General features: G+C 43.3%; 1 protein-coding gene across 1 annotated transcript; it reads left to right on the top strand.

Annotated features, from left to right (window-relative positions):
- Positions 1 to 29668: 29668 nt before the first annotated feature.
- Positions 29669 to 62360, top strand: FAM162B (family with sequence similarity 162 member B). The gene is made up of 4 exons (XM_040350286.1): positions 29669 to 29901; positions 34245 to 34350; positions 40452 to 40560; positions 62116 to 62360. The coding sequence occupies exons 1-4, from the start codon at positions 29817 to 29819 to the stop codon at positions 62197 to 62199; spliced, it is 384 nt and encodes a 127-aa protein (XP_040206220.1). The 5' UTR covers positions 29669 to 29816; the 3' UTR covers positions 62200 to 62360.
- The last annotated feature ends 9729 nt before the right edge of the window (positions 62361 to 72089 follow it).

The following is a 72089-nucleotide window of genomic DNA, read 5'->3' as shown; positions in this document are numbered from 1 at the left end:
AACAGGCTGGTTGTACTCAAGTTGATTAATAGATTGACTTGTGTAAAACCAGCTAGCCTATACATAGATTGACTATGGCTGGTCTCTGCATAATTGGCGTAATTTCAATCCATGTATGACCCGCTTAACCACTACTCAGTGCCTAAATATCCTTCCACTCCTGTACATAGTGCTCACTGTCATACTCTCCACACGCCTCTCCTGTACATAGTGCCCACTGTCATACTCTCCACACTTCTCTCCTATACATAGTACCCACTGTCATACCCTACACACTCCTCTCCTGTACATAGTGCCCACTGTCATACCCTCCACACTCCTCTCCTATACATAGCGCCCACTGTCATACCCTTCACACTCCTCTCCTGTACATAGTGCCTGCTGTCATACACTTCTCTCCTGTACTTAGTGCCCACTGTCATACCCTCCACACTCCTCTCCTATACATAGTGCCCACTGTCATACCCTCCACACTCCTCTCCTATACATAGTGTTCACTGTCATACCCTCCACACTCCTCTCCTATACATAGAGCCCACTATCATACCGTCTACATTCCTCTCCTGTACATACTGCCCATTGTCATACCCTTCACACTCCTCTCCTGTACATAGTGCTTTTTTCCGTACCCTTTGTACTCCTCTCCTGTACATAGTGCCCACTGTTAGACCCTCCACATTCCTCTCCCTCACCTGCACATACTTCCCACTTATATACCGTCCATACTCCTCCCCTATGCCTCTTACCCACAAAAACAGTTCTTTAAAATTATACTGAATATCCTCAATGTTACCAGCTCTAGAATGGACACACTTTTGTTAGTTCAACTAAAGGAAATATCAGTTCTCATATTTGTTCTGCCCCATTATTAGTACTCATTTAATTTTGTGATTACTACTATGATGTATAGGGGATCTCAGCTACTCTAAATATAGCACTTATATAAAAAAGTGGCCCTGAAAATAATTTTTAAATGTTGGCAACTGTGCACTTAGGCACTGCCCAAGGGCCACCGTCCACCGGGTCAGTAGGGGGCCCCATGAGAGGCTCCTGGGATCCTGTGATAATAAAGCGGTAGTAAACTTTCCTGACATTACTACTTTTTAGAGGCCCTGGGGTAGGTTATGCCACAACGTACAAGTATGCACAGCATATTAGCACATTAGTGTACACTTCAATTTTCAGACTGAGCCCTCCAGTGCTGCGATGAATCAGGCGGGGCCCGGGCGCTTCCATCTTCACCCGGTCTTCCTTCTGGGTTCTGTGCCTTTGGTCACTTGCCTTGGCTGGGCTGCATTCATGTCATTCCCACGCATTTATTTATTATTTATTACACCCCATTCACACCTCCGCGACAAAACGCCCGACGCCGGCCGCTCGTGCCGCTGGAGGGGAGAATTCCCATTGCTGTCTATGAGATGGTTCACATCTCATAGACGCCGTACACCTGCGGCATGAAAAAAAGTCCCGGACCCTTTTTTTCAGGCGGCATTGGCGTTCGGCCATACAAAGCAATAGGAAGGATTTGTAAAAAAAAAGTTACACTATTCGCTGCAAAATACGCCGCGTACGCGGCGTTACTTGTCGCGGAGGTGTGAATGCAGCCTAAAAGGCCCCACCAAAATCCTCAGCACCAGGCCCATGATGTTCTTAATCTGGCCCTGGGAGTAGTAGTTTTGCAACAGCTGGAGGTGGACTGGTCTTGAAACCCAGAGTTAGGTAACAAACCCGTAGTGTTTTGCAACCATTCTGCCTCCAGCTGTTTTTTTCCTGTTGAAAAGCCTGTGGCGTGCAAAACACAACCCAAAAACTCCACCCGGATGCAGTGAAAAATGTGCACACACCTAAAGAGTGACATCACAAAAAACTGCGACGGGTACATACGTCAGTGGCCCTCCGAAAAGGTCCCGTCTCTGACCCCCGGGGCGTTAGGCTCCTGACAGGGAAAAGAGTTAGCAACGCATATCTCCCCTATACGTGTATCCTGTGTTGTTAATAATATATTCATAATTATGCAAATGATAATGGCTGCTATATTTATGCAAAAAAGGTGGCGACCGAAATGGCAGGATATAAAATCTGTCATGTTACCCCTGTCATTGATTAATAAGGCGAGAATGCTTCCAATTGTTGAATAGCATACATTTACGTCATATATCCATAAGGCTGTCAACAGAAGTATTACAATATACTTTGTTCTTCATCTTGCAGAAGTTCCTGGAAACAGGATACGATAAGCTGCGGAGGCAGCCAGAGAAAAGGGCTGTGGTCAGCGCCCTAATCGCTGACTTTGGCGGCCAACACGACCACAATGCAATTGTGAAGAAGTGGTCTGACCTGAAGAGGCGCCAAATGGATCAGGTCAGACGTCTTCGGGCTAAATATCATCCAGGTAAGTTATTGTTGACAGTTATGTTTTTTTTTTAAAAAGTGTATTTTGTGCGTGAACTCGAAAGAGAGAGGAGCCGGCCTGCAGGAGTTGGGAGGCCTCCCCCAGAGGCAATCTGCCACCTTTCTCCATGCCCCGGTTGGCAATGGCGGGTGTGAGGGGGTCCTCCCAACCCAACCTCGCATAGCACACCCACCAGGGGCGGGGCTGAGACCACCAAACTCAATTCACAGGTAGCCGAGAGCGGGATCCGAACCCCTAGCTGCAGAGGTGAATCACTTGTCAGTGCAGTGGCAATCGCGTGGAGCCACCGCAGCTCCTTTGGTGACAGTTATGTAAGGTCATATGTAATTCATGTAAGGTCAGATGTTGTTAACCAAGATGCCATGTTGTGCTAACATATATCACCACCAGCCAAGGTATTCATAGTACTGTTGAAAAAAGACATGGGACAGCAGACAGGAACACAGAAGTTTTGTGGGAACATAATTTTCCCATTGCTTTGCATGGGACTTTAAAGAAAAACCCCGACCATGGCAAGTGGGGGTGGGTAAGGTTTAAACCACCTATCCTATGTTTGTGGCTGACATATAAGTAACCTGTGTGCCAAGTTTCATATAAATATCTTTAGCCGTTTGTACGTGATGCTGGAACATACATACATACATACATACATACATACATACATGTCTATGAGATGGTTCACATCTCATAGACGCCGTACACCTGCGGCATGAAAAAAAGTCCCGGACCCTTTTTTTCAGGCGGCATTGGCGTTCGGCCATACAAAGCAATAGGAAGGATTTGTAAAAAAAAAGTTACACTATTCGCTGCAAAATACGCCGCGTACGTGGCGTTACTTGTCGCGGAGGTGTGAATGCAGCCTAAAAGGCCCCACCAAAATCCTCAGCACCAGGCCCATGATGTTCTTAATCTGGCCCTGGGAGTAGTAGTTTTGCAACAGCTGGAGGTGGACTGGTCTTGAAACCCAGAGTTAGGTAACAAACCCGTAGTGTTTTGCAACCATTCTGCCTCCAGCTGTTTTTTTCCTGTTGAAAAGCCTGTGGCGTGCAAAACACAACCCAAAAACTCCACCCGGATGCAGTGAAAAATGTGCACACACCTAAAGAGTGACATCACAAAAAACTGCGACGGGTACATACGTCAGTGGCCCTCCGAAAAGGTCCCGTCTCTGACCCCCGGGGCGTTAGGCTCCTGACAGGGAAAAGAGTTAGCAACGCATATCTCCCCTATACGTGTATCCTGTGTTGTTAATAATATATTCATAATTATGCAAATGATAATGGCTGCTATATTTATGCAAAAAAGGTGGCGACCGAAATGGCAGGATATAAAATCTGTCATGTTACCCCTGTCATTGATTAATAAGGCGAGAATGCTTCCAATTGTTGAATAGCATACATTTACGTCATATATCCATAAGGCTGTCAACAGAAGTATTACAATATACTTTGTTCTTCATCTTGCAGAAGTTCCTGGAAACAGGATACGATAAGCTGCGGAGGCAGCCAGAGAAAAGGGCTGTGGTCAGCGCCCTAATCGCTGACTTTGGCGGCCAACACGACCACAATGCAATTGTGAAGAAGTGGTCTGACCTGAAGAGGCGCCAAATGGATCAGGTCAGACGTCTTCGGGCTAAATATCATCCAGGTAAGTTATTGTTGACAGTTATGTTTTTTTTTTAAAAAGTGTATTTTGTGCGTGAACTCGAAAGAGAGAGGAGCCGGCCTGCAGGAGTTGGGAGGCCTCCCCCAGAGGCAATCTGCCACCTTTCTCCATGCCCCGGTTGGCAATGGCGGGTGTGAGGGGGTCCTCCCAACCCAACCTCGCATAGCACACCCACCAGGGGCGGGGCTGAGACCACCAAACTCAATTCACAGGTAGCCGAGAGCGGGATCCGAACCCCTAGCTGCAGAGGTGAATCACTTGTCAGTGCAGTGGCAATCGCGTGGAGCCACCGCAGCTCCTTTGGTGACAGTTATGTAAGGTCATATGTAATTCATGTAAGGTCAGATGTTGTTAACCAAGATGCCATGTTGTGCTAACATATATCACCACCAGCCAAGGTATTCATAGTACTGTTGAAAAAAGACATGGGACAGCAGACAGGAACACAGAAGTTTTGTGGGAACATAATTTTCCCATTGCTTTGCATGGGACTTTAAAGAAAAACCCCGACCATGGCAAGTGGGGGTGGGTAAGGTTTAAACCACCTATCCTATGTTTGTGGCTGACATATAAGTAACCTGTGTGCCAAGTTTCATATAAATATCTTTAGCCGTTTGTACGTGATGCTGGAACATACATACATACATACATACATACATACATACATTTATGCACACACACACGTTGAGTTTTATATATATAGATTACCACTAAATTCCTGTGTTAGGAGTGGGGTTGTTATAGTAATCCCGTGTGCTCCATCAGGCCCTTTTTTTAACATGAGATGGTCTGAACAAAACAAAGGAGACAAAAACAGCTCATTTTAACATGGTTGCATCCCAGCTCACGCTCAGTCCCCTGTAGTGCCCACAAGACCCTTTAATATAACATTGTCCCATTGGTTACCTGTCTATATAAATCAATTTGTATTCATATACAATACAGCAGAGTACACAGAATTTGCATACGTCATTAGAAAATATTTATATAATATATGAACATTGTGTTATTATAGGAGCTCCAATGCCAGTTGTCCGCGCCAAGCGCAGAAGGCGCCAGGCCGATGAGGAGGAGGAGGAGGATGCGGCAGAGGAGGATGCGGCAGAGGAGGAGATGCATGAGGAGGAGCAGCCAGGGCCCTCCCACTCCCCAACCCCAGCTCCTGTTGAGGAGCAAGCTGAGGAGCTTCCCCCCCCCACCACCCCAACTTCTCAAGCAGAAGAGCAGGAGGAAGAGAGCGGTCCTGTGAGCCTCATTCAGGAAGGTAAATATGTGCACAATGATTAATAACATTTCAACAACAAAATGTAGATATAAAAATGGACAACATATAAAGCGCACCTGTCAGATTGTAGAACCATAATATGGTATTGATGCTAGAAGTATACAGGTAGTGCATAATTATTAGGCAAGTTGTATTTTTTGAGGATTCATTTTATTATTGAACAACAACCATGTTCTCAATGAACCCCAAAAACTCATTAATATCAAAGCTGAATTTTTTTGGAAGTAGTTTTTAGTTTGTTTTTAGTGTTAGTTATTTTCGGGGGATATCTGTGTGTGCAGGTGACTACTATTACTGTGCAGAATTATTAGGCAACTTAACCAAAAAATAAATAGATAGCCATTTCAATGATTTATTTTTAACAGTGAAACCAATATAACATCTCAACATTCACAAATACACATTTCTGACATTTAAAAACAAAACAAAAACAAATCAGTGACCAATATAGCCACCTTTCTTTGCAAGGACACTCAAAAGCCTGACATCCATGGATTCTGTCAGTGTTTTGATCTGTTCACCATCAACATTGCGTGCAGCAGTAACCACAGCCTCCCAGACACTGTTCAGAGAGGTGTACTGTTTTCCCTCCTTGTAAATCCCACATTTGATGATGGACCACAGGTTCTCAATGGGGTTCAGATCAGGTGAACAAGGAGGCCATGTCATTACTTTTTTTTATTTAATACCCTTTCTTGCCAGCCACGCTGTGGAGTACTTTGACACGTGTGATGGAGCATTGTCCTGCATGAAAATCATGTTTTTCTTGAAGGATGGTGACTTTTTCCTGTACCACTGCTTGAAGAAGGTCTCTTCCATAATCTGGCAGTAGGACTGGGAGTTGAGCTTGACTCCATCCTCAATCCGAAAAGGCCCCACAAGCTCATCTTTGATGATACCAGCCCAAACCAGTACTCCACCACCACCTTGCTGGCGTCTGAGTTGGACTGGAGCTCCCTGCCCTTTACCAATCCAGCCACGGGCTCTTCCATCTGGCCCATCAAGACTCACTCTCATTTCAGCAGTCCATAAAACCTTAGAAAAATCTTTCTTGAGATATTTATTGGCACAGTCTTGACGTTGCAGCTTGTGTGTCTTGTTCAGTGGTCATCGTCTTTCAGCCTTTCTTACCTTGGCCATGTCTCTGGGTATTGCACACCTTGTGCTTTTGGGCACCCCAGTGATGTTGCAGCTCTGAAATATGGCCAATCTTGTGGCAAGTGGCATCTTGGCAGCTGCACGCTTAACTTTTCTCAGTTCATGGGCAGTTATTTTGCACCTTTGTTTTTCCACACGCTTCTTTTGTTTGATGATCACGCTTCAGAAGCTTTGTAGCTTTAAGAGTGCTGCATCCCTCTGCTAGATATCTCTCTATTTTGGACTTTTCAGAGTCTGTCAAATCCTTCTTTTGGCCCATTTTGCCAAAGAAAAGGAAATTGACTAATAATTATGCACACCTGATATAGAGTGTTGATGTCATTAGACCACACACCTTCTCATTACAGAGATGTACATTACCTAATATGCCTAATCTGTAGTAGGCTTTCGAGCCTATACAGCTTGGAGTAAGACAACATGCATAAAGAGGATGATGTGGTCCAAATACTCATTTGCCTAATAATTCTGCACTCCCGGGATGTGTTAGACACATAACAAGTGTATACACATGATAATGATTGATTAATAAGCAAAAAAAAATATTTATTTATTTGGTAACGTTATTTGAAATCCAAATGTTTTTTTATTATATCCTAAAAGCATCAAGAGATATGAGGAGGCAGAACAGACTCATCGAAAAGACCCACCAGAGGATCCTGCAAAACCAGCGGAAGATGAGCTACCTCACCCAACAAAATGCTCTGCTAGAGCAGCAGCTATCGGGTCAGATTGCGGAAATGCACCGCATTCAGAAACGCATTGAGAGCTATATTTAAATTTATTTTTGTATTAAAAAAACTTATTTTTTGGAAATGTTTCATTTCTTTTTGAGATAGAGTTGTAGGTTTTTCAACACATCTAACTTCACATCAAACAAATCAACATCAACACATTTAACTTCATAATAAGCAAAAACATTTTATACTATTATTTTATTTAACATTAACCTAGGACAAACTAAAGCACACGACACAGACACGACGAACACAAAATAAACTGTTGAAAATGAACATAACAAAAGCAACAATATATATATATATACAAAGAGAGAGAGAGGGAGAGCAAGAAAGAGAGAGAATGCAGATGAGCTCTTGCAGACAGCCCAATGGTTGCAGTATAAATGCCGCAAAACAGGGTTTAACATAAGGTTCATTGTTATAGTTACACTTGCTGTTTAGATCCGGTCTGGTAGTCCGGTCTGGTAGCTTGTAGCGGAGGCTGTTGGTGGATCCGCTGTGCCAGAGAGGTCATGAAGCTTTACTCAGCATGGAGGCAGCAGCAGGAGTATTAAAATATAATATAACTAGACAATGCATTTCCTGAGGAAAATGCGAGTGGGAATGCTGAATAGCTTAATTGGTGAGCCCCTTGCCAAAGACATTCACCATAACCACTACACTATCTTTAGGACACACAGCTTCTTTCTCTATCTGCAAAGTATAGAGTATGCTGACTTCCTGGTCGCCCCTCCCCCCTCAATAGGTTTCCCCTCCCCCCCAGGTCAGTGAGGAGGAATATTGCACTGAGGTCAGGAAAGTTATTTATGGAAAGAAATAACATTACAAACGCTTTTAATTCACAGATCTAATACATGATTTAAGCCTCCAAACAAAGCTTAATAAATCCTCAAACGTACATGCAATTGATACAACGACTACACCGTTTGAAATACACGGCCCTTGTAAACGCATCGATATGAAATTTATGTAGATAAACTTAAAAATGTGGCCATGTCTGCGATTTAGAAAAGAGCGTCTTTGTGAGTTCTGCAGCAAAATTTTTTAGATAATTTCACATGAGAGTCTATGAGACATAATTTCTGGCTGTTGCTCCAATAACTAAAACTAAAATACGTATCGCAGAATTGGTCACATTGCCATAAACCAGACAAGCATAGCTACGTTTTGATATAAAAATTGTGTATGAAAAGTAGATCTTGTGGGCGTGAGACCAATTTGTTTCCCCTTTTTGTAAAGATATTTTTAATTACAAAGATCTCCAATGTTAAGGTCACATGACAGACTCTAAATCCCCTCCATAGGATTACATTATAACCTATTGCATTTTTGTGAAAAATTCGCAAAACGTAAATTGCGTTTTCACCAAAAAATTGTAAACGATAACGATCTGAAAAGTCATAGCCGGATAGCTAAATATTTTGTGACCGCTTTAAAGTTTTTTCAGTGTCTGTAAGTGAAAGTATGAAGTAGCTGAAACTTTTGGCATGGCATGTGAATTCAAAGGGGAAAAGGATGTTCTCATTGACTTCAATGTTAAAAAAAAGGGTCTAAAAGCTTAAAATTTATAAAAGTGTAAAAAGTAGAAAAAAACTTGAAGAAGTCCCATCATTAGCTGAACGAGACGAACATTTTTACAGTTGAATGGTCTCAATAGCTGAAAGTATGCCGAAGTTACGCAGAACCAAAAAACGTAAGGAATAATAAGATTACTAAATTTACGGATATCAATACTGGAAATGTTTATTAAAGCATTCACACTAATTAAGATTAATACATTTACGGGTATCCATACTAGGAATGCTTATTAAAGCATTCCCACTAAGTATCACACAGGCATGATTTACAAGCAGTAGTGGTAATAGTAATACATAGCATAAAAACACTTGGGGAATACTTTACAGCATCAGTAGTGGTCATAGTAGTCAATAGTGTACCAAAAAATTGGGACACAGGTGTCTTGACTGAGCTGTAATAGTAGTAGTAGACATTGACAATACAGTGTCAAATCACTCGGGCAAGAGGTGCCATGATGAACAGCAGTCTTAATAAGAGTATATAGGGTGTGAAATAACTGCTGACATAGGTGTCTTGACTGGGCAGCAGAAGCAGCAGTAGTAGTATTAACAGTAGTAGTTGATACAGAGTCATATCACATGGGCAGGAGGTGCCATGATGAACAGCAGTAGGAATAGGAGTATATAGAGTGTCAAATAACTGCTGACATAGGTGTCTTGACTGGGCAGCAGCAGCAGAAGCAGCAGTAGTATTAACAGTAGTAGTTGATACAGAGTCATATCACATGGGCAGGAGGTGCCATGATGAACAGCAGTAGGAATAGGAGTATATAGAGTGTCAAATAACTGCTGACATAGGTGTCTTGACTGGGCAGCAGCAGCAGAAGCAGCAGTAGTAGTATTAACAGTAGTAGTTGATACAGAGTCATATCACATGGGCAGGAGGTGCCATGATGAACAGCAGTAGGAATAGGACTATATAGAGTGTCAAATAACTGCTGACATAGGTGTATTGACTGGGCGGCAGCAGCAGCAGAAGCAGCAGTAGTAGTATTAACAGTAGTAGTTGATACAGAGTCATATCACATGGGCAGGAGGTGCCATGATGAACAGCAGTAGGAATAGGAGTATATAGAGTGTCAAATAACTGCTGACATAGGTGTCTTGACTGGGCAGCAGCAGCAGAAGCAGCAGTAGTATTAACAGTAGTAGTTGATACAGAGTCATATCACATGGGCAGGAGGTGCCATGATGAACAGCAGTAGGAATAGGAGTATATAGAGTGTCAAATAACTGCTGACATAGGTGTCTTGACTGGGCAGCAGCAGCAGAAGCAGCAGTAGTATTAACAGTAGTAGTTGATACAGAGTCATATCACATGGGCAGGAGGTGCCATGATGAACAGCAGTAGGAATAGGAGTATATAGAGTGTCAAATAACTGCTGACATAGGTGTCTTGACTGGGCAGCAGCAGCAGCAGAAGCAGCAGTAGTAGTATTAGCAGTAGTAGTTGATACAGAGTCATATCACATGGGCAGGAGGTGCCATGATGAACAGCAGTAGGAATAGGAGTATATAGAGTGTCAAATAACTGCTGACATAGGTGTCTTGACTGGGCAGCAGCAGCAGAAGCAGCAGTAGTAGTATTAACAGTAGTAGTTGATACAGAGTCATATCACATGGGCAGGAGGTGCCATGATGAACAGCAGTAGGAATAGGAGTATATAGAGTGTCAAATAACTGCTGACATAGGTGTCTTGACTGGGCAGCAGCAGCAGAAGCAGCAGTAGTATTAACAGTAGTAGTTGATACAGAGTCATATCACATGGGCAGGAGGTGCCATGATGAACAGCAGTAGGAATAGGAGTATATAGAGTGTCAAATAACTGCTGACATAGGTGTCTTGACTGGGCAGCAGCAGCAGCAGAAGCAGCAGTAGTAGTATTAACAGTAGTAGTTGATACAGAGTCATATCACATGGGCAGGAGGTGCCATGATGAACAGCAGTAGGAATAGGAGTATATAGAGTGTCAAATAACTGCTGACATAGGTGTCTTGACTGGGCAGCAGCAGCAGAAGCAGCAGTAGTAGTATTAACAGTAGTAGTTGATACAGAGTCATATCACATGGGCAGGAGGTGCCATGATGAACAGCAGTAGGAATAGGAGTATATAGAGTGTCAAATAACTGCTGACATAGGTGTCTTGACTGGGCAGCAGCAGCAGCAGAAGCAGCAGCAGTAGTATTAACAGTAGTAGTTGATACAGAGTCATATCACATGGGCAGGAGGTGCCATGATGAACAGCAGTAGGAATAGGAGTATATAGAGTGTCAAATAACTGCTGACATAGGTGTCTTGACTGGGCAGCAGCAGCAGAAGCAGCAGTAGTATTAACAGTAGTAGTTGATACAGAGTCATATCACATGGGCAGGAGGTGCCATGATGAACAGCAGTAGGAATAGGAGTATATAGAGTGTCAAATAACTGCTGACATAGGTGTCTTGACTGGGCAGCAGCAGCAGCAGAAGCAGCAGTAGTAGTATTAACAGTAGTAGTTGATACAGAGTCATATCACATGGGCAGGAGGTGCCATGATGAACAGCAGTAGGAATAGGAGTATATAGAGTGTCAAATAACTGCTGACATAGGTGTATTGACTGGGCGGCAGCAGCAGCAGAAGCAGCAGTAGTAGTATTAACAGTAGTAGTTGATACAGAGTCATATCACATGGGCAGGAGGTGCCATGATGAACAGCAGTAGGAATAGGAGTATATAGAGTGTCAAATAACTGCTGACATAGGTGTATTGACTGGGCGGCAGCAGCAGCAGAAGCAGCAGTAGTAGTATTAACAGTAGTAGTTGATACAGAGTCATATCACATGGGCAGGAGGTGCCATGATGAACAGCAGTAGGAATAAGAGTATATAGAGTGTGAAACAACTGCTGACATAGGTGTATTGACTGGGCGGCAGCAGCAGCAGCAGCAGAAGCAGCAGTAGTAGTATTAACAGTAGTAGTTGATACAGAGTCATATCACATGGGCAGGAGGTGCCATGATGAACAGCAGTAGGAATAAGAGTATATAGAGTGTGAAACAACTGCTGACATAGGTGTATTGACTGGGCGGCAGCAGCAGCAGCAGAAGCAGCAGTAGTAGTATTAACAGTAGTAGTTGATACAGAGTCATATCACATGGGCAGGAGGTGCCATGATGAACAGCAGTAGGAATAAGAGTATATAGAGTGTGAAACAACTGCTGACATAGGTGTATTGACTGGGCGGCAGCAGCAGCAGAAGCAGCAGTAGTAGTATTAACAGTAGTAGTTGATACAGAGTCATATCACATGGGCAGGAGGTGCCATGATGAACAGCAGTATTAATAAGAGTATATAGGGTGTGAAATAACTGCTGACATAGGTGTCTTGACTGATCCAGAGGAGTCATGGGAGAAAATCATGTGGTCAGATGAGACTATAATATAACTTTTTGATCATAATTTCACTAACCGTGTTCGGAGGAAGAATAATGATGAGTACCATGCCAAGAACGCCATCCCTAATGTGAAGCATGGGGGTGGTAGCATCATGCTTTGGTGGTGTTTTTCTGCACATGGGACAGGGTGACTGCACTGTATTAAGGAGAGGATGACCGTGGCCATGTATTGCGAGATTTTGGGCAACAACCTCCTTCCCTGAGTTAGAGCTTTGAAGATGGGTCGAGGCTGGGTCTTCCAACATGACAATGACCCAAAGCACACAGCCAGGATAACCAAGGATTGGCTCTGTAAGGAGCATATCAAGGTTCTGGCGTGGCCTAGCCAGTCTCCAGACCTAAACCCAATAGAGAATCTTTGGAGGGAGCTCAAACTCCGTGTTTCTCAGCGAGAGCCCAGAAACATGACTGATGTAGAGAAGATCTGTGTGGAGGAGTGGGCCAAAATCCCTCCTCCAGTGTGTGCAAAGCTGGTGTAAAACTACAAGAAAGGTTTGACCGCTGTAATTGCAAAGAAAGCCTACTGTACCAAATATTAACATTGATTTTCTCTGATGTTGAAATAGTTATATTCAGCACTGTAAATACATCAGGTCCGGGGCTTCATCAGGGAATGCATGGCAAGGGACCCTTCAGCGCCCTGAACCGACGACGGGTGCCAGAAAGTCACCGCCGATCCAGGACTCATTCATCTTTATGAATGTGAGTCTGTCCACGGAGTCTGTGGACAGACGGGTCCTCTTGTCCGTGACCACCCCACCTGCCGCGCTGAATGTCCGCTCAGATAGTACGCTGGAGGGGGGGCAAGACAATAACTCCAGCGCATACTGAGCGAGCTCGCGGCAGGTGTCCAATCTGGCAACCCAGTACTCCATGGGGTCGTCGGTGCTCATACTGTCAGAAGCACCGACGGACGCCATGTAGTCTGCCACCATGTGGGCCAGCCGCTGGTGGTGACTGCTGCTGCTGCTGCTGGTGGTGGTACTGGGTCGCTCGGTTTGGAAGAACATCCTCATCTCTTCCATTAGGTCCCCTGCTCGGCTGCAGCTGGGTGCAGCCACCTGCTGGGTGAGATGAGGGGGGACAACTGGAGGCCGGGGAGTTGCCTGCTCCAACCGTCTGACAATGGCTGCCTGCAGTTCCTCCATCCGGTGCTGCCTCCGGCTGGCTGGGATGAACTGCTCCAGTTTCCCCTTGCACCTGGGATCCAAAAGGGTGGCCATCCAGAAATCATCCCTCGTCTTGATGGTCTTAACCCGGGGGTCCCTCCTGAGGCATCTCAGCATGTGGGCAGCCATGGGGAAGAGCACAGCCCGCTGTGACTCCTCAATGCTGGCCAGGTGAATGAGGTGCGACTCTTCATCCCTGAGGCGCTGCTGGTCAAACTCAGACATGCCCAACCCCCGGACTATCGGTGCCCCCAACACCGGCTCTCCCTCCTGACCAGGCCCTGACTCCGGGACGACACCAGCAACCACCTCCTCCTCCTCTTCATCATCATCCTCCTCCTCCTCCTCCTCGTCCTGGCCCTGGTCTCGGTGGAGCATTGCTGACTCCTCCTGCTCCACCAAGGCACTCTCCCCAGCCTCGAGCAGGCGATCTAGTGTCCTCTCCAGCATGAACAGTATTGGCAGCATGCTATTGAGGCCGATTTGCTCACTGCTGACCATCTTGGTCGCCTGCTCGAAGGAGGACAACACTTGGCAGACCTGGTTTATCTGCCCCCACTGCGCACAGGCGATGAAAGGGAGTTGTGGTGAAGCCCTCTCAGTGCCTAGTTCCATCAGGTACTCCCTCACCGCCCTTTGCTGCTCCCACAACCTCTTCAGCATGTGGAGGGTGGAGTTCCACCGCGTCACACTGTCCACAATCAGCCTGTGAAGGGGCAGATTGTACTTCCGCTGCAACTTGGACAGGGACGCGGTAGCGGTTGGGGAGCGCCTGAAGTGGCTGGCAATCCTACGCGCCTTTGCCACAATGTCACTCAACCCTGGATAAGTGCGCAGGAACTTCTGCACCACCAGGTTGAGGACATGTGCCAGACAGGGCACGTGGGTCAGACTGCCAGCACTAAGGGCGGCGAGTAGGTTGCTGCCGTTATCGCAGACAACCATACCTGCCTGGAGCCTTCGGGGTGTCAGCCACTTCTGGACCTGAGCCTGAAGTGCTTTCAGCACTTCTTCTCCAGTGTGTCTCCGGTCCCCTAAACTAACAAGCTGGAGCACGGCCTGACAGCGCACGTGCCCCACACTTGAGTAGCTACGGGGGCGCTTGCTGGGAGGCTCAGCAGCTGCGGAGACAGTGGCTTGAGGGAGACCAGCAGTTCTCCCCTGGACACCCCGGGGCGGCACCACAAGATCGGTTGCCGCCGATCCCTCACCGACGCCTCGGAGGGAAACCCAATGGGCCGTGAAGCTGATGTAGCGCCCCTGCCCATGCCTGCTGGTCCAGCCATCCATTGTCAGATGAACCCTGTCGCTGACAGCGTGATCCAGCGACAGGGTTACATTCTGCACAATGTGCTGGTGTAGGGCAGGGACACCAGTCCTGGCAAAGAAATGGCGGCTGGGGACACGCCATTGGGGTTGGGCCTGCTCCAACATCTGCCTGAAGGGGTTGCTGTCAACTATGTTGAAGGGCAGCAGATGTTGGGCAATAACCCTTGCCAGGAGCCCATTGAGGGAACGCACACGTCGGTCTCCAGGGGGGAAGGGAGTGGTGCGGTCAAAGGCGTCTGAAATCGACGCCTGGCGCCGGACGGCAGTGCGGGACACAGACGTGGAGGGTGCTGTGGAAGTAGAGGTCTGGCTGCCGGTACCAGTACCTCTACTAGAGGGAGCGGGGGGGCATGACCTGCTGGAAAGAGATGAAGATGTGGCAGGGGCTGCTGTACCCTGCTCACTTGTGGTGGTGGCGCTGCTACCACCACCACGCTTCATCTCGTCATACACCGCCCAGTGGTTTATCCTCAGGTGCTGGTTCAGGGCTGTGGTACCCACCCGAGCCAAACACTTCCCTCTCTTCACCCTCACTTTACAAATCCGGCAGATGGCCACGGTAGGGTTGTCTGCCACCAGGGTAAAGTAATTCCAGACAGGTGACTTCAGCACCGCCCTCCTGTCAGATGGGGTGACGCTTACTTGCACCTGCTGGGACTCGGTGCGCACAGGTGGAGCTGCCTGCTGCTGCTGCTGCTGCTGCTGCTCCTCCTCCTGACACCTCCTGCTGCCATCACCAGTGGAGACCCTGACGATGGTCTCCCTGGTGGTGACCTGGCGCACCGTTTCACCAGGGTGCCTACCTTCCCCGTCGTCACTGACGTAGTGAGCCGACGCGTCAGATGGCAACCATGATGGGTCACCCTCTTCGCCCCCAGAGATGTCAGACCAAGGGCTGAAATGTGTTGGTCTGAGGGAACCACCTGACATGGAGCCTCTAGCCTGGCTCCGCTGTCCCCTCACCCACGCCTGGGTCTGACTAGGTGCTGCTGTTTCCTGCACCAAAACAGCAGCACCAGTTTGAAGGGATGTCTCTGGGATACTGCCAGCAGGTATCCCATCCTCCTCATCCATCCCTTCAAAAAGGTCCTGACCATCAGGACAGAGCTGGAGGTCTGCCTGATGCATGGCCTCCCCCAAGAGATCCCTCTCACTGTCGCTGTCGAACAGTAAGATGCTGGACTCTTGGGGGCTGGGGGGGGGTACTACAGGCACCGGTGTAATGGTGGTACTACTGTGAGTCGGGACCGACGACTCAGTGGCACTGCTGTGCCCCATGTAGTCCACCACTACTTGAGCCTGAGATGGCAATATCGGGCGGCTGCCCGATGGGAAGAACTCCCGGATCAGGCGTACTCCCCTTGCACCCGATCCTCTACCACTAGTAGGGGCACGAGAGGTACCCCGTGCTGGCAGCGATCCAGCACTGGGAGTAACTCCCCTACCCCTGCTGCCACGGCCACGGATGCCGCTCATTATTGCTGATATGTGTGTGGGGGGGGTAAACTTTATTGGGGGGGGAAAATGTGAACAAAATGTGTTTTTGTGTATTTTTTACAAGACAGGCACGCAGACAAAGACGTACACAGACAGCTACTAAACTATAAGAAAAGTAGTACACCAGACAAGGACTACAAAATTAAAGAAAAAAAAAAAAGCACTAAACAAACACTAACTTTTTTTTTTTTTTTTTTTTAAACACAAAACACAGACACTAAACACACACTAAGCTAAGCTAGATGAAATAAATGTACACTAACAGTGTGTACACTTACTACACAAAATTTAACTAAACTGAACACAAAACTTAGCTTTTAGAAAAGCTCTTTAGGAAAAACTAAACAAAATGTGAACTGAGAATGCCTAGCAAATATCACTGAACAGCGAACCTGCAAGATCTAACAGTAACACAAGATGAACAAAACTTAGCTTTTAGAAAAGCTCTTTTAGAAAGCTCAGCAAAATGTGTTCTGAAATCTCTAGCAAATATCACTGAACAGCGTTTTCTTCCATTTGTATGTTACTGTATACTATGGCAGTGATTAATAATTTCTTTGTTTGGCCGAATTCCATGTGTATAGTGTGACATTGTTATACATCATCTACATCTTGATGATATGTCTTCATGATATACAGTATATATACATCATGACATCACCCTTCTTAATTTGTTTGGCGGGAGAGACTTCGAAAGTAGGATGTATGGTAGATATAGAATCCTATGTGCTACCACTTAATATAAGAAATAGGAAGCAGCTGCTCACAACTTAACAACGTGTATCTGCATTTTTAAGATCAATATTTACAGATTTGAAATGGCGCTATGCTTCAACCCCCCCCCCCCCAAAAAAAAAAAAATATGTATTAAAACTACATAAAAGATTGCAAAAAGGATTGAATTGTCACATGAATCTGATCTCTCGGATAGATATTGAATAGTGTGAATTAAATAAAACTAATATCAAAAGGAATAATAATAATAAAAATTGAATAAACCTACTAGGTGTTGTACTCAAAGTGCCAGTGCTGCAACAAGCTTTTCATCAAAGTGTACAAAATAACATTAATAGAAATAATGTTCATATGTCTTATCACATTCCAACATTAAAATAATACCACTACTGGGTATTGTAACCAAAAACACCAGTGCTGCAAATAATGTAAATTGTGCAAATATGTGCAAATAAGCAAAAATTAATAAAACATTAATCAGGCAGCAATAAAATCATCTCAGAGGTTATTTTTATTATACACGATTTATATAGTGCCAACAGTTTACGCAGCACTTTATAATGTATAGGGGGGACATAGGGGGATAGAGGTTTTATTCTTCCCCACACTATTTACAATGTAAAAAATGCCCAGAGCCTGAGGCATTAATACAACAGAGTAGTTGCAACATAATGGAGAAACCAAAAACGATATCACAGTAGGAACAAGTCTGTCCAAAAACCTTTTATGGCTGCACAAGACGTTTGCCCTCTCCTGTATACAACTTTTTCAGTTCCTGTGCAATGTCTTAAACCCTGCCACAGAGCTTCAACAAGATTCAGAACAGACTTGACAAAACCAAACTATGAAATTTATTTTGTTTGAGTAACTATTGTTGATTGATTTCCATGTTCTGAATCATTGTCGTGTTGCATGACTTATCTTGTTTTGTGTTTAAGATCTCAGATACGCCAACACTCTTCTGTAGAATTTCTTCTGGTATAATTTCCTCTAAGCAACACTCAAATATCTATATTATGGTACACTCATAAGCATAGATGTTATTAAGTGCAAGAGATGCCAGTGTTATCATAGGGTTTTATGTTATATTTTTCTAGGCACTGAAACAAGCACTTATTTATATAAAAATGACAAATTGCATTTCATATATTTTACAACATAGAAACAGTGTTTAACATGTAATGAATAAAATTCAGTACTCAAGATTAGCTACTATCATATACAGGAAACCCAGACCAATCCTAAACCCATGTATATGTGCAGGCCAAAAGATATAAGGCAGAAGAAGTTGATATGGATTGATGTAGCTAGTTGAGGCTTAACATGTTTCGGGAACAGTGCGCTTCTTCAGGAGCTTGAGTATGCATTCTAGATAATAAAAAATACAATGTAAAAATTTCTGCAAATCATACAGTCTACACAACCATACTTATAACCGTAAAAAGTGATCTTCCTGGCTAACACACAGGGGAGTAGCTACTATGCCACACCTCACTGCACCATTGTTTGTTTGCTGTGTATGCATGTGTCCTCACCTCCACCAGACTGCCTCCTATGTACCATTGTTTGGCCCTGGCCTGTGTGTTAGCCAGGAAGATGGATATTACTATTTATGGTTTTAAGTATGATAACTGTACATTGGAGGAACGGGTCCCACTCGGGAGGTCTCTGTACCACCCCAGTTGGACCTTTATTTATTAAACTGTATATGTATTCATCAATAAAGTTTTTATTACCATTCCATTTGACCCTGTTGCTGATTCTCCCTCAAATACATTATTTGAGACATCGGTCTCATCCTTCTCTTGTTTACATGTTACCCAGTGTCTATTGGGAGGTATCCCGTCTTGTATAGACGTATCAGAGGTTTGGAATATTTATAATACACCCCAGGTTGGATTCCATTATTTTTATTTCATTATTAAGTATGAATGAGACTATACAATCTGTAAAAGTTTCTTACATTGTATTTTTATTTATCTAGAACGCATACTCAAGCTCCTGAAAAAGCGCAATGTTGTGAAACATGTTGCGCCTCAACTAGCTACATCAACCCATACTAACTCCTTCTGGATGTTGGCAGCCTTATATCTTTTGGCCTACACATATACATGTGTTTAGGATTGGTCTGGGTTTCTTGCAAATGATAGTAGCTGATCTTGAGTGCTGAATTGTATTGATGAATTTTAAACACTTTCTATGTATATCAATCAATCAATCACGTGCTGGACAAAAAACGCTTTCTTTCATTTACATTGCACATGATTGTGTATTCAAAGTAAATTGTGTTTCATGTTTACCAAGTTAAGTGAACATTTACTTTGCAGAGTAGATATTCTTTATTTCTTTAACAAGTCAATCCTATTGCTTGTAATGCAGGATTCCAATTAATGGATAACTAAGCCCAAGAACAAAAAAATAATATACTGCTGCTTACCAGTCATTAGATGTGGTGGTTTCATTAGTTTTCTTTTTATAGACTAAGAATATCTTTATAAAGTACTTAAAATACCTGCTGATCTTGACAGAAAATGCTGTGTCCTTGTTACTTCATATGAGCTGAACAGAAAAAAAAACAATTCAGTGTTTGAAGTCCAGCCTGGGTGACAGACACAATCCGTTAATTTAGCAAGGGTTCACACTAGTGCAAACCGGATGCGGATTTCCTTGCATCCAATTTGCACAGCAGGAGATTGTGACTGGCTTTCTATGGAGCCGGTTCACATATCTCTGCATCGGCTTCCGTGCAATGTGTGGATCCCTGGGCATAAATTGGTCTGTTTCAAGTCCAAATTCAGTCAAAAATTTGGGCTCAAATCGGACCCGAAACAATAAACTAGGATGCACTGGACTCCTGCTATGAGCCGCTGCTTGCTCATATGTGAACCCGGCCTTATACGGTGGAGGAGTAAGTGTATCCAGCCAGAGAAAGAAGTGTGTTATCTGCAGGATTACCAAGTAAAAATTAAATAAAAAGTCAGAGAAAGAGGAAAACTAATGCACCCCCTCCCCACTGAAAGGTGTCAAATGTGGTAACGGAGGGGGGGGGGGGAGACAAATGAGCTGAAGTTTCACTCTTGGGTGGAACTCCGCTTTAATACCTTTTCAATAAAATATACAGAATAAAGCCTCGTACACACGATTGAATTTTACGACTGGAAAAGTGTGATGGCAGGATGTTGTCAGATAATCCGACCGTTTGTATGCTCCATCAGACAATTGTTGTCGGAATTTCCAACAATAAATGTCAATAAATGTGGGATATCATGCTTTAAAATTTTACAAAGGTGTGATGTCAAAAAAAAAATCCAAAGTACAAACACGCATGCTCATAAGCAATGTTAGCCATAGGACAGCATTAGCAGAAGTTGCCCAAAGGTTGGCACTAAAGAGCTGAAAAAACAGGTAGTTTCGTATTTGTTGGCCAACAATTCTTTGCCATTTGTATGCAATTCAATTTCACGGCCAATGCCCTTCGGACAAAAGTCTGACGCTTTGTTTGTTGGAAATCCGATTGTGTGTACGAGGCTTAACACTATAACCACTTAAGGACCGCCTCATGTAAATATACGTCAGCAGAATGCCACGGACAGGCACATGCACGTACCTATACGTCCTCTGCTTGACGTGGGTCGGGGGTCCGATCGGGACCCCCCCCCCCCCCCGGTACATGCGGCGGTCCGTAAGCCTCAGGGAGCGATCCGGGACGACGGCGCGGCTAATCGTTTATAGCCGCTCCGTCGCGATCGCTCCCCGGAGCTGAAGAACGGGGAGAGCCGTATGTAAACACGGCTTCCCCGTGCTTCACTATGGCGGCGCATCGATCGAGTGATCCCTTTTATTAGGGAGACTCGATCGATGATGTCAGTCCTACAGCCACACCCCCCTACAGTTGTAAACACACACAAAGTGAACCCTAAATGTTACAGCGCCCCCTGTGTTTAACTCCCAAACTGCAACTGTCATTTTCACAATAAAGAATGCAATTTAAATGTATTTTTTGCTGTGAAAATGACAATGGTCCCAAAAATGTGTCAAAATTGTCTGAAGTGTCCGCCATAATGTCGCAGTCATGAAAAAAATCACTGATCGCCGCCATTAGTAGTAAAAAAAATAAAAAAAATAAAAATGCAATAAAACTATCCCCTATTTTGTAAACGCTATAAATTTTGCGCAAACCAACCGATAAACGATTATTGCGATTTTATTTTACCAAAAATAGGTAGAAGAATACGTATCGGCCTAAACTGAGGAAAAAAAATGTTTATATATGTTTTTGGGGGATATTTATTATAGCAAAAAGTAAAAAATATTGAATTTTTTTCAAAATTGTCGCTCTATTTTTGTTTATAGCGCAAAAAAATAAAAACCGCAGAGGTGATCAAATACCACCAAAAGAAAGCTCTATTTGTGGGGAAAAAAGGACGCCAATTTTGTTTGGGAGCCACGTCGCACGACCGCGCAATTGTCTGTTAAAGCGACGCAGTCCCGAACTGTAAAAACCCCTTGGGTCTTTAGGCAGCATATTGGTCCGGGGCTTAAGTGGATAACTAAACTGAAGGTTTGCCTATGTCCTTTTACTCTGCATGATCTCTAGGAGTGGTGAGTGAACAGAGGAGAGTAAGGAGGAATCCATGTTACTAAAATACATCATGCACAGCTCCCAACTGTCCCTGATTTTGAGGGACTGTCCCTGATTTGGAGCAATGTCCCTCTTTCCCCTCATTTGTCCCTCATTTTGGTCTGATCCATATAGTTGTATATAAAATGCAGTTTTTTATCTTTCAGAAAGTGTTTCCCAGTGATAAACCTTTCATCCAATTTATAAATTGCTGCATTTGTACATTTTAAAAGCCAATATAAAGGAATAGTACTGGTAAAAAAAAAAGTCCTTGTGGATTTAATTTAACCCTTTTTTTGTTAATTCTCCTTTAAGGGGGTGTGGAAGGGGTGTGTTCTATGCCGTCATACATTTGTTAGTAGGTGTCCCTCATTCTCAAAATGAGGGACACCTACAAAAAATCTGCTAGAAGTCAAAGCCGTCTTCCCACAGTCAACATGGGGGTGCCAGGGCCCAAAGACTGGTGAAGAACCATCCTAAGTGAAGACAGCTCTAGACCACTGGGCTGGTAAGTAGACATGTGCATTCGTTTTCGTCCGAATGCATTTTCGTCATGAATTTTGGGTATTTCCGTTATCGTTTTAACAAACAACAGTTCGATATAGATAGGAGATTCGACATGACGCTGATACGAACCTGTGGTCGAATGTGCCTAACCTTAACCTCCCTGGCGGTATGATTCTTTCAGATTTTAGGTTCTGAAAGTGGTACCATTATTTTGCATGGAAATTTGGCGTTTTAGATTGCAGGCCTGTAATTCTTAGGCCCCGTACACACGATAGAATCTATCCGCAGATAAATCCCATCGAATGGGTTTCTGCGGATAGATTCTATGGTGTGTACACTCCGGCGGATATTTATCCGCGGATATTTCCGAATTCCAGCAGATAAATATTTGTCGACATGCACAGCATATCTATCTGCTGGAATCGGATCCCACGGATGGATCCGCTCGTCTGTACAGACTCACCGGATCCATCCGTCCAAAGGGATTCCCCGCACGCGTCGTAATGATTTGACGCATGCGTGGAATTCCTTATATGACAGCGTCGCGCCCGTCGCCGCATCATAATCGCGGCGACGGCGCGACACGTCATCGCCAGAGGATTTCGGCGCGGATTTCAATGCGATGGTGTGTACACGCCATCGCATAGAAATCTGCTGAAATCCTCGAGAGGATTTATCCGCGGATACGGTCCGCTGGACCGTATCCGCGGATAAATCCTCTCGTGTGTATGGGGCCTAAGGAATAACTCACCGAAATCTGTCCAAACCAGAGTCTAGTAGACGTCTCAGGTATGATAAAGTTTGAAACACAAAATCATAAATTATAATATAATAAATAATAACAAATAATAATTTAATAATAATAATACTTTTTATTCAATAAATTTTAACAAATAATATATTCAAAAACTCAGATTTTTTGGGGGGGGTTAAACAAGCGTGCAATAATATGAGTCAGTAAACGTCTCGGGTATGGAAAATTTCATAACAAGGTACAGCACAAAGTCCAACGCCACAGTCGGGACAATAGAAACGTGTTTCTTTACGGATTTTTTTTCTGGTATTGTCGCGCTTGGAGCAGCAAACCACACACATCCTTGTGGGTGCTGTTTTTTTTTTCAGTGGGTGGAATTGGTCCATAAAGTGACAACCAGTCAGTCGTTCAGGGTTCACAACACCAGCAGCCTGACGTCCAGATCGGTTTACAGCCGTTGGCGTTTGGTGCTTTGGAAAGATTAGTTCTGCACAGGGCTTTTTTTTTGCAGACAATAGGTGCAGGAACTCCCCTTTTCTGAGTCACTTGTTTTCTCCAACCCCTACCCACCTCCGAGCAACGTCCCTTGGTTCCATTCCCACCTCCCAGTACCGTCCCTTTTAGACAATACAGAACCAAGTATCATTTTGTTGTGCTAAGTAATTTGTATGGAATTTGGTTTCCCCTTCAGCCAGCAACAATAGATCACCCTAACAATGTACCACCCACAACTAAATCCCCCCCCAGCAACAATAGACTCCCGGCAGCATCAACAGATCTCCGCACAGCCGGCATTAATAGACTCTCTGGCAGCCATCAACAATAGACCTCTCCCCCAACAGTAGATCTCCTTCAGCAACAACTGACCCCCCAGCAACAATAGGTCCCCCACCAGCAACAATAGACCCCCTGCAAAAATAGATCACCTCCAGCTAGAATCGATCCGCCAGCAGTGAGCATCAATACCCTGCAGCACACTCCAGCACTCCTTAAAATTACATAAAGTCAGTCTAGGAGGTGCCGGAACTGCGCTCCCCCGCTTTCCCGCTGAAAAAAAGCCCTGGTTCTGCAACCTTCCACACAAAGTCCGCATGGACCATAGGCCTGTCACTTTTTTTTTCCATCAGAATGAAGGCATTCCAGGCATTCCAAAAATACTATAAAAAAAAATCCGGCATCTGCTGGAACAGTGCGTTCCAGAAAATGCCTTTTTATAGTATTTTATAGTAATTTTTTTTATAGTATTTTTTTTTTTGCTTCCTCATGGCTGGATAAAAGGTCATGGCCTGGTCAGCTCTGTCCACACCTCCCATGGTGTGGTTGTAGTCCATCACAACCTGTGGCTTCATCACATCCTTTCCAAGGTCGAGGTGTTATGAATGGTACTCATAAGGCACACGTCTTTTTTGTCCCGCCACTTCAGTGCCATCATTTTCCCTTTCTGCCAGGCAACTACTTCTCCTGCCCTAAGCTTTTTGTTGGCAAAGGTTGACAGCATGTCACGCCGGTTAGGCCTCACAGTCCCATATGCGTCGGTCTTGTTCATGAGAAGGAACTCATAGAGTTCTGGGGACATGTAAAAATTGTCTGTGGTGACACAGTAGCCCTGGTTCAGCAATGGCTCAATCAAGGAAAGAACCGAAGTGGTTGCCATTCCAAAACCGCTGAATCGCTGGCAGGATTTGGTCCCTTTCCAGGTGGGTGTACAGGACCGAATTCCAGATGTACCCAGAACTGGATTCACAAAGCATAAATGACTTTATGCCAAATCGTGCGCGTTTTGATGCGATGAACTGTATACAGCTGAGTCTACCTTTGTAGGCCATGAGACTTTCATCAATAGTAAAGTAATGTCTCTCTCTGGAAAATAGGTCTGCTGAAAATTACTCAAAATAAGCTGGTAAATCTCCCAAATTTTTTTCAGCTTTGGACAGGGCCGGCCCTATGATGGGACCGGGTGGTACCATGGGTACCAGACAGCACTTTTAGGGGGGCAGCATACTGATGCCCACCAGCCCGTTCCGCCAGCTCCGCTACCCAAATAAAATTGATGTCCTTTTTTTCCCACAAATAGAGCTTTCTTTTGGTGATATTTGATCACCTCTGCGTTTTTTTTTTTTTTTTTTGTGCTATAAATCTATATATTTTTTTACTTTTTGCTATAATAAATATCCCCAAAATTTAGAAAAATAAACTATTTTCTTCAGTTTATGCCAATATGTATTCTTCTACATATTTTTGGTACAAAAAAAAAACACAATTAGCGTACATTGATTAGTTTGCGCAAAAGACATTGTGGCTGCCGGCAATTCACAGATCCCTTTATACTCCTGGATACATGTATAGAGCCATGGCAGGTCCTTTTATATGCCTATATGAATGTACAGAGCCATGACAGGCCCTCTTTATACATCTATAGAGCCATGACAGGCCCTCGTTATACTCCTTTATACATGTATAGAGCCATGACAGGTCCTCTTTATACTCCTATATACATTTATAGAGCCATGGCAGGTCCTCTTTATATTCCTTTACATGTAAAGAGTCTCGACAGGTCCTCTATATACATGTATAGAGCCATGACAGGTCCTCTTTATACATGTATAGAGCCATGACAGGTTCTTTTTATACATCTATAGAGCCATGACAGGCCCTCGTTATACTCCTTTATACATGTATAGAGTCATGTCAAGTACTCTTTATAGTCCTATATACATTTATAGAGCCATGACAGGTCCTCTTGATATTCCTTTACATGTAAAGAGTAATGACAGGTCCTCTATATACATGTATAGAGCCATGACAGGTCCTCTTTATACTCCTATACATGTATAGAGCAATGACAGGTCCTCTTTATACACCTTTATACATGTATAGAGCCATGACGGGTCCCCTTTAGTTATCATGATATAAAATAATGAACGTGGGGGCCTTTTGGTTGGCGTGATTTTTCTTCTGCGGGGGGGCAGCATTTTATTCTTGGTCCCAGGCAGCACAATGTCTTGGGCCGGCACTGGCTTTGGAGCTGGATGAGAACTCTCATCAAAGTCCTCATTATTTGCAAAGTGCAAATATTTCATGATCAGCGAAAATGTATACTCCGACATGACGGTGCCAAAAAAAGTGCAGGGGTTTCCCCACCACTCCCTGTAAAATTATAAGGCCAAGAAACTTGTGTCCTCGCTGGTTACTGGTTCCCATTTTCTGCGCCTTGAAAATCGCTGATGGGTAGCAGCTTGTTGCTCCTGGTAGCGATTCGTCTCCAAAACAATTTTGGCGATAACTTTATCCGTCAAAAAAAGTTGGAAGTATGCCAAGGGATTGTCATCTTCAACATCCACTTTGATCCCAGGTGCTCCTGTAAACGGAAATCTTGGGGGCGCTACGAGCACCAAGTCCGCACATTGCTGGGCACAGTCGCAGGATCATCGTTAAAATCACTTTCTGCGTCTGATGACGAACTTCCCCACGAGTCGCTGTCACTCAACTCCTCTGCAAGCTATTCTGTATCGCTGTTGCTGTTTTCCAGCAGGTCACATAACGATTTTGAGGTAGGGGCACGCTTTTTTGATGCCATGGTCGCTGTGCAGTTTACAGACACAAAGTACAGTAAAACTGCAGACAAGGGCACTGGAGAAAGCACTGGGGGGCAATCTGAGGTCACTGTATTTTATTTGTTATTGTAATCCAATAGGATTACATTGTATCCGTGTGTTTTACTGTGTTTTCACTTATACTTTTTGAATTTGGCGCCGTTCTGCCCCCTTGCGTCGCAACGCTTGCAGGGAAGGGAATCAGGGAAACACAGTGCATCAGGCAGAACATCTGGCCGCCGTGCACTGCAGGACTACATCGCTGGATCCCAGGGAAAGGGTAAGTAACCTTTTCCAGCATTCAGCGAGGGAATCCCGAGTGTGGCTCGGGGTTACCGATAGTAGCACAGAAATCTCACCCCGAGCCACACTCGGGAATAACGCCAGGCAGGTTAAAGGGGTTGTAAAGTTATTTTATTTTATTTTTTTAATTAACAAACATGTCATACTGCCTCCATTGTGCAGTTCGTTTTGCACAGAGTGGCCCCCGAACCTGGTCTTCTGAGGTCCCTCGGCGGCTGTCTCGGCTCCCCCCGTAAGGACTCACACCTTTATGCGAGTGAGCTTGCATGGTGTTGAGTTCCTGCGGATGCGCTCCCGTAATGCAGCCGGTGGCTACAGCCGCTCACTGTATTACTTGGCCCCGCCCCTGGCGCACCGCGTCATTGGATGTGATTGACAGCAGCGCGAGCCTATGGCTGCGCTGCCTTCAATCCATCCAGTGTAGCCAATCAACGGCCAAGCTGAGCTGCGAAGAGGATGTCGGGGGTAAACGCGGGACTTTAGAGGGGACAGGTAAGTATAACGGAGGCTGGGGGGGGGCGGTATTGTTGGATGTTTTTTTCACCTTAACTCTATTAGTCCAAGATTATTCTCCATAGAGAGGAAAGATTCAACATGGAGAGAAAAGATTTGACATTATAGAGACAGTGTTGGGGTAGACCATTCGACATGAACGACGAAGATTCGACGAAGCAGCGAAAAACATTCAAACGTCGAATCTGTCATTGAAAGCTTATGTCTGTCAAAAGTTCTAAGAAGATTTGACAAGCAACTAAGCTGCACGACGCTGCAATTGTTCATTTCCGGTCAAATGCTCGGCCCATAGGCTATAGAAGAATTTGAATATTGGTTGACTAGTAATAATAATTCATAAATATAATTATTACTAGAGTCATACAGCATTAGAATTCTTCTATAGCTTGTAGGCGGAACATTCGACACGGAAATGTATGATTGTGGCGTCGTACAGTTTAGCTGCTCCGTTGAATCTTCTTAGAACATTCAACAAACACCACAAGCCTTCAATTGACAGATTTGACCTTAATTAATTCGGATTTTCAGACGAATGCATTTTATAACTAAACAAAATAAATAAAAACAAAATTTCGGGAGTAACTAAATAAATGTATTTTTCGGACAAAAACAAAATTCCGAAAACAAAATATTTCAGTGTGCACATGTCTACTGGTAAGTATCTTTTTATTAAAGCGGAGATTTACCCTATAAAAAATTTTTTAACACTACATCCAGCCCAGTTCTGCATATAAAATTAGACTGACCTTTTTTTTTTTTTTTTTTGCCGTAGATAGCGTTTAGTCTTAGAATCCACCGCGGCTTCCGGGTAGGGAATCCCGCGGAAGTGGGCGTTCCTATTGACATGCCGATTGATTGACATGCTAAACGACGGCGCACACAGCGCGTCACGACTTCCCGAAGGAAGCTCAGCTCGGCTCTGCTCTATTCGGGGACTACGCACCGGCGCCGAATATAGCCGAGCCGAGCTTCTTTCGGAAAGTCATGACGCGCTGTGTGCGCCGTCGTTTAGCATGTCAATCAATTGGCATGTCAATAGGAACGCCCACTCCCGCGGGATTCCCTACCCGGAAGCCGCGGTGAATTCTAAGACTAAACGCTATCTACGGCAAGAAAAAAAAAAAAAGTCAGTCTAATTTTATATGCAGAACTGGGCTGGATGTAGTGTTAGAAATTTTTTAAAGGGTGAACATCCACTTTAAAGAAATTACAGTATTTGTAACTGCTGAATTGTTATTATTTTAAACATTAATGAAGCTCCTATTTAAAGGACTTAGAGATGTAATATCATGTAATATAACTAAAATTGTGGGGAAATGGGTACCTTACCTGGTGCCAAAGTCCAACACTGAATACATTTTTATCACAGATTCTTTAATCTGTAACTGTAAAGTTGATTTTTTTCACTGTGCAGAGAAGATGGTGGGGCTCTGTAACAAGTCTGTTCTGTCTTGTTTACTTAAAGCGGAGCTCCAGCCCCCCCACCAGAAAATAAAATACTGTAGCTGCTGACTTTTACTATTAGGGCACTTACCTGTCATGGGATTCTCGAATCAGCTCTCGGGTGCCATCTTGGGTAAGGAAAACTGGCAGTGAAGCCTTGTGGCTTCACAGCAGTTTTCCTACTGCACATGCGCGAATTGCTAGAATTTTGATATTTACTATAGCAAAAAGTAAAAAATATTGGGGGTTATTTACGAAAGGCAAATCCACTTTACACTACAAGTGCAAACTGCAAGTGCAAAGTGCACTTGAAATTGCACTGAAAGTGCACCCACTGTAAATCTGAGGGGTAGATCTGAAATGAGGGGAAGCTCTGCTGATTTTATTATCCAATCATGTGCAAGCTAAAATGCTGTTTTTTATTTTCCTTGCAATTTCTAAAGCACTTTTCACTTGTAGTGCAAAGTGGATTTGGCTTCATTAATAACCCCCTCTGTGTTTTTTTCAAAAATTCCGCTCTTTTTTTGTTTATAGCGCAAAAAATAAAAAACCGCAGAGGTGATCAAATACCACCAAAAGAAAGCTCTATTTGTGGGGAGAAAAGACATCTATTTTGTTTGGGTACAACATTGCACGACTGCGTAATTGTCAGTTAAAGCGACGCAGTGTCGTATCGCAAAAAATGGCCTGGTCATTGGGCAGCCAAATCTTCCGGGGGTGAAGTGTGGTTAACAGTATCAGATACTAGCATTCATAATAATTGCATTATTGGTTATGTTAAATGACGTCACAGTCCTCATTTCAAAACAATACCCTTGTTTTCCATTTGGAGAAGTTCATCTTTGCAAATTGAAGGTAGATTTTGTCACAGTGCCAGGACTGTGTGAACACAAATGACAGACTTGGATATCTGTTCTCAGGGCTTGAAATCACAAAGTCTTGGGAGCAGAGGGTGCTCTAAGCAGTAGTGACGTTGTTAAACATAAAAAAAAAAAAATCTGGTACTTTTCCATGATGTAAATTAACTCAGAGATGGGAATATTAAGGCAATTCAAACAACACACCAAACAGAATTTGGGAAACGATGACTGCTGTCGGATTAGCAAGAAGATGCATGAGATTAAGACACTTTGTTTATGCATATTACTCTAGAGAATGCAACACTGGAGGTACGTTTTATATATAATTGTCTTTAACCTTAGACATATATACAAGCACAGAAGATGGATTACTTGTAAATATACATGCTTGCAAAAATACTATTACCTTTATCATATACAGTATATAACACATGGGACTGTGCTTGGGATTTTACATGTGTGCATTTTGTATTTATTTGAACTCATTGTTGGTGCTATAACATGTAACACAGTAAAATTATATATACCAACCATTAAAGCTTAAAATACCTAATCCATCAGTGGCATCATATCTAAAATGTTTTTATTTGTATTGTTCCATTTGGGTTTTTATATTTATATTTATTTGTTATTTATTTTATATTTATTTATTGTAATTTCTTGTTCCATTTGGGTTGGTTTGCTAAAGCAATAGAAATGGTTTAATTTGGAAAGTGTATGTTCACCTAGCTTAGTTTTCAGGTTATTTATCCAATAATGAGCAAACAAAATGCTGATTTTAAATTTTTCTCTCTTGCAAATTATTGGATATTCAAAGTAAACATAGCTTTACTGTATTCACTAAACTGAGCAAACATTCACTTTTCCAAATAAACAGTCTCTATTCCAAAAAATAAAAAATAACAAAATAAAAACAAAAACAATCCCATTGAGTGTAACTTACTTGCTGCTTAGCAGCCATTGTATGCTGTTTTAAAAGTTCATTCAGATCCCCAAAATCCTGAATAATTTAATGTGTGGATGTTGTAGCTCCTTTTATTGAAATAAAACCGTAATTCCTATTCTATATCTCTGTACCACTGTATTTACAAATAATATTCTAGTTTGGGGCACCAAAAGTGGTTAAAAATTTGGCATCATAAAACATTAATTAAAAAAAACAAAAAAACAATGTTAATATGTTCGGTAAACTTTGTTTTGTTTTTTTTACTAAAGAAGTGCATTATTTGACTTGAAGCGTGTAAAAGATAATAATTGATTTAACATGTTAAAGCAGAGTTCCATCCAAAAGTGGAACTTCTGCTTCTGCTTATCCGATTCCTCCCCCTCTCTGGTGCCACATTTGGCACCTTCCAGTGGGAGGGGGTAGCGGGTACCTGTTGGTGACAGGTACCCTGTCCCCATTTCTGTCAGACCTCACAGCGTCACAAGTATGGCCCCCTTCTCCTTCCCCTGCTGCCGGGCCAGTAAGAGAGCGATGTGTGCTTCGCACATGCGCAGAAGGGACCCACCAGTGAAGCCACAAGGCTTCACTGCCAGGTTCCCTTACTGGCAATGGTGGGGGCAGCACCCGACAGCTAATGGGAACATTGGTTGGGGTGCTGACATCGCTGGATTCCAAGACAGGTAAGTGTCCTATTATTAACCCTTTCCCTACCGAGTCATTGTAAAATGACGTCGGCGGGAACACTCCCTCCCTCCGGGTGGACGTCATATGACGTCCTTGGCTTCCCAGGCGTCCTTGCCCGCAATCACAGCAGGACCATGGATCTGTGAGTCTAAATGCACAGATCCATGTCCTGTCAGTGGTGAGGAGACCAATGTGTGTTCCCAGTACAGAGGAACACACATCGGTCTCCTCCCCTTGTGAGTCCCCTCCCGCCTACAGTTAGAACACACTTTGGGGAACATATTAACCCCTTCAGCGCCCCCTAGTGTTAACCCCCTTCCCTGCCAGTCACATTTACACAGTAATCATTGCAGTTTTATAGCACTAATCGCTGTATAAATGTCAATGGTCCCAAAAACGTGTCAAAAGTGTCCGATATGTCCGCCGCAATGTCACGGTCATAATAAAAATCGCAGATCGCCGCCATTACTAGTAAAAAAAAATGTTTTAAATTCCATAAAACTATCCCCTATTTTGTAGACGCTATAAATTTTGCGTAAACCTTAAATTAGTTAGGCATGTCCCAGCATTCTACTTTACAGTGTGTATCAAAGCCAAGACTTTGGCTTTAGATAGATAGAATGAGAAAGAATTAGAATCCCTGCTAATATTTTACTACTATCTGGGGCTCCATTATAGAGATTTACCCTCACTTGATGACCACAGTTTTACCAGACAGGTAAACCTGCACTGGGACAGAGGCACAAATAAACATTTATCAGGGTATAGCACCCTCTACCATAGGTAGGTGCTAGCATAAGATCTTTGCTAGGAAAACTGCCAGTGCAGGTAAATTTAGGCAGGCCTATGCTTCAGGCTGTTTGTTTTGATCTGGGGGCAGGGAGTGGTTAGTGTAGCAGTGGCTGTGGCCACCTGTGTTCTAGTTCTGAGGCACATCCCCTGCTTCCAAGGAGATTGTTCTGGAACAGGGGCAGGGCCTGGGACTAGAGTGGCAGACAGCTCATGTGAGGAGCTCTGACCAATCTCCACTTGGTATTGGCAGGGGGAAGGCCTCCCATATAAGCTGAGGTCACATGCCACTGGCAGGGAGTTGTCAGCCGGAAGACTTGAAGAATGGAGTACTAGACAGTGGCGGGAGGTGGCCCCCATTTGGGGGGGGTGCACCAAGCGCGGAGGAGCCCAGGAGAGCTGTGAGGGAACTTCACCCTTACACGGTCATGGGTGAAGTCTTCATCTTTACACGGTCATAGATGAGGAGCTCCTAGAGCAGAGGGGCTGGAGAGAGGCTGTCAGAACGTATGTCCAGATAAAGTTCACCATTATGGACTCGGGGCAGGAGAAGGTCGGTGAGTGTACAACAGTGGAGTGCTAGATGCGGAGGCATGCCAGGAAGTCTGGGAGGGAAGTTCATCCTTACACAGTCTTGGATGAAGTCCTCATCTATACACGGTCATTGATGAGGAGTCCCGGAACAGAGGAGAGACTGTGGGGAAGTGTGTCAAATCGATGCGGCCTGAGGGTGCAGGATTTGCAAGTCGGGCTAGCTGGGATCAGTAGTCCACAAACCAACATGTGCTACTAAATTACTAGGCCGCTGGGGAGAGGTACTGTAGACCTCTGGCCTAGTAACAGCACCTAAACACAGCCAGCAAGTTGGGATTATTCAGTGATTCCTTTTTGTCACAATGAAGATGATGGGACTGGATCTAATAGTTTTACAGTGATATAGCAGTTCTACAGTGATATAGTAGTTGTGCAGTGGAAGATTTGTGCAGGAGGAGAGAAGTCCTGGGAGCAACAGTCTGCAGGAGTTAGTGCAGAGGAAGAGGAGCAATAGTCTGCATGGTGATATGCAATTCTTCAAGGCTAAACCAATTTATCAATGTTCACTAACTATGATGGCAAAGCAACATGTTCTATGGGCATCTCATATCCCCTTTACCCCAATCAAGTTATATCCCCCAATAAACAAAACAATGCAAATGACTGCTCATTGTCTCTGAGGTGATAGATGGAGGTTTGGCAGCAGGGTGATATGGTGGATGTTAGTTACTACTAACAACCAAGCGCTACAAGGGGTTTTAGCTTTCCACTACTCTAATAAAATGTGTTTTTTCTCACTGTTTTGCTGTTGGAGAGTTCCCATCACACCCAGTCTTATAGGAAGTGAGGGAAAATATTTTAATGGACTGCAGTAAAAACACAATCAGCACAAGGGACAATACTTAACAATGAATGAGAAGTGCCTCCTCCATTATGGGTCACTTTTCATTAAATGGAAGTTTTAGCACAGCTTCTATGAATGGAAGAGGGGAGGTGGAAAAGGCAAGCAATGCAGTCAGCACTCTTTACAAATTGGAAGATTGCCACTGTGGGAATATGGGGAAGGGCAGAGGATTGAAGATTTCAACTAAGACAGCAGCCACCAGCACAAGGGAGACCGCTCATTCAATGTAAGTACTGTCTCTTGTGCTGATTAAAAAAAAAAATAGTCTTTAAGATAAAGAGGTTCTATGGTCCTTGTTCCAACACTTTCTGTTATGCTTTTGCTTGCATCCAATTATACTCCTCTGTTGTCACCCTGTCACAAGTTCTCTAGATCGGTGGTCATCAATCCTGTCCTCAGGACGCACTAACAAGCCAGGTTTGCAAGATAACTGAAATACTGTACATCACAGGTGATATAATTTGCTGCTCAGTGATTGCAGTATTCTAGACTGTATCTCCCCAAGGTAATACCTAAAACCTGGCCTGTTAGTGGGCCCTGAGGACAGGGTTGATGACCAGTGCCACTGCTCTAGATGGAGATTACAAGCAGCTGTGCTGTCACACATTGCTCAGGCATGGTCTTTCACATCACCTGAATTGCCACTTTATAGGCAAATATATATCAAAAAAACAATCTTCTCAATGTTCTAAGTAAAATCCAAAAGACATGTTCCATACTGTACAAAAATCACATATGATGTGTTTGTATCATTATTTTACTATTTCTACAGTAAACTTGTGTTCATGGTCCTAGGTGATGCCACAAACATTTCTCGCTGCAAGCCAAATCAGTTTGATAAAAAAATACTAAAGTGGACAGGACGTTTTAAATCGGAAGCGGATATTCCACCAACCATTCCGTAAGGCTTCATTACATTTACTTTCATGGGATACCCAAATACCCAGAGAACAGGGGCAATTGGACTATTGTGGTACAAGTTAAATTAAAGTAAATTCAAGTGTAGAAACACATACATGGAAAAATATACAAAAGATTTTTTATTAATACACAATCAATAAAGAACCCATAGTTACCGTATTTATCGGGGTAAACCGCCGTTTAGCGTGCACCCCCAACCTAGAAGGCAAATTTGAGGAAAAAATAAAATACTTACAGTTTGAATGCCCGTCGTCGGTGTCTTGCGTAAGCCGCGTCACGGTTGGCGAAAGAAGCCGAACGGCAAGTCGGCGCTATACTGCGCATGCGCATCGCCGTTCGGCTCCTTTCGCCAATCGTGACGCGGCTTATGCGGCGGGGGGAGCTCGTTTTTGGTCAAAATGTCAATCACAGACATGTGAGGAACGCCCACTCCCGCGGGACTCGCAACGGGTGAATATGCTGTACAAAGGTATGTACAGCTTAAAAAAAATAATAATAGCCTTAATCGTATTGTAATGTGGGGGGCCATTGTAATAAAAAAAAGTAGTTTTTAGGGTGAACCACCCCTTTAAGAAACTAGTAGTAGGCAAGCTAAGCATTTTGAAATGAAGGGGTACCTTCTGTGTATGACTGTCTCCATTGGTGAGATTTCTGATTACTTTCTCTCAGGTTAGGTAGAAGCGGCAAATCTCTCTAAAGGCTCATACACACAAGAAAATTGAGCGAGAATTTTCGTCCAAAGAAATTTTGTACGATTTGCATATAGTGTGTACACAACTTTCTACCAAAATGTCCAAAGCTCCAAAGATTTTCTCGTATGGGAACAGAACAAATGATTTTCACGTGATTTTTCATGTGTACTGTTTTCGTCCGATTTTCGTACAAGAAGAATCAGAAACGAAACACTGCGCATGATCAAAAACAATAAACAACAAAAAGAAAGCCTTTGTCGGACGAGAATTTTCATACAAATTTTCTTTAACCAGTTCCGATTTGCTGTGAAACAACAAGGAAAATTGGATGATCCTTCGCCCCATTTTCTTATAGTGTGTACCCCACATAACAGGGACACAGATGAAGACAAAACACAATTTTTGTAGAATATGAAAGGGTTAGAACTTCTAATAATATTTTGTTTCTGTCTGTGCCCTGTCCCAGTGACAAGCAACCCCCCATTTCCTGTTCACAGAGACTCTCCACTGTTGAGTCACAGATAGACAAAAAAATCTGAAATGTTAAAGTGATTGTAAACAATAACCTTGTGTAACAACCCATTCAGTTTGAAATAGAAATGAAAGGAAAAAGATTGTTGTATAGATTTAAAAACATTTTTAAATATATTTTCCTCTTTTTTATAAGTGATGATCACATTTCCTCTGTTCTCAGCTGCATAAGAGCTGGGGGAGGAGAAGCAGCAGCACACTGAGCATCAACGTGAATGGCTGTGCAGAGGGAGGGGGGGGGTGTCAGGACAAGTCTGATCATTGGAGGAGAGCAGGCTGAGTTCCCAGCATAGCTAGAGAAGTATGTGGTCAGTTTTTTTTTTAATAGGAAAGCAGAGGGACTGGTAGGAATGCCAGGGATTTCACAAAAAGGAAGCCATACAAAGAGAACAGGATACTTTTTCATACAAGTACTAAGCACAAAAGGCACATATAAGAAATATGAAATGATGGGGTAACAAACACTTTTAACTCTTTCCCACTCTAAACAAACCAAATAAAAACGTTGGCTACAGTTAGTGACACTTTAAATAACTGCACTATAGTTACAAATATCTGACATGGACATCTAGAGGCTAATGCTGGCCATACACTAGTAGAATGGTGTTCATTTTCTTTTCTTTTATGAACATTTGTTTGATTTTCAATTCAATGATTGATTTTGATCGCAATGCTGAGAAAATTCAAGACCTGGATGAAACATTTTTGTTAATTGTACAAATTTCTAACAGCATATGTTGTTTTTTGTTTAGGAAAGTCCATTCATTCCTAAATCAAATGTTAAAAACAAGTAATATTTTGAAGAAATGTGGTCACCGATTGTACTGAGAAGTTTCATACAAATTTTCATTTGAACGTCCATTCAAAAATCTACCATTGTTTGGCCAACTTAAATAACTGTGTCCCAGAAGAAAATCAGATTACATTTAAGATGCAATTAAACGATAGGAAATAGTAGTAGTGTTCCAAACACCATGCCTGCATAACAACAGAAAAATGGTAGATGATTCTATACTTATTTCAAGGCTTAATTAAACTATACCTTTAAATTTAATTTAGCATAATCAAGCATACCAATCAATGATTTTTGTATGGCCAGATTCATGCATAGCCAATTACAATTTGCCCTTTAACTTCTTGGTTGGAGCAACTTAACTGAAAATTTAACATAATTATCTACCTGTACATGCTACAGGTCAGCTAGAAAATATGCCTATAGGATCAGTCCTATATTACTCTATCATGCATTATATCAATATTCAGTTGTAATTATATTTACTGACCTAATATGAATTGCATTGCAAAGTACATTCAAATTAAGTTGTATGAATATTATAAATATACTCAATATGTTTTAATATTTACTTTGGTAAAAAAAAAAAAAAAACGATCTTAACAATCAAATTATTGTCCAAATACTAAATCCAAACTCCAGCTTCCCAAAACATTTAAAAAATAATTACCCACATTGGTCTGATGCTAGCCCTGTGTAATGTCCACTGTTTGTTATATTTTCTCATTTTGAAAAATGAATATAAATAGTTAATTATAAAAAAAAAATCCCCATTCTTTGATAAAATTAAAAAGGTGCTTTTGTTGCAAAAATCACCCTATTCATAGACTTCCATATTAATACTTACCCATTCCAGATGCTGCCCCAAACTAGAGTAGGGCTTTAAGGAGCAAAAACAATTCAGGCATCCCATACTAGGTTATAAATGATTATTTAAAATTGTCAAAAAGTGGTGTACATGTTTGTTATAGACTTGCAAGTGGTCTGTGGGTCAAATAATTAAATTAAGTAGCCATAAATAACCAGCACATATCATGGAGAATCCTAATCAAATTTAGGCTTAATAAAAAGCAGATGAGTATTGTCAAAAGTGTATTTATGAAACCAATATGTTTATTTAAAGTTATAAATGTCTTGAAAAAAAGATGTGTGGTCATTTAGAAACACTATGGCTTATTTCCTCAACTTCCTGTCATCCATATGACCATAAACAGTATATGGCACCTGTGGGCTGATGTCACCCCATCTCCTTTCCTGGAGGCGTACATGGAATCTGTATAAGAACAAGACCTAATTTTCATTAATACTTAGAGAGCAATATTTGTCTGTGCGACAGGGCTATTGTGTACGTGACAGTAACAGCACAGCACTTGCCAAAAACTGTCTCTTATCTCAAGATGAAAGCTTCTGCTGTCCTTCCTTTGCCATCCATTTATGTGTTCCTTCTGTTCTAATTTCAAAATCAATTATAGTTATCATTTCCACTAATTAAATAATTTAAGATGTTCTGGTGTTCAAGTCCAGCCATTTTCACGGTACTGAAACAGTTTTTAATTAGAGTTTTCTGTTTTATTAAAAAAAAAAAAATATATATATATATATATATATATATATATATATATATATATATATATATATATATATATATATATATATATATATATATATATATATATCAATAGATATAATTATTTTATCTTCTGTCATTTATCATCTGGATACATTACACAAGCATACTTAAAGTGATATTAAAGTCTTATTTTATTTTTATTTTTTTAAATAACAAACATGTCATACTTACCTGCTCTATGCAGTGGTTTTGCACAGAGTAGCTCAGATCCTCCTTTTCTCTGGTTCCTCGACAGCGCTCCTGGCCCCTCCCTCCTGCCAAGTGCCTCCACAGCAAGCAGATTGCTATGGGGCACCCAAGTCGAGCCGCTACTCTGTGTGTTCATTCAGACACAGAGCCGTGGCTCAGCTCCGCCTCCTCTCACTCCTCATTGGCTCACTGACTTTGACAGCAGCGGGAGCCAATGGCACCCGCTGCTGTTTCAGTAAATCAGGAGGGAAAGTCCTGGACAGCCGATGCTCTTGTGCTATATCGCTGGATCGAGATGGAGCTCAGATAAATATAAGGGGGGCTGCTGCACACAGAAGGTTTTATATCTTAATGCATAGAATGCATTACGATAAAAAAACATTCTGCCTCTATAACCACTTTAAGCTGGGTACACACACTATAAGAAAATCTGAAGAAAAATTCCGTACAAGGAGCGATTGTTCGATTTTCATATATTGGGGGTTATTTACTAAAGGTAAATATACTTTGCACTACAAGTGCACTTGGAAGTGCAGTCGCTGTAGATCTGAGGGGGAGATGCAAGGGAAAAAAAAACAGCATTTTAGCTTGCACATGACTGGATGATAAAATCAGCAGAGCTTCCCCTCATTACAGATCTTCCCCTCAGATCTACAGCGACTGCACTTCCAAGTGCACTTTCAGTGTACTTGCAGTGCACTTACAGTGCAAAGTGGATTGGCCTTTTCGTAAATAATCCCCATTGTGTACATAACTCTTAACATCTGATTCAGACTTTCCAAACAAAAATTTCCAAAAGGGATAAACGACAATTTTTTTCCCGTACGTGAACAGAACTAACGATTTTCATTTAATGTGAACTATTTTCGGACAGGAAAAATTGGATAAGAAAGACTGCGCATGATCAGAAATAATAACCAACAGAAAAAAAAAATGTTGTCTTTTAGGAATTTTCGTACAATTAGTACATGAGTATTATCAGTAAGTGCTTACAGGAGTAAAAATAAAGTTTACTTTATTTTCGTGTTGCTGTTATTGCTGTGTATAACGTGAAGCTTCTATTGGTTATCATTATAATGTGAACCATAATACATTTATTTTTTTACTGTGCACTGTGTAGTTAAGCAGACAGTTACATGCTGCCCAGAATGGGAGGGGGTTAATTATGTCTAGACTCTTTTCCCAGGGTTTCTGAGTCCTGCCCCTTGCTATGAGCCACAGAAATATCAAGGGAGGGCTCAAAGCACGTTCTCTCTTCCAAATGAGATTTACAGAGGAAGATGCACATAGCTCTCTTCTGGGCTAGCCTGATGGGGTTCTCCCTGGACTAGAACCCTTCCAGCATTAGGTTTTTCTCTCTGGAAAGGTTTGAGCCTGGGCAGCCTGCATTAGTTAGTTAGGGCTGTTACATAGTTAGGAAAGTTAATATAAAGGGTGCATGGTGATATATGGCATATTACAAAGTACAGGGCCTGTCACACACACACACGGGGTAAAGAGCAGGATATGTAGTTGTTAAGAGTAACTAACACAAGGGAATGATATGGCAGCTAGACAGTAGGAGTATGGTACTGGCAGGGGTGACAGGTTCTCTGCATAACGAGGGGAGCAATTTCGCTGTTCCCCTCCCACGTGCTTGGTGCCCCAACATGCATCTGCATGGCGGAGACCTAAGAGACCTAGACGCAGGTACAGAAGGAGTTAAGCAAGTTAAGTTGTGCATGCAGGAGATGTGCACGGTGTCATGAAGGAACCTGTATTCTATCACAGGAGTGAGGTGATAGGAAAGCTGGACTGGTGGGACAGAACACAAACTCGGCAGTTATCCCTTCAAAATGTCACATTTCAAGCACAAGTGTATGCATCATAGGACAGTGTGGTGTGGTGTGTGCAGCAAAACTTCAGGGTATGACACAGATCGGTTGTATGGCTCACTTCTATATCAGATGATGCTCTGGGCTCACAGGAAGTGAGTTCAATAGCACTGGGCATCATTCAGTCCACAAGACTGGACATCATTCAGTTCCAAAGAGGACTGACACTTGATAGCACAGTGGTAAGCCAGTAGGAGAGAGTGCCAGAGATAGGGTGAGTATTGAAGCAAAAGCAAAACATGTAAGAATGGATGCATTTTTTGATGCAAACGTGTGACTAGATCTTAATATTTTAGTGATAATAAACAATGACTATATAAGTGAGCTGAATAAGAACATTTTGCCACTGAAATACTGTTTTCTTTTGTTTAGGCTGGAAATGCTGGTTAGAGCTCGAAACAAAGCACGCATTAAAGCTTGTTACATTATGATTGCAATCACTGTTGTAGCTTGCTTTGTGGTGATTGTATCCGGCAAAAAGGTAAGAAAGCTTAAAACCAAATAATTTTCCCTTGATAACACCTATATTAGCTGCTCTACCTCACTATTTTTAAACATCACACAATCCTCAAGCAAACAAATATACATTATAGGATTTAAAAATCACTAAACACCATTAGGCTACGTAACAACTGCTCTGTCTAAGTTGCCCGCTGTGTAAACTTTACAGATGTCAAACAAGATGTACAATCACTCAAGTAGGGAAATACAACAGAAGCATCTTTATGATTTATTCTGCATATCAGCATTTCACTCTGAAACAGCAGAGAATAATTACAAATGTAATAAAAAATAATAATAACTTGTGACACTGTTACACATTTGTATATGCTCTAGCTAATATTCTGTATAGTTTATTCATTTATAAATACATTTTATAGTGATTTTGTATACATTATTTATTTATTTTTCATTTTATTTAAGGCCAGGAACAGGCAGATCCAGAACAGTAGTATAGTATATAGACATTTGAATATCCAGTGGTATAGCATACAACATTTCCAATCAGTAAACCAGTGCGGTAACCCCCACAAAAACAATATAGAGGGTAATTCAAATCTAGGTTTATCCTTTCAGTGCGTTATCCAAGAACTAAACCACACAAAAAGAGAAACGGAACCGCCCATTCCCATTTTTTTTTATAGAAGGACAAAGAAGTAAAGGGAGAATATGAAAAGCCAGAGAAGAAAATGAAAGCGGGAGGAAAAAGAAAAGGGGGGTGAAGGGTACTGAAAGCTTAAGGTGATACCAAGTTTCATAATATGAATATGTAGGGTGTAGAGACTGCCAAAAAATGATGGACCCATAACAGCTTTCCATTCTTCAGAATGGACAAACATTTTCCATAGTCTTCAGGTCTTGGAGTACTTTTTCTGTTTATGCTGTGCTGTGAGTACAAAATCCTCTATCTTATTGATTTCCTCCACTGTACGGAGCCAAAAACTGATAGCATGTGGTTACTGGTTTTTCCAATTCAGGGGAATGCAAGTTTTGGACTCCATTCACCAGGTGACGTATTATGGATTTTTTATACTTTTTCGCTGGGATGGCCGAAACATGTAGTAAGAAAAAAACTGGGTCGTCAGGAATCTCTAAGTCAGTGAACTCCTGGATAATCTTCTAGACCTCTCTCCAGAAGTGTTCATGCTTAGGGAAAGACCAAAAAATTATGAAGCAGCGTTCCCCTACCCTCCTGGCATCTCCAGCAGCGATCAGTGGTATTGGTGTAAAATGTATGTCGCATATGGGGGGTACGGTACCACCATGTCAAAATTGTAAAGTTGGTTTCCTGGATCTTCGTGCAAATGGAGGATTTTAGAGAGAATCTAATAATGTTTTATTGTTGTTCTGGTGCGAAGGTGTGGTTTAGGTCCCATTCCCACTTCTTCAAGCAGGGTAAACATGGTTGTTCAGAAGGGGTGATCAATAGGTTGTACGTTTTGGAAAGAACTTGCGGTAGAGTTCATTCGTCTGAGCAGTGTTTCTCAAAGGTCGTCATAGGCTAATAGTTAGGCAAAGAATGTAAATAATTGTGTAATTGAAGGGTTCTCCAAAAGGTGAGGCAAAAGGGGCCTGAGTTTTCCATTAGAGAATCAATAGAAGGCCAACGGTCCTACCTCAGAAAGTGAGATGCCTGGTAGTGACCAGCTCGATATAGTGCCCAAAATGCCATCATGCACTGCTTTACTGCATCACAGAAAAGGGTGTGTTTATCACTCTGGACCATACCTCCCTCATCACTATTCCATCTCTTTTTTTTCCACCCACTTTCCTTCTTCTTCCTTAAGGCCTCATTCACACTGGTACCATCAGTTTAGCCACGTTAAAAACGTATCCGTTTTTTCATCCGTCATCCATTCCGTTAATATCCGTTTACTTCCGTCTATCGATCCGTTTATGTCCGTTGTCATCCGTCTTCCGTTCCATTTACATCCGCAAATGTGTCAATTTTTAGCCGTTTTTGCGTCCGTTTTCAGCAGTTTACAGACATTTCTGTGGCTTTGATGACAGTACCCAGAAAGCATTGCTCCTCCCATGCTGCATTGCAGTTTTCAGTGAGTGACTTGTCCTTGCTGTGTCCTTCCTTTGTCCTGTTGTGTACTATCTGCACTGTGCGATGGATTCCAACAATTTTTGGGACATTATGACATTGTTTGTCGTATTTGCCAATTCGAGGAGAATGGAGAGCAAGAAAAAGCAGATTGTGGCTAGGAGACGTCGATTCTGGACCCACCCCATACTACTGAAGCGGCCTTCTGAAGGTTATGTGGCTCTGCACTATGCTCATCTCCGACAGTATCCCACTAAGTTTTTCAAATTTACCAGTGATGACCGTAGCCACATTTGACTACTTACTGGACCAGCTGCACCCATGACTGCAGCGTAGACATACATACATGAGAAGGTGTGTATCTGCAGAAGAACGTCTCTTGGTGACCTTGAGGTAAGAAGTCCTACATTTCAAATGTCTTTTTTTTTTTTTTTGGTCTGCTGCAGGGATTGGCAACCTCCGCTCTCCAGCTGTGGTGAAACTACAAGTCCCATTGCAAGACCTTGACAATCATAGGGCTGACTCCTAGAGGCAGAGGCATGATGGGATATGTATTTTCAAAACAGCTGGAGTGCCGAGGTTGCCTACCCCTGGTCTACTGTGTGTGTGTGTTTATATACAGTGGGCTAGATTCAGAGACAGTTATGCAGACGTATCGGTAGATACGCCGTCGTAACTCTGAATCTACGCCGTCGTAAATTTAAGCGTATTCTGGAAACCAGATACGCTTAAATTAGGCTAAGATACGAGCGGCGTAAGTCTCTTACGCCGTCGTATCTTAGGGTGCATATTTACGCTGGCTGCTAGGTGGCGCTACCGTCTATTTCAGCGTAGAATATGCGAATGAGCTGGATACGCCGATTCATAAACGTACGTGCGCCCAGTGGATTTTTTACGTCGTTTGCGTAAGGCTTTTTCCAGCGTAACGTTACTCCTGCTATATGAGGCATAGCCAATGTTAAGTATGGATGTCGTTCCCGCGTTGAATTTTAAAATGTTTACGTCGTTTGCGTAAGTCGTTCGCGAATAGGGCTTTGCGTAAATTACATTCACATCGAAAGCATTGACTATTTGCGACGTGATTAGGAGCATGCGCACTGGGATACGTTCACAGCCGGCGCATGCGCCGTTCGTGAGAAACATTATTTACATGGGGTCATGTTTTATTTACATAAAACACGCCCACCTCTTGACAATTTTAATTTGGCGCGCTTACGCTGGCAGATTTACGCCGCCGCAACTTACGGAGCAAGTGCTTTGTGAATACTGCACATGCCTCTCTAAATTGCGGTGGCGTAGCGTAAATTACATACGCTACGCCCACACAAATTTACATCCCCCTACCTGAATCTAGCCCAGTATGTATAGATACTAAATATTGTATTGATTTATGTGCCAGTACTTAAATAAAGCTAAAAAGATGGTCTTTTTTTCCTAGGTTTCTTGCAACTGGTCAGTCCTATGCCTCTCTAAAGCATTACTTTTTATTGGGTATTTCTACAATTTCAGAGATAGTGCATGATACATGCCTTGCCATATGGGAAGAGCTGTGTCCAGCAGTGATGCCATTACCAGATGGCAACATGTGGCGAAGAATAGCCGATGGATTTTGGGATCGGGCAAACTTTCCAAATTGTATCGGAGCTCTTGATGGAAAGCATATCCGTATCCAAAAGCCTCCACATTCTGGGTCCAGATTCCAGAACTATAAAAAATATTTTTCATTGGTCCTCTTGGCTATCTGTGACAGCAATTATAAATGTATCGCTGTGGACATTGGGGCATATGGCAGCAGTTCTGATTCCAGAGTGTTCCGTGAGTCTGTAATGGGTAGAAGACTGCGACAAGGCCGATTTAACTTACCATCTGATCAGCCTCTGCCTGGAACTGAAGGACCCGACCTGCCTTTTGTGCTTGTTGCCGATGAGGCCTTTGCACTTTCTCACTATCTGCTTAGGCCTTATGCCAGAAATAATCTGGACAACAAGAAGAGGATCTTCAATTATCGCCTGAGCCGCGCAAGACGCCTCATTGAATGTTAGTTTGGCATATTGTCCAGTAAATGGCGTGTTTTTCAAACCCCCTTGCAACTCAGTCTTGAGAATGCAGAGTTGGTAATCCAGGCCTGCATAACATTGTCAGGGATAAGGAGAGTATCCACGTTGAGGAAGAGCAAGAGTTCCACCTGCCCTCCATACAGTGTAGCAGCGTACGTGCAAGCAGATCCTACATTGCCATGCGTGAAAAATTTGCCGACTTCTTTCTATCTCCATGAGGAGAGATTCCATGGCAATATCAATGTATTTGAAGAATGCAGTGCAAATTTCATTAATTGTACAAATATGTCCAATACCATATGAAAATAACTTGTTTGGTATATTCTGAAATAGTGTTGCTCACGAATATTCGTATTGCGAATATTCGGCTCGAATATGGCATATTCGAGTATTCGCGAATATCTCGAATTTCGCGGCCAATATTCGCTATTCCGAATATTCGTGATACTTTATAAAAAAAAAATTGCGAAATTTCGCTAATGCGATTTTGCGATTTTTTTTTTGCGATTTTTTTTTTTTTTTGGTGATTGGCTCTGATGCAAAAGAAGGGCGGAGAAAGTATTCTCGAATATTCGGAAATAGAATATTCGGAATATTTTATCAAAAAAAAAAATGTTGTGAAATATTCTATTTCCGAATATTCGAGAATACTTTCTCCGCCCTTCTTTTGCATCAGAGCCAATCACCAAAAAAAAAAAAAAAATTCTATATACTCTATATACAGACAGGAAAAAGTATTCATACCCCTCTATATACAGGAAAAAGTATTCATACCCCTCTATACACAGGAAAAAGTATTCATACACCTCTATAGACAGAGACAGGAAAAGGTATTCATACCCCTCTATACACAGAGACAGGAAAAAGTATTCATACCCCTCTATAGACAGAGGCAGGAAAAAGTATTCATACCCCTCTATACACAGAGACAGGAAAAAGTATTCATACCCCTCTATACACAGAGACAGGAAAAAGTATTCATACCCCTCTATACACAGAGACAGGAAAAAGTATTCATACCCCTCTATACACAGAGACAGGAAAAAGTATTCATACCCCTCTATACACAGGAAAAAGTATTCATACCCCTCTATACACAGAGACAGGAAAAAGTATTCATACCCCTCTATACACAGGAAAAAGTATTCATACCCCTCTATACACAGAGACAGGAAAAAGTATTCATACCCCTCTATACACAGAGACAGGAAAAAGTATTCATACCCCTCTATATACAGACAGGAACAAGTATTCATACCCCTCTATAGACAGGAAAAAGTATTCATACCCCTCTATACACAGAGACAGGAAAAAGTATTCATACCCCTCTATATACAGAGACAGGAAAAAGTATTCATACCCCTCTATATACAGACAGGAAAAAGTATTCATACCCCTCTATAGACAGAGGCAGGAAAAAGTATTCATACCCCTCTATATACAGACAGGAAAAAGTATTCATACCCCTCTATAGACAGAGGCAGGAAAAAGTATTCATACCCCTCTATAGGCCGGAAAAAGTATTCATACCCCTCTATATACAGACAGGAAAAAGTATTCATACCCCTCTATATACAGACAGGAAAAAGTATTCATACCCCTCTATAGACAGGAAAAAGTATTCATACCCCTCTATACACAGAGACAGGAAAAAGTATTCATATCCCTCTATAGACAGACAGGAAAAAGTATTCCTATCCCTCTATAGACAGGAAAAAGTATTCATACCCCTCTATACACAGAGACAGGAAAAAGTATTCATACCCCTCTATATACAGACAGGAAAAAGTATTCATACCCCTCTATAGACAGAGACAGGAAAAAGTATTCATACCCCTCTATAGACAGAGACTGGAACAAGTATTCATACCCCTCTATACACAGAGACAGGAAAAAGTATTCATACCCCTCTATACACAGGAAAAAGTTTATCAAAAAAAAATGTTGTGAAATATTTTGACAACTGTATTCGCGAATACCCGATTTCCGGGTATGAATACTTTTTCCTGTCTCTGTCTATAGAGGGGTATGAATACTTTTTCCTGTCTCTGTGTACAGAGGGGTATGAATACTTTTTCCTGTCTATAGAGGGGTATGAATACTTTTTCCTGTCTGTCTATAGAGGGGTATGAATACTTTTTCCTGTCTCTGTGTATAGAGGGGTATGAATACTTTTTCCTGTCTCTGTCTATAGAGGGGTATGAATACTTTTTCCTGCCTCTGTCTATAGAGGGGTATGAATACTTTTTCCTGTCTCTGTGTATAGAGGGGTATGAATACTTTTTCCTGCCTCTGTCTATAGAGGGGTATGAATACTGTTTCCTGTCTATAGAGGGGTATGAATACTTTTTCCTGTCTCTGTCTATAGAGGGGTATGAATACTTTTTCCTGTCTGTATATAGAGGGGTATGAATAATTTTTCCTGTCTCTGTGTATAGAGGGGTATGAATACTTTTTCCTGTCTCTGTCTATAGAGGGGTATGAATACTTTTTCCTGTCTCTGTGTATAGAGGGGTATGAATACTTTTTCCGGTCTCTGTCTATAGAGGGGTATGAATACTTTTTCCGGTCTCTGTCTACAGAGGGGTATGAATACTTTTTCCGGTCTCTGTCTATAGAGGGGTATGAATACTTTTTCCTGTCTGTATATAGAGGGGTATGAATACTTTTTCCTGTCTCTGTGTATAGAGGGGTATGAATACTTTTTCCTGTCTCTGTGTATAGAGGGGTATGAATACTTTTTCCTGTGTATAGAGACGTGTGAATACTTTTTCCTGTCTCTGTATATATAGAGGGGTATGAATACTTTTTCCTGTCTGTATATAGAGGGGTATGAATACTTTTTCCTGTCTCTGTGTATAGAGGGGTATGAATACTTTTTCCTGTCTCTGTGTATAGAGGGGTATGAATACTTTTTCCTGTGTATAGAGGGGTATGAATACTTTTTCCTGTCTGTATATAGAGTATATAGAATTTTTTTTTTTGGTGATTGGCTCTGATGCAAAAGAAGGGCGGAGAAAGTATTCTCGAATATTCGGAAATAGAATATTCGCGAATACTTTCTCCACCCTTTTTTTGCATCAGAGCCAATCAGAGTTGTCAAAATCTCGCAATCAATTTCGCATTCGCATTTGCGAAATTTCGATAAAATATTCCGAATATTCTATTTCCGAATATTCGAGAATACTTTCTCCGCCCTTCTTATGCATCAGAGCCAATCACCAAAAAAAAAAAAAAAAAAATCGCAAAATGTTCGCAATAAATTCGCATTAGCGAAATTTCGCAATTTTTTTTTTATATAATATCACGAATATTCAATTTTAGCGAATATTTCACGAATATTCGGCTATATATTCGTGATATATCGCGAAATCGAATATGGCGTATTCCGCTCAACACTATTCTGAAAGCAGAAAAAGCAAAAAAAATAAAAAAACACATGATATGTTCAAAACGGTTTTTATTATTATGCATAACCTGTTTGAAATAACGTTTTTTTTTTTTTACTTAACTTTTTTTTTATTTGTAAAAACTTTGACAAAGTTTTACCAAAGCATAACATATGCAAACTTTAACAAAAAATTATGTCACTGTCTCACTATCTTTCACTGTCTCACTATCTCTCACTGTCTCACTATCTTTCACTGTCTCACTATCTCTCACTGTCTCACTATCTTTCACTGTCTCACTATCTCTCACTGTCTCACTATCTCTCACTGTCTCACTATCTCTCACTGTCTCACTATCTCTCACTGTCTCACTATCTCTCACTCTGTCTCTCTCTGTCTCACTCTGTCTCTCTCACTGTCTCTCTCTGTCTCACTGTCTCTCTCTGTCTCACTGTCTCTCTCTGTCTCACTGTCTCTCTCTGTCTCACTGTGTCTCTCTGTCTCTCTGTGTCTCACTCTGTCGCTCTCTGTCTCACTCTGTCTCACTCTGTCTCTCACTGTCTCTCTCTGTCTCTCACTGTCTCTCTCTGTCTCACTGTCTCTCTCTGTCTCACTGTCTCTCTCTGTCTCTCTCTGTCTCTCTGTCTCTCTCTGTCTCTCTGTCTCTCTGTCTCACTCTGTCTCTCTCTGTCTCACTGTCTCTCACTGTCTCTCTCTGTCTCACTGTCTCTCTCTGTCTCACTGTCTCTCTCTGTCTCTCTGTCTCACTCTGTCTCTCTCTGTCTCTCTCTGTCTCTCTCTGTCTCACTGTCTCTCTCTGTCTCACTCTGTCTCACTCTGTCTCACTCTGTCTCACTCTGTCTCACTCTGTCTCTCTCTGTTTCTCTCTGTCTCACTCTGTTTCACTGTCTCTCTCTGTCTCACTGACTCTCTCTGTCTCACTGTCTCTCTCTGTCTCACTGTCTCTCTGTGTCTCTCTCTGTCTCTCTCTGTCTCTCTCTCTGTCTCACTGTGTCTCTCTGTCTCTCTCTGTCTCACTCTGTCTCTCTCTGTCTCTCTCTGTCTCTCTCTGTCTCACTCTGTCTCTCTCTGTCTCTCTCTGTCTCACTCTGTCTCACTGTCTCTCACTGTCTCTCACTGTCTCTCACTGTCTCTCTGTCTCACTCTGTCTCTCTCTGTCTCTCTCTGTCTCACTGTCTCTCTCTGTCTCACTGTCTCACTCTGTCTCTCTCTGTCTCACTGTCTCTCTCTGTCTCACTCTGTCTCTCTCTGTCTCACTCTGTCTCTCTCTGTCTCACTCTGTTTCACTGTCTCTCTCTGTCTCACTGACTCTCTCTGTCTCACTGTCTCTCTCTGTCTCACTGTCTCTCTCTGTCTCACTGTCTCTCTCTGTCTCACTGTCTCTCTGTGTCTCTCTCTGTCTCTCTCTGTCTCTCTCTCTGTCTCACTGTGTCTCTCTGTCTCTCTCTGTCTCTCTGTCTCTCTCTGTCTCACTCTGTCTCACTCTGTCTCACTCTGTCTCTCTCTGTCTCTCTCTGTCTCTCTCTGTCTCTCACTGTCTCTCTCTGTCTCTCTCTGTCTCTCTCTGTCTCTCTCTGTCTCTCTCTGTCTCACTGTCTCTCTCTGTCTCACTGTCTCTCTCTGTCTCACTGTCTCACTCTGTCTCTCTCTGTCTCACTGTCTCTCTCTGTCTCACTGTCTCTCTCTGTCTCACTGTCTCTCTCTGTCTCACTCTGTCTCTCTCTGTCTCACTCTGTCTCTCTCTGTCTCATTCTGTCTCTCTCTGTCTCATTCTGTCTCTCTCTGTCTCACTGTCTCTCTGTCTCACTGTCTCTCTCTGTCTCACTGTCTCTCTGTCTCACTGTCTCTCTCTGTCTCACTGTCTCTCTGTCTCACTGTCTCTCTCTGTCTCACTGTCTCTCTGTCTCACTGTCTCTCTCTGTCTCACTGTCTCTCTGTCTCACTGTCTCTCTCTGTCTCACTGTCTCTCTGTCTCACTGTCTCTCTCTGTCTCACTGTCTCTCTGTCTCACTGTCTCTCTCTCTGTCTCACTGTCTCACTGTCTCTCTGTCTCACTGTCTCTCTCTGTCTCACTGTCTCTCTGTCTCTCTCTGTCTCTCACTGTCTCACTGTCTCTCTCTGTCTCTCTGTCTCTCTCTCTGTCTCACTGTCTCACTGTCTCTCTGTCTCACTGTCTCTCTCTGTCTCACTGTCTCTCTGTCTCTCTCTGTCTCTCACTGTCTCTCTCTGTCTCACTGTCTCTCTCTGTCTCACTGTCTCTCTGTCTCACTGTCTCTCTCTGTCTCACTGTCTCTCTGTCTCACTGTCTCTCTGTCTCTCTCTGTCTCTCTCTGTCTCACTGTCTCTCTGTCTCACTGTCTCTCTCTGTCTCACTGTCTCTCTGTCTCTCTCTGTCTCTCACTGTCTCACTGTCTCTCTCTGTCTCACTGTCTCTCTCTGTCTCTCTCTGTCTCTCTCTGTCTCTCTCTGTCTCTCTCTGTCTCTCTCTGTCTCTCTCTGTCTCACTGTCTCTCTCTGTCTCACTGTCTCTCTGTCTCACTGTCTCTCTCTCTGTCTCACTGTCTCACTGTCTCTCTGTCTCACTGTCTCTCTCTGTCTCACTGTCTCTCTGTCTCTCTCTGTCTCTCACTGTCTCACTGTCTCTCTCTGTCTCTCTGTCTCTCTCTCTGTCTCACTGTCTCACTGTCTCTCTGTCTCACTGTCTCTCTCTGTCTCACTGTCTCTCTGTCTCTCTCTGTCTCTCACTGTCTCTCTCTGTCTCACTGTCTCTCTCTGTCTCACTGTCTCTCTGTCTCACTGTCTCTCTCTGTCTCACTGTCTCTCTGTCTCACTGTCTCTCTGTCTCTCTCTGTCTCTCTCTGTCTCACTGTCTCTCTGTCTCACTGTCTCTCTCTGTCTCACTGTCTCTCTGTCTCTCTCTGTCTCTCACTGTCTCACTGTCTCTCTCTGTCTCACTGTCTCTCTCTGTCTCTCTCTGTCTCTCTCTGTCTCTCTCTGTCTCTCTCTGTCTCACTGTCTCTCTCTGTCTCACTGTCTCTCTCTGTCTCACTGTCTCACTGTCTCTCTCTGTCTCACTGTCTCTCTCTGTCTCTCTCTGTCTCACTGTCTCTCTCTGTCTCTCTGTCTCACTGTCTCTCTCTGTCTCTCTCTGTCTCTCTCTGTCTCACTGTCTCTCTCTGTCTCACTGTCTCTCTCTGTCTCACTGTCTCACTGTCTCTCTCTGTCTCACTGTCTCTCTCTGTCTCTCTCTGTCTCTCTCTGTCTCACTGTCTCTCTCTGTCTCACTGTCTCCCTCTGTCTCTCTCTGTCTCACTGTCTCTCTCTGTCTCTCTCTGTCTCACTGTCTCACTGTCTCTCTCTGTCTCACTGTCTCTCTCTGTCTCTCTCTGTCTCTCTCTGTCTCTCTCTGTCTCTCTCTGTCTCACTGTCTCCCTCTGTCTCTCTCTGTCTCTCTCTGTCTCTCTCTGTCTCACTGTCTCACTGTCTCTCTCTGTCTCACTGTCTCCCTCTGTCTCTCTCTGTCTCACTGTCTCTCTCTGTCTCTCTCTGTCTCACTGTCTCTCTCTGTCTCACTGTCTCCCTCTGTCTCTCTCTGTCTCACTGTCTCTCTCTGTCTCTCTCTGTCTCTCTCTGTCTCACTGTCTCTCTCTGTCTCACTGTCTCTCTCTGTCTCACTGTCTCTCTCTGTCTCTCTCTGTCTCACTGTCTCACTGTCTCTCTCTGTCTCACTGTCTCTCTCTGTCTCTCTCTGTCTCTCTCTGTCTCTCTCTGTCTCTCTCTGTCTCACTGTCTCCCTCTGTCTCTCTCTGTCTCTCTCTGTCTCTCTCTGTCTCACTGTCTCACTGTCTCTCTCTGTCTCACTGTCTCCCTCTGTCTCTCTCTGTCTCACTGTCTCTCTCTGTCTCTCTCTGTCTCACTGTCTCTCTCTGTCTCACTGTCTCTCTCTGTCTCTCTCTGTCTCACTGTCTCTCTCTGTCTCTCTCTGTCTCTCTCTGTCTCACTGTCTCTCTCTGTCTCACTGTCTCTCTCTGTCTCACTGTCTCTCTCTGTCTCTCTCTGTCTCACTGTCTCACTGTCTCTCTCTGTCTCACTGTCTCCCTCTGTCTCTCTCTGTCTCACTGTCTCTCTCTGTCTCTCTCTGTCTCACTGTCTCTCTCTGTCTCACTGTCTCCCTCTGTCTCTCTCTGTCTCACTGTCTCTCTCTGTCTCTCTCTGTCTCTCTCTGTCTCCTGTCACACTATCTGTGACTGTTTTTCACTTTCACAAAAAAAACATAAAAAAAAAAAATGGTTACAAATCCTGATAAGAAGAGGAGGGGGATGGGGAAAATGAAGTAGACTATTGGGAAGAAGAACCAGAGCTGGTTTATGTATTTGCCTGAGAAACATGGGCAGAATTTGTGCTAATGTTTGCACTCGGAGGATATGTTCCCTGTGAGGAATGAGCAGGAGAGGAAGCATAGGGAGGCCTCTGGGTATTGTGCATTGAGCTGTACCAACGCACAGGTCTGTGGATAGGGCGGTAGATATGGCTGGGCTGGAAGGCAAGGGGGCTCATAGTAATATTGACGGGATTGTCTCTGAGGGGGTTCAAACTGGCTAATAGTGGGCAATGGCATTCCTGACTCTACAGCTTTAATACATCCCCCCACATAATTATAAATTCCCATATGTATCTCCATATGTCTCTCTGCTGGTATTTTTTGAAGTGTGTGATAGATTGTCCTCAGAAAGGACGCATTGGGGTTGTTTGGATCACAGAATGGATCCTGGAGCTACATTCACACCTTCGCGTATGCGTTTTGCGGCGTAAGTACCGCGATTTGCGGCGACAAAAAATAGGCGTTTTGTCCCGCGATTTGCGGCGACAAAACGCGTCGTTTTTAATTGTGGTTTTTTTACATTGTATCGTCGGCTATGCGGAACGCCTAAGCCGCCCGATACGCGCGTCAAAAAAGGGTCCGGGACTTTTTTGAAATTCGGCGTTCAGCGTTCTATCGACGTACGGCATTCTGCGTTAGGAGATGTGAACAGTCTCCATAGAGAACAATGCAATTTCGACCCTCCGGCATATTGTATTGTCGGGCTACAGGCGACAAAACGCCTAGGTGTGAATGGTGCCTTACTCTCCTGTCTTTTAAAGGAGGTCATCTCTTCCATGAAGGACTTCATAGCTTTGTCCATTTCAGTGTTTTCTGGCTTTTTGCCACACCGCAAGGATCGTGATGTTGGCCTGCCATTACTAACCTGTAGAAAATAATATGCAGATTGAGACATGCAATGATGCCTTCGTGTACATAAGATAAAGATTACTAATCAATAGTATGCTTACATTCACGGTTCTTTGCGAAGACCTTGGAGGTGCACTCGAACGTGCTGTCTCATCCGCATCCACAGACTGGGACTGGCCTTCTCCCTCTTGTGTGGCTTGCTCACCTCCCTGCACTGCCTCTGTCTCATCACTGTTCTCCTCACACTCTGGGATGTTTGATGTACTACAATAAAAAGGAGGAACGTTACCTTACTATATGGATACCTACTTTTTTCACTTTCTAGATGGAACATCCAAAATGTCACTTACGATCTAACATCCATGACTTTGCTTAGGAAGGATAACATCTCATAGTAGATAGATTTTTTTTTTTTTGGTGGTAGCTCTGGAACCACTCACACACTCTGCCTCCTCCTTATAATCTCTGCGATAACGGTCTCTTAACCACTTAAGCCCCGGACCATTTTGTTGCTAAATGGCCAGGACAGGTTTTGCGATTCGGCACTGCGTCGCTTTAACAGACAATTGCGCGGTCGTGCGACGTGGCTCCCAAACAAAATTGGCGTCCTTTTTTCCCCACAAATAGAGCTTTCTTTTGGTGGTATTTGATCACCTCTGCGGTTTTTATTTTTTGCGCTATAAACAAAAATAGAGCGACAATTTTTTAAAAAAATGCAATATTTTTTACTTTTTGCTATAATAAATATCCCCCAAAAATATATATAAAAAAAAATATTTTCCTCAGTTTAGGCCGATACGTATTCTTCTACCTATTTTTGGTAAAAAAATCGCAATAAGCGTTTATCGATTGGTTTGCGCAAAATTTATAGCGTTTACAAAATAGGGGATAGTTTTATTGCATTTTTATTAATTTTTATTTTTTTACTACTAATGGCGGCGATCAGCGTTTTTTTTCGTGACTGCGACATTATGGCGGACAATTTTGACACATTTTTGGGACCATTGTCATTTTCACAGCAAAAAAAGCATTTAAATTGCATTGTTTATTGTGAAAATGACAGTTGCAGTTTGGGAGTTAACCACAGGGGGCGCTGTAGGAGTTGGGGTTCACCTAGTGTGTGTTTACAACTGTAGGGGGGTGTGGCTGTAGGACTGACGTCATCGATCGAGTCTCCCTATAAAAGGGATCACTCGATCGATGCAGCCGCCACAGTGAAGCACGGGGAAGCCGTGTTTACATACGGCTCTCCCCGTTCTTCAGCTCCGGGGAGCGATCGCGACAGGGCGGCTATAAACGAATAGCCGCGCCGTCGTCCCGGATTGCTCCCCGCGGGTTACCGACCGCCGCATGTACCGGAGGGGGTCCCGATCGGACCCCCGACCCGCGGAAAGGCGGGGACGTACATGTACGCCCATATGCCTGTACGTGCCATTCTGTGGACGTACATGTACATGCGGCGGTCGGGAACCGGTTAAAGAACGCCACCTTTTATTAATTTCCAATCCTGTAAACACACATTGAAAAATAAGATTTTAATTAAAGTGGGTAGGAAACAAAATGTAAAACCAATAGGACTCCATAGTCTGTGAAGGAGTCAGCATGCCCTTGCATATTCACAATATTAACCACTTCCCGCTCAAAGACGTCATAATTCTAGCACTCTAAATTTGTAACTTGTAAAAAAAAAAAATAAGCGACGCCTATGGAGAATTTTAAGTACTGACGTTTGGCGCCATTCCATGAGTGTGCGCAATTTTAAAGCGTGACATGTTAGGTATCTATTTACTCGGCGTAACTTCATCTTTTACATTATACAAAAAAATTGGGCTAACTTTTTATTGTTTTGTTATTTTTTAATTCACAAAACCTTTTTTTTTCCCCAAAAAAAGACGTTTGAAAAATGATTGCGCTAATACCGTGCGAGATATAAAGTTGCAATGACCGGCATTTTATTCCCTAGGGTGTCTGCTAAAAAAACATATATATTGTTTGGGGGTTATGAGTAAATTTCTAACCAAAAAAAATATGATTTTTGCATGTAGGAGAGAAGTGTCAAAATAGGCCCGGTATGGAAGTGGTTAATAGCACATAATGCTATCAACATATCCAGATGGACAGCAATATTTTGATGCTTAGGTCACGACAAACTGAGCGTGCAACAAGGACAGCAATATAGGGACAAAAATGATGTCTTTCTGGGACAAGGTGCGCACAAATTTACATTCATTAGTACAAACGGTAAATAAAAATACATACAAAGCAAAGTGGATTTTTTACGAAAGGCAAATCAACTTTGCACTAAGTGCAAACTACAAGCGGATTTATAGCAACTGCACTTCCAGTTCCATTTCATGTGCACTTTGCAACTTGCACTTGTGCAAAGTGAATTTGCCTTTAGTAAATAAGTGCCACATGCTTTGGCTCTGCTGCAGCGAGTGACTGAACAGTACATTACTCACATGTTTCCATAATCTCATGATTACAGAAAAACACTGACAAGAAAGCATGCTGCAGTTGGGCAACACTTACCACGTTGATGACACTGTTTGGGGCTCATGGTGGACCAATTTGGTGTCAAAAGTTTGTATATTTCCTCTCACAGGTGCTGTGTCTTAACCCTGTCGCTGTGGTCCCGACAGGTTGAGTCCCACAAAGCTGGCCTTTCATGGACCAGGTTAATGAGGTCCTCATGGGAGACATCTCTGGGCATGTTTCTTCTTGTTTCTCCTTGAGGATGATATCCTGGTGATGCACTTCCTATTGTCCAACTACTGCCTGGGTCATAGGTTAAGTTCATTTATTAAGAAAAAAAAAAAAATCTTCAAAACGGATGTTAACGGATCGGACGTTGACGGACATCATAATAACGTCCATTATTATAAGTTTTCACGGATTTGGACGTAGCCTTGGTACGTTCAAAAAAACGGATACGATCGGATACGGAGGTTAACGGATGGTCATCCGTTTGCCCATAGGAATGCATTGTTGTCCGTTGACAGATGGCATAAAAACGGATATGTGTGAATGAGGCCTTAAGGTGGCTATACACTTGTACAATCTACTTTAGATCTACCATCAAGGGCCTGCCTGATTTGATACACATTGAATAGATTGTTCAGGTGGGTCCTCCAATTGCAAGTGACATTTATATCTTTCTTTTCCCACACACATAGAGCTGGTATTTGATCACCACTAGTTTTTTTTTTTTTATATATATAAATGAAAATATACTGAAGATTCTGAAAAAACACTACTAAAAAATCAAATTTCTTTGTAATTTTAGGACAACATTTTTTCTGCTGCATGTCTTTGGTATAAACCAAACTGCAGTTTTGGGGACACTATATTATTGGGGACACTAGTATAGTTCTGATCGTGATCAAAATATTAATCACTACAGACACTATACTAGTAATGGCGGTGATCAGCGAGTTATAGTATGACTGGGATAGTGTAGCAGAAATCTAGTGCTAACTGACATTGGCTGGGAAGAACGTTAACTTAAGCCTCGTACACACAATCGTATTTTCCGCAGACAAAGCCTCAGACTTTTGTCCAAAGGACAGGGGCCAAAAACTTGTCTTGCATACAAACAGCAGACAATTGTCAGCCAAAAAACACGAATGTACGTGGTTTTTCAGCTCTTGAGCGCCACCCTTGGGCACCTTCTAATAATGTTGTGTTTGGTGAGCAGCGATTCCGAGCATGTGTGTTTGTACTTTGGAGTTTTGTCCGACAGACTTGTGTACGATTGGCAAATCCGACAACAGACTGTTGTTCACGGAAAATTTTAAAGCCTGCCATTCAACATTTGTCCACGGAAAATCCGACAACAATTATCCAATGGAGTGTACAAACGGCCAACAGCCTGTCATCACACAATTCCTGTCATAAAATCCGATTGTGTGTACGAGGCTTAACTGACAGTGAGATCGCTAGTGACACTAATACAGCATACTGTTCACTGTTCTAAAAGCACTGAGAAAGTATTAGAATCAGGGTGCAATCAAGAGGTAACTGTGGGCCAGATCCACAAAGCAGATGCGCCGACTTAACTCGAGATACGCGGCGTAATTGAAATTTGCGCCGCGCATATTTTTGTGCCTGATCCTCAAAACGAGTTACGCCTGAAATCTACTTATTTCCGTCCTACCTAAAAAAATTACACCGGCGCTTCTCCGAGCGCAAAATATGCTAGACACGCCGCTGTTTTGATAGGCAAAGATGCAAATGAGGGAGATAAGGCGATCCACAAAATTAAGTGTGTGCGGCATAGATTACGCCCTGTGCGCTTCTGTTAGCTTCATGGTGTAAAGTTACAATTTATAAAAGCAGCCCTAAATTTACACATGCCGTGTAAATGTCAGCTAAAGCAACACCATTAAGGAAGAGCTGAGCACACACACTTGCAGGACAACAATCTGTATGCCAACATGCCAGGGGCATCCATGCGCATATCTATACTAGTGACTTTAGTAACCCAGGGTACCCCCTCTTCTGAGGGAACAGCAGCCAGGAGACGCCTCGCAGAATGCATCTTTGCACAGTAAACACACACATTAATTATGTCAAAATGAGAATGCATGAATGCACACCACTGTGGTCCCTAGCACAGACACATCACATGCACATCTAATTGGATTAGATCCAAGTACCCCCCCAATGGTACTTGGGAGCAGTAACGCCCCGCCACGGCTCCAATTATGTCACTGTGCATTCATACACCATTCAGGGACCTGGGATCACTTCTCCCTGGTCCTGGGGATCCCTACTCCACCAAAACCGAGGGTGACACCCTTATTTAATCAGGAATGCCACCCCCACATTCATACATCATTCACACACATAAACCAAATCATAAATACAGTATAATAAAAATTTAAAAAATTTAAAAAAATAATAAAAATAAAAAAACAAAAGTAACCCCAAAACTTAATCTCGGCGGCGGGAGCTTCACCTGGGCCTGCCACGGGCACGGCCAACCAGGGGCCAACCAGGGGAGGCAGGGGAAGGAGGACCCTCTCCTGGTGACTGTCCTGTTGCTGGCCTGCCCTTCAAGGCCACTGCTATCCTATTCAGGCACACAGTCATGGCAGCCGTATTGGCCTGGACAACCCGGGTATTGTCCTGCACAGCCTGGGTCAGGGCACACACCTCCTGGGCCACGCCTGTTGTGGCGGTCTGCAGGTCGCAAATGCAGGTTATGACCGCCACGGAGTTTGTGGCCACATCAGTGAGTGAGTCCTTCATTCTGCCCAGGCTGTGCTCCATCTGGGTCATTGTCTGTTTTATCTGAGCTAGATTGCGGGTCTGCCGGGCATTGTCCCTCTGCAGACTGCCCGGCAGACGCTCGGCCACCCCCCTGGTCTCCTGGGTGGCCATCCTGGCTGGAGCTGAGGCTTGTGGCCTGGGAGGAGGGGAGAGAGAGACCCTTGTGGGTTGAGGCCTGTTGGGGGAGGAGTGGGAGGGGCTACCCCTGATGGTGGCCTGACTGCTGCCAACCTCAGGGGTAGCCTCATGGGTAAACAAATCTGAGGCCAAAAGGACTTCCCTGCCAATCTGCATATCTTCTTCCTCAGCCTCCACCCCCTCATCCTCCTCATGAGGGGAGGTGTGGCCACTCCCCTCCCCTGGGGAATCCTGCCCTTCTTGGGACTCCTCAGCAGCCTCTTGTCCAGGGGATGGTGCAGCAGCCTGGCCTGATGGGCCTGCAATCTCCTGGCCTGATGAGCCAGCAACCTCCTGGCCATCTGTGGAGGACACAAAACAATCACAGGTTTGAGGATCCACACACTTGGCACATCTTCCCTTCCCCCACCCACACATGCTAATCACCAGATAGAAAAACCCAAAACTTACCTGTCCTCACAGGAACATCTGATTGAAAGCCACGCAGGCCCACCACCTGCTGTGGGTGGAAACACCGGCCCACTGCCCATTCCTCCTCACTCAGCCTGATGGGTCCGCCTTCTTCCAGTGCCCGTGGCATGGGCATTGATCTTGGCCATCTTGTCACGGACCAGGCTCTTAAGATCATTTATCTTCTTTCGTATCCCACTGGTGGTCCTCAAATTCAAAAACAAACACGCAAAAAACAAACAGAAAATACACTCAAAAATAAAAATAAAAAAATACACTCAGAAAAAAACAAACAGAAAATACACTTAGGAAAAAACAACTACAACTACACTCTACTACTCCTCCAAAACATTTATCTCACACACAACTCACCAACAAACGACAGAGCAGAAGCAACTTGCTCTAGGAAGGGTAACACAGGGATATACTTTTGCAAGGGAAGTGTGTTTGTCTGGGGCTATTTATACACAGGGCGATCCTCAAACTAAGTAGGCTTGGCCTTTTTCCTATCTCACTAATTGCGCCGAGCAAAGTTCTGCACATGCCCAGTGAGGAGCAGATTCGTGCGCGCATGCGCAGTACGGCCGGACCTTCATTTGCATGGGGTCACGGCTCATTACAATGAAGCACGCCCACTTCCTTCCCACTTGCAAAAACCCCGCCTTACGTCTCGGAATTTAAGTTACACTTGCGCAATTTTGGACGCAAATGCGCTGTGGATACGGCACTTACGACACATAATTAGGGCGCCGTAACTTAAATGACATAAGTTTTGAGTAACTTAATTAGCGCCGCTGTTTGTGGATCTGGCCCTGTGTGCCTAACAAGTGTAATGTGTTCTACTTTTACTAACAGCTCTGTCTACTTTTCCTTCCTGAACTCAGAGCTGATTTAAGGGAGAAGAAACAGACAGATCACAGTCTGTGCACAGAGTTCTGTGTGTTTGTAAACACAAAACTCTGTGCTGTGATTGGCCACAGCCGATCAGCAGGTTTCAGCCATATATCATTGGCTGAAGTCTGCTGACAAACACAAGGGGGCAGATCCACGTAGCGCGGCGCATTAATGCGCCGGGCGTAGCGTATCTAAGATACACTACGCCGCTATAACTTACTTTTTTTTTGTTTGAATCCTCAACGAATTTGCGCCGTAAGTTACGGCGGCGTAGTGTATCTATTGCGGCGTAAGGGCGCGGAATTCAAATGGAAGTGATGGGTCGTGTTTTATGTAAATACATTGTGACCCGACGTAAACAGCGTTTTTTTTTAAACTGCGCATGCGCCTCCCGTGTGGGTATTCCAGTGCGCATGCTCGAAATTAACCCGGAACAAGTCAATGCTTACGACGGTGACGTCATTCTACGCAAATCCCTATTCGCGAACGACTTATGCAAACTAAGTAAAAAATTCTAAATTGTACGCGGGAACGACAGCCATACTTAACATTGAGTACGCCTCAGAACAGCAGCTTTAACTATACGCCGGAAAAAGCCGAACGCAAACGACGTAAAAAATGTGCCGGGCCGTCGTACGTTCGTGGATCGCCGTAACTAGCTAATTTGCATACTCGACGCAGATTGACAGGAACGCCACCTAGCGGCCGCCGAAAAATTGCAGCTTAGATCCGACGGCGCACTAAGACGTACGCCTGTCGGATCGATCCCAGATGCCGTCGTATCTTGTTTTGTGGATACAAAACAAAGATACGACGCAAGAAATTTAAAATTACGCCTTTTGTGGATCTGCCCCAAGCTGTATCCAATGACAGCATGGGTCAGCAGGGGACACGCACAGTCAAACCAGGTACGTGGCGTACAGGTTCATTATGGTGTCTGGCTGTGCCACTTGCTAGCAGTATATTTGCTGTTAGTGGGCCGCAAGCGTTTAAAGTGTTTGTAAACCTCAGACATGAAATATGAATTAAGCATATCCTTCTATAGTGTGTACTTGCCTCAATTAGGAGCATTAAGTGTAAGTTCTGTCTGCTGCTTTTTGATAAATAGTGTATTTTATATACGTCCATATAGATCAGACCAAAATGAGGGACAAATGAGGATTGCTAAAGAACATCAATTTGCTATTAGTAAAGTTCCACTTTAACCACTTAAGTACTGAAATGATTTGCCCCCTTAATGACAGGCCATTTTTTGCGATACGACATTACGTCGCTTTAACTGACAATTGCGCGGTCACACAACGTTGTACTCAAACTAAATGTGTCCTTTTTTCCCCACAAATAGAGTTTTCTTCTGGTGGTATTTGATCACCTCCGCATTTTTGTTGCGCTTTAAACAAAAAAAGAATGACAATTTTGAAAAAAAAAATAAATAATATTACTTTTTTTAAAAAGATTTCCCCCAAAAAATGAGTTTAGGCCAATATGTATTCTTCTACATATTTTTGGTAAAAGAAAAAAAAAAGTTGCAAAAAGTGTATATTGATTGGTTTCGCGCAAAAGTTATAGCTCCTACAAAATAGGAAATAGATTTATGCCATTTTATTTTTATTTACTTGTAATGGCATCGATCTGCAATTTTGATAGGGACTGGGACCTTGTGGCGGACAGACTGGACACTTTTGACACATTTTTGGGACCATTGACATTTATACAACAATCAGTGCTATAAAAATGCACTGATTACTGTGTAAATGTCACTGGCAGGGAAGGGGTAAACACCAGGGGACGATCAAGGGGTTAAATGTGTTCCTTGTGAGGTGCTTCTAACGTGTGGGGCGGATGGGACTGACTAGAGGAGGAGAGAGATTGCTGTTCCTAATCATTGCCAGAATGGGGATCTGACTGTTTACATTGACAGAACCCCCATTCTGGCATTAACCAGGAACAAAAAGGCAGATGAGAAAATGCTGAGAAAATTCCTAATTCAAAAATATTCAAGTATTATTTATGTGTGTTATATGTTTTTCAGGCTGCCGCACGTCACGAGTCATTAACAAGTCTGAACTTAGCAAAGAAAGAAATGTGGCGTAGAGAAGCAGAAAAGAAGAAATGAACCCATTCAGCAGATTCAAATAAATGGATACATTACATGGACAATTATACTTTCATCATAAGCTTGTTTGTTTCCACAGAGTAATAGTTTTCCAGCTGTGATTGTTTCCACTGCCTTTCCCCTTGCCCCCTCACCCCTTAAAATAAACACACTTACAATCATTAGGTTGCATAGGGCACGACCACAGCTTTATTAAAATCCAACACATAATATGTGAACACTAGGGTTGAGCGAACCCGAACCCGAATAATTGGAAAAAGTTTGGGTCCGGGATCGGAGTTCGGGAAAAAAAAATGCGCGGAGGTCCCCGCAAATTCAATAACCAGACCCTTTAGGTCTGGATATTAAGGGGAAGCCCGCCGTCAATTAAAAAAAAAAAAATGACGTGCGGTTCCCCCTAAATATCCATAACCAGACCCTTCAGGTCTGGTATGGATATTAAGGGGAACCCCGCCGTCAATTTAAAACAAAAATGACGTGCGGTTCCCCCTTAATATCCATAACCAGACCCGTTATCCGAGCACGTTGACCTGGCCGGCCGCAGAAAAGAGGGGGGGACAGAGTGCGGCCCCCCCTCCCCTGAACCGCACCAGGCCACAAGCCCTCAACATGGGGAGGATGTCCCCATGTTGATGGGGACAAGGGTCTCATCCCCACAACCCTTGCCTGGTGTTTGTGGGGGTATGCGAGCGGGAGGCTTATCAGAATCTGGAAGACCCCTTTAACAAAGGGGACCCCCAGATCCTGACCCCCACCCCTGTGTGAAATGGTAATGGGGTACACTGTACCCCTACCATTTCACAAAGGAAGTGTAAAGTCTTGTAAAAAAAAAAAAAACACACACACACACACCGTATAATAAAGTCCTTTATTAATAAAAAAAAAAAAAGAAAAAAAACTCCAGCGGTGATAATCCACTCGTTCCCGGCTTCCTGCTTCAACGTTGTCCTGATCCTGCGACGGCTGCGGGTGATCTCCAGCGATGAGAAGATCCAGCGACGGGTGATCTCCGCTCCAGCGATGAGAAGATCCATTCATCTGAAGCGCAGCATCCCCGACCTCCTCTCACCGCTGGACACAGCCCAGCAAATGACGCGCTGAAGCTGTGACATTACTTATATAGAGGAGGCAGGGCCACCCGTCACGTGAACCCGCACCCTCTGACGTACCCTCTGCTACGTCACTGGGGACTTACCCAGTGACGTAGCAGAGGGTACGTCAAAGGTTGCGGGTCACGTGATGGGCTGTGTCCAGCGGTGAGAGGAGGTCGGGGATGCTGCGCTCCGGATGAATGGATCTTCTCATCGCTGGAGCGGAGATCACCCGGCCGTCGCTCGATCTTCTCATCGCTGGAGCTCACCCACAGCCGTCGCAGGATCAGGACAACGTTGGAGCAGGAAGCTGGGAACGAGTAGATTATCACCGCTGGAGTTTTTTTCTTTTTTTTTTTTATTAATAAAGGACTTTATTCTACGGTGTGTGTGTGTGTTTTTTTTTACAAGACTTTACACTTCCTTCGTGAAATGGTAGGGGTACCCCATTACCATTTCACACAGGGGGGGGGTCAGGATCTGGGGGTCCCCTTTGTTAAGGGGGTCTTCCAGATTCTGATAAGCCTCCCGCCCGCATACCCCCACAACCACCGGGCAAGGGTTGTGGGGATGAGACCCTTGTCCCCATCAACATGGGGACATCCTCCCCATGTTGAGGGCATGTGGCCTGGTGCGGTTCAGGAGAGGGGGAGCCGCACTCTTTTCTGCGGCCGGCCAGGTCAACGTGCTCGGATAACGGGTCTGGTTATGGATATTTAGGGGGAACCGCACGTCATTTTTGTTTTAAATTGACGGCGGGGTTCCCCTTAATATCCATACCAGACCTAAAGGGTCTGGTTATTGAATTTGCGGGGACCTCCGCGCATTTTTTTTTTCTAAAAGTCTGTGTCCTATTGACTACAATGGGGTTCGAAGTTTTTTTTTAAGTTCGGGTTTGGACCCGAACATCCAGGTGTCCGCTCAACTCTAGTGAACACTTTTCAACCGGTGCCAGTCACAGTTGTACTTTGAGCACGCAATTCCAAAAGGGGGCCTGTCCTTACCATAAGTGCTGGACAGGCCACCTACTTCCAATTTCCATCAAGCACATAGCCCATTACATACACTTTTATGCTGGCAAGGTCAAGAAACCACAGCAAGCTGTGACATACCATAGAAATAAGGGGCGGGAGGGTGGGCAGCTCTTTCAACCACGTTCCTCAAATGACCCAGAATTCCCTGGGGCAATACTTTTCTGAGCTCAGGCCCAGCCCATGCCCCATAGAACAACCAATCCTTGGTGACCACTCAGCCACCTTGTCCTGCACCTGGCCATGCCCCCATCAGTCAAGGCTCTCTTTCCCTCAGGGGGCCCAAGAGGCCATCAGTCTCATGTAACATGTCTCCATTCACACTTGTAGCATGTCCTCAGTTTCTGACCATCGGTTGCAGTATTTCAACACTAGTCTGGTTTCTACCTTTATAGGAGAACTAAGGGCTCATTCATATGAGCTTTGGTCTCTAAAGAGCGATTCACTTTCAGGTTTTTCTTCAGAAAGCATTTGACAAGTGCCAAGGAAGCGTAATATCACTTCTCCACCAGCTGCTTTAACCCTTTTATCACAAAACTAGTTCTATGCAACCAGTGTCTCCATTCACTTGAAATGGCAAAAGGGGGCATCATTTCTGCCAGGGCCACAAATCAAAGCATCACGGCTGCTACATGTGTTCCCCCCTGACGGCTACCTTTGCACCTAAAAGGGGGTGACAGTTGGGGGAGGTAAATGAGAGGTTTAATAATGGGGTTTTACCGACCCTCAACATATGGTCTGGACAAGCCCTAAGGCCCTGTACACACGATCAGTTCATCCGATGAGAACGGTCCGAAGGACCATTTTCATCGGTTCACTGACGAAGCAGACTGATGGTCTGATGTGCCTACACACCATCAGTTAAAAAAACGATCGAGTCCAACGCGGTGACGTAAAACAAAACGAATTGCTGAGAAAAATGAAGTTCAATTTTTCCAAGCATGCGTCGACTTGGTTCTGAGCATGCATGGATTTTAAACCGATGCTTTTGTGTACTAACCGTCGGTTTGGACCGATCGGTTAGGCGTCCATCGGTTGAATTTTAAAGCAAATTCAAAATTTTGCGACCGAAGGATAACGGACCGATGGGGCCCACACGCGGTCGGTTTGGACCGATGAAACTGAACTTCAGTCCGTTTTCATTGGTTTGGTCCGACCGTGTGTACAAGGCCTTAGACCCCTTTCACACTGAGGTGCTATGCAGGCGCTATAATGCTAAAAATAGCACCTGCAAAGTGCCCTAAAAGAGGGCTTTCACACTGGAGCGGTGCGCTAGCAGGATGGTAAAAAAAAGTCCTGCTAGAAGCATCTTTGGAGCGGTGAAGGAGCGGTGTGTATACCGCTCCTCCACCGGTCCTGCCCATTGAAATGAATGGGCAACGCGGCTATACCGCCGTCAAAGCGCCGCTGCAGCGGCACTTTGCGGGTGGTTTTAACCCTTTTTCAGCCGCTAGCGGGGGTTAAAAGCACCCAGGCAATGGCCGAATAGCGGCACAAAATTGACGGTAAAGCACCGCTAAAAATAGCGCCATTTTACCGCCGCCGCAACCACCGTCCCAATGTGAAAGGGGTATTAGGGAGAAAATAATTACTTATGCTAAAGGCATGAAAAGCTTTCTATAGACACTTCAATTTATGTGCCATCTACAGTATTTGTATGTAGTCATGTCATTGTACCCTTGTACAGCTGTATTTACTGTATACATTATATCTTCCTGACTCTTAGAAATGTGCAATTCGTTTCGTTCCAAATTAGCTTTTTAACGAATTTCGACAAATTCGTTAATTTAGAAACATAAGAATTAACAAAAAGCCATTTAACACATTTTTCCAAATATTCGTAAATTCGAATATTAATAAATTCGAATATTTGAAAATCCGTAAATTAGAAATTTGGAAATTCGTAGATTCAAAATTCAAAAACCCGAAAATTCTAAAATCTGAATTAATAACTAACTATTAAATTATAGGTATTGGAATTTCCTTTCAAAGTTGGCTGTTATGTCGCGTACACAAGATCAGACATTCCAACAACAAAACCATGGATTTTTTTCCGACGGAATGTTGGCTCAAACTTGTCTTGCATACACACGGTCACACAAATGTTGTCGGAAATTCCGAACAATAAGAACGCGGTGAAGTACAACACTACAACAAGCCGAGAAAATAAAGTTCAGAGATTCGGAGCATCTGTCAAATTGGATTCAAACATGCATAACATTTTTGTGCGTCAGAATTGCATACAGACGATCGGAATTTTCGACAAGCACTTTTGTTGTCGGAAAAATTGAGAACCAGCTCTTAAACATTTGTTGTTGGAAATTCTGACATCAAATGTCGGATGGAGCATACACACGGTCGGATTTTCCGACAACAAGCTCACATAGAACATTTGTTGTCGGAAATTGACAAACTTAACAAATTTATCTGAAGTTACAAATTTTTGTAAACAACGAATGCTGTATCTAAACAAATGGAATGTAACGAATTATTAATAATAAATAACAATAATAATAAAAACGTTTTATTATTATTATTTACTGTATTATTAATTTGATCAGTTCCATTTATTTAAATGTGGCATTCGTTATTTCGGATAATACGTACCTTTGAATAAATTGGTATTCGTTACGTTCACTAACTGCCAAATTTGAAAGGAAATTCCAATACCTGTAATTTAATAGTTTGTTGTTATTATTAGTTAGTTAGTTAGTTATTGTTTAACATTTTCGTATTTTCGAAATTTACGAATTGCGATCAAAACGAATGACCCAAAAACCGAATGAACCAAAAACGAACACATTTTTTGGCAGTGCACATGTCTACTTACTCTCTGGCCATTTAAAGTAGATTTAAATCTGTTACATAAACATTTAGAAAGAGGGCCCCCCCAGGAGCTTTATGCCACAATGTACTTGTATGCACAGCATATTAGCACATAACATCAGACTTACCTGCCAAATGATCACCTCTAGCAGTTACATTTCTGTGATCCTGTCAATCACAAGCACTTCCATCTTCTCCCAGCAGTGGCGGCTGATGCTCAAATTTTTTTTGGGGGGGGGCACACAATATTAAACAAATTCACGCACTAGTTCTAAAAATAGGCCGCAGGGCAAAAAAGACTGAGGCCTCGTACACACGACTGTTTTCCTCGACAGAATCCATCGAGAAACTTGGTGGCATAGCTTTTTTGCCAAGGAAAACGGTCGTGTGTATGTTTTTCATCGAGGAAACTGTCGAGGAACTCGACGAGGAAAAAAGAGAACAAGTTCTCTTTTTCCTCGACGGGAGTCTCAATTTCCTCGTCGTGTTCCTCGACGGGCTGGTTTTCGACGAGAAACACGTTCGTGTGTATGCTTAGAAACCCGCGCATGCTCAGAATAAAGTATGAGACGGGAGCGCACCTTCTGAAAAAGTAGCGTTTGTAATGGAGATAGCACATTTGTCACGCTGTAACAGACTGAAAAGTGCAAATCGTCTCTTACCAAACTTTTACTTAACACGCAGTAACATGAGATTAGCAAAAGCAGCCCCAAGGGTTGTGCTAGTGGAATCGAACTTCCCCTGCCGTTGTATGGGTTGTACGTCACCACATTTGAGAACGAGGAGATTTGGTCTTGACAGTGTGTACGCAAAGAAAGCTTGTCAAGTTTCTCCACAAGCCTGACAAGGAACTCGTCGAGGAAAACTATGTTTCATTTACGACGAGTTCCTCTGTGTACGAGGCCTGACAGACTATGGCGGAATGTTGGCGACGGAGGAAGCTGTGCACAAGGACAGAAATTTGTTTTTTTCCCTGTACCTGTGCTACTGAGTGTAAACAAATATAATATTCTGACGCTGCGCAGAATCAGTACATTCAGAAAATGCTGCAGCTCAGCTTAAAGGGTCAGTCCACCCAGAACTGGTATTACAGTGTTCGGTGGATGCTGGAGAGATAAATCACCTGCCAGTTTCTTCTTGTCTCAGAGGTGCTGCTACTAGTAATATCTCAGCTTTCCCATATCTGCAATCTTCTGTGCCGATTATGAGGAGTTTCCACCATATCTGTGCTGAGTTACCATGTCTGTACACCGGCTGTGCCTATTATGAAGGTCCCCAGTGATGCAGCGCAGCCAGCCTGTATGTACTATACACATTTGGGATAAGAAATGCCAATTGTAGCCCTGCTGACATAAATCAGCCATTTTTTTTTTTTGCTGGCACCAGGGGCGTTGCTAGGTCTGAAAAGATCTGGGGCTAGAGCCCATAGCAGCGGTCACCAAACGGGGGGGGGGGGGGGGGTACGCAGGTGGTAAGCAATTTTTCGTGGCCAATGGCTGGTGTCAGTGCTTTAATCATCATGCCACTGCCTCTGGTGCTGTCCTCCATAATCCTTTGTTGGCTCAGCTTTCTGGAATTTTTTCTAAAATAAAGAAAGGGTGGACTGCAGGACTATAGGTCCCAAGATCCTTTGCTATGTTACAGGCCGGGGGGCGCAGGTGCAGTTATCGGAGAGCGGTGAGAGATGATGTCATCTCACTGCTCCCTGCCGCACCTCCAACATTGACGAGGCCCACGCTGTGAGGGCGGAAGAGCAGTAATGCAGGGCGGGCGGAGAGAGATGATGTCATCTCTGCTCATCCGCCTACTTGCTTCTCTCATGCGCCTGCCTGGCTCTCTCATGTAGCCCACCCACCAACCACACCCTGATTTGGCACGCTGGTTAGGCAGGGACCCCTGTGGCAAGAGACTCTGGACTATGGATCCCAGATACAGGACTATAGCCTCAATTGTCACCCCCTGGTGACGCCACTGACACAAGAAGTCATGAACATCAAGCACTCTTCCCTGTGATATCTAGCAATAGTATACAAGGCAGTGAGTGCCCAGTTTGAAGTCCACCACCAGCTAACACATGAAGTCATGAACTAAGCTAAACCAATCTTCCCTTCCCTGTGATATCTAGCAGCTGCCAGTAATATAGTATACAAGACAGTGAGTGTCCAGTTTTTCCACCGCACCAGCTAACACATGAAGTCATGAACTGAACCCAAACAGATTACTACATCTTCCCTGATCATTGCACCATGCTTAAAGGCCGACTCAGAGAGGGGCCGCTCTGGCCTTGTGTTTCATCCACAGTGGGAAACCAGAAGTGACACAGCGGTTCCATGAAAAGCACCACCCTATGTCCTACGGACCATGCCAATCACAAACCACCACAGGAAGAATAATTCTAGAGTGAAAGTGTTTGGGGCGCATCGCTCTGCTCTCCGAGGACACTCTAAAGAAAGAGAATGAAGCTTCTCAGCCACAATCACATGAATGCAATAATGTCATGCTTCCCATAGACACATTTGTGTCCGGTACCCGGTACCCTGTACACACTTAATGGACCACTTTTTTTTAATGACTAGCTTGGGGTGGTGGTGCCCCTGTGCCCCCTATTGACGGGGCGCCACTGTCTCCCAGTCTTCTATCCAGGTTCCAACCCTGCAGCCCCTTGATTAGCCAGGTGGTGGGGATGTCACTCCTGTGCATGTGCACAGAGGTCCCATTATCATAGCACTGATTTTTAATAAGATCTGCACTTTTCAAAGGGTGTAGAAAGATGAAGAATGCAGATATAAGTAAAACTTATGTTGGAGGATGTGTTTAATCTCTGTGCATCATCAATCCAAATTAAATGGCACTCATTGCAAATATATATATATATATATATATATATATATATATATATATATATATATATATATATATATAGCTTTTTGCAAACATTGTTATTTTAAAATACAAATAGTGCAAATAAATAGATACAAACATCAGTAATATTTTAAGCATAATAAAACCCCAAGTTTGTATCCATCCATCAAAAAAACACCCCTGACAAAGTCGTACTGTGATAAAATGTGTAGGACGGAGTCAATGCACAGCAACATCTTAATGAATGGAAGACATGGACACATGTAATGTGCTTTCATTTGTTTTTAATCTTTTTCAATAAATGGTGTTACACATTTATCTGCTCTCCCTTTGCCTGATTTTTTATTGAGATATATGCACTCTAAAGCCTGTGGGAAGGAGACCAGTGTTGGGTTTATTCATAAGCACTTTAATGCCGCGTACACATGATCGGAAATTCCAACAAGAAAAACAAAGATTTTTTTTCTGACGGAATGTTGGCACAAACTTGTGTTGCATACACACGGTCACACAAAATTTTAACCGTCAAGAACGCGGTGACGTACAACACTACAACGAGCTGAGAAAAATTAAGTTCAATGATTCCGAGCATGCGTCGAATTGATTTCGAGCATGTATGTTTTTTTTGCGTGTCAGAATTGCATACAGACGATCGGAATTTCTGACAAGAACTTTGCTTGTCGGAAAAATTTAGAACCAGCTCTCAAATTTTTGCTGACGGAATTTCCAACAGAAAAAGTCCGATTAAGCCTACACACGGTCGGAATTTCCGACCAAAAGCTCACATCGAACTTTTCTTGTCGGAATTTCCGATTGTGTGTACGCGGCATTAGAGAAGCTTATTCAGATAATTGGTGTCATGTAGTAAGTCTGTTTACATTTGAGTGACCTCTGGTGGTGGAACTGAGTACCACTGTTGAAATAAAACACCTCTTGAATCTGTACGATTAACTTGAATGAAGACTGATGGTTTATTTTCTAAGACTATGAACTTTTTTATGAACTTTTCTGGCTGTATTGTAGTCATTTTTTTTCTTCAAAGGGCTGATATACATCTGGGAGGTTTATTACACCTAATATATTAGCGATATTTTTATTCATTGATTTATTTGAACTTTATATATTTGTTTGGGACCCATGATATTTGCAAATGTCAAAATATGTTTTTTATGAGTTGTGCAAAAAATGTACATTCATGTTTTCTAATAAAAACAGCACCAATGAAAAAAATAAAAAAAACACACCCTAGAGATGCCGGTGTGTTAAATCGCAAAAAATAAATAAAAAAATGGACGCTGCCAGTGAAAATCTTGGTTGTCATGCTTGTGCAGTGTCTTCCCTCTGACTTTGGATGCTTCTGAGAATCCATTACTCATACACTGACCATTAATTTTAGTGGCTGTCGGGTTTACTGAGGGGAATTTCATGTTCTGGACTCCGATCTCTGAAATTGAAAAAAGTTTTTACTATAACCTCTGTGCCCTGAGCACACCCTTTTTGAAGCCTATTAGAGGCTCTAATCACATAATAAAAAAAAAACTGTTTGGAATCCATGTGTCCAGCGCCCTGCATGTAGATCAGGGGGCCGGATGCATGGATGGGGATGTGGTGCCCATGTGCCACTAATGGATGGGCCGCCACTGCTCTAATTCATCCCAAAGGTGTTCTATCAGGTTTAGGTCAGGACTCTGTGCAGGCCAGTGAAGTTCCTCCACCCCAAACTCACTTGTCCATGTCTTTATGCACCTTGCTTTGTGCACTGGTCCAAATCATTTGAGAGGGATTATGGTGTGAGGTTGTTTTTCAGGGGTTGGGCTTGGCCCCTTAGTTATAGTGAAAGGAACTCTTAAGGCGTCAGCATACCAAGACATTTTGGACAATATCATGCTCCCAACTTTGTGGGAACCGTTTGAGGATAGCCCCTTCCTGTTCAAACATGACTGTGCACCAGTGCACAAAACAAGGTCCATAAAGACATGGATGAGCGAGTTTGGGGTGGATGAACTTGACTGGACTGCATAGAGTCTTAACCTCAACCTGCAACACCTTTGGGATGAATTAGGGCAAAGACTGAGAGCCA

This window comes from Rana temporaria, chromosome 4 (genome assembly GCF_905171775.1).
Source record: "Rana temporaria chromosome 4, aRanTem1.1, whole genome shotgun sequence".
Classification (NCBI taxonomy): domain Eukaryota; kingdom Metazoa; phylum Chordata; class Amphibia; order Anura; family Ranidae; genus Rana; species Rana temporaria.
The sequence above is the reverse complement of the archived record's forward strand: the minus strand, read 5'-3'. Positions and strand labels throughout refer to the sequence as shown.

Coding starts and splice junctions, on each gene's coding strand:
- FAM162B (XM_040350286.1), top strand. CDS start 29,817: ATGACTGCTGTCGGATTAGCAAGAAGATGCATGAGATTAAGACACTTT. Junction 29,902..34,244: donor TAGAGAATGCAACACTGGAG/GTACGTTTTATA, acceptor TCATGGTCCTAG/GTGATGCCACAAACATTTCT. Junction 40,561..62,115: donor TGATTGTATCCGGCAAAAAG/GTAAGAAAGCTT, acceptor TATGTTTTTCAG/GCTGCCGCACGTCACGAGTC.